This window comes from Heptranchias perlo, unplaced genomic scaffold (genome assembly GCF_035084215.1).
Source record: "Heptranchias perlo isolate sHepPer1 unplaced genomic scaffold, sHepPer1.hap1 HAP1_SCAFFOLD_62, whole genome shotgun sequence".
Classification (NCBI taxonomy): Eukaryota; Metazoa; Chordata; class Chondrichthyes; order Hexanchiformes; family Hexanchidae; genus Heptranchias; species Heptranchias perlo.
Genome location: NW_027139644.1, coordinates 2,288,180 through 2,359,137, shown reverse-complemented (window position 1 = coordinate 2,359,137; position 70,958 = coordinate 2,288,180). Strand labels below are relative to the sequence as shown.

General features: G+C 51.0%; 1 protein-coding gene and 3 non-coding genes across 8 annotated transcripts; 2 read left to right on the top strand and 2 right to left on the bottom strand.

The window, feature by feature from the left end:
• Positions 1-29,140: 29,140 nt before the first annotated feature.
• LOC137317453 (NACHT, LRR and PYD domains-containing protein 3-like) lies at positions 29,141-51,967 on the bottom strand. 5 transcript variants are annotated; one of them, XM_067980797.1, is made up of 11 exons: positions 51,872-51,967; positions 48,788-48,954; positions 44,871-44,964; positions 42,791-42,957; positions 41,013-41,181; positions 40,842-40,907; positions 33,565-35,302; positions 31,927-32,013; positions 31,591-31,761; positions 31,264-31,434; positions 29,141-30,503 (listed from the first exon to the last, which is right to left on the bottom strand). In XM_067980797.1, the coding sequence occupies exons 3-11, from the start codon at positions 44,932-44,934 to the stop codon at positions 30,416-30,418; spliced, it is 2,721 nt and encodes a 906-aa protein (XP_067836898.1). In that variant the 5' UTR covers positions 44,935-44,964; positions 48,788-48,954; positions 51,872-51,967; the 3' UTR covers positions 29,141-30,415. The 5 variants fall into 5 exon arrangements, with proteins under 5 accessions (XP_067836898.1, XP_067836900.1, XP_067836899.1 ...); XM_067980799.1 differs by lacking the exon at positions 31,264-31,434 and adding an exon at positions 30,676-30,843; XM_067980798.1 differs by lacking the exon at positions 51,872-51,967 and adding an exon at positions 51,759-51,828.
• Positions 51,968-53,402: 1,435 nt separating this feature from the next.
• LOC137317462 (U1 spliceosomal RNA) lies at positions 53,403-53,565 on the top strand. The gene has a single exon (XR_010961713.1). It is a non-coding gene; the product is annotated as a U1 spliceosomal RNA (small nuclear RNA).
• Positions 53,566-59,718: 6,153 nt separating this feature from the next.
• On the top strand, positions 59,719-59,881 carry LOC137317456 (U1 spliceosomal RNA). Its single transcript, XR_010961709.1, has one exon. It is a non-coding gene; the product is annotated as a U1 spliceosomal RNA (small nuclear RNA).
• A 10,554-nt stretch (positions 59,882-70,435) lies between these two features.
• On the bottom strand, positions 70,436-70,508 carry trnam-cau (transfer RNA methionine (anticodon CAU)). The gene has a single exon. It is a non-coding gene; the product is annotated as a tRNA-Met (tRNA).
• Between the last annotated feature and the right edge of the window lie 450 nt (positions 70,509-70,958).

The following is a 70,958-nucleotide window of genomic DNA, read 5'->3' as shown; positions in this document are numbered from 1 at the left end:
TTTCAAGCTTCGAAATACAACTGATTTTAAATAAGAAAAATTTGACTTCATTAAATTAGGCAAAAAGGCAACTATCTCTGAACTGTCACCAGTATATGAAAACCACCGACATTTTACTGATCGGGGAATAATGATCTTGTTCAAACTGTACAAAATAAAAATCAATGTAATCTTTTTAAAATAACGATCTGATATAAAGCATTCTCCAACCAAACAAAAGCACGAAGCATTCCCAGGACATTGAGAGATTATGTGAGTGGGTAAAACTGTGGCAAATGGAGTTCAATGTGGGGAAATGCGAGGTCATCCACTTCGGATCTAAGAAAGATAGATCAGAGAGTTTTCTAAATGGTGAGGAGCTCTGAACTGTGGAGGAGCAGAGAGATTTAGGGGTCCAAGTACAGAAATCATTAAAAGCTAGTGGACAGTTACAAAAATAATTAAAAAGGCTAATAGAATGTCGGCCTTTATTTCAAGAGGGCTGGAATATAAAGGGGTGGAAGTTATGTTCCAGCTGTACAGAACTCTGGTTAGAGCCCATCTGGAGGACTGCATTCAGTTCTGTGCACTGCCCCTCAGGAAGGATATATTGGCCTTGGAAGGGCTGCAGCTCAGATTCACCAGAATTATATCAGGGCTAAAAGGGTTCAATTATGAGGACAGGTTGCAAAGACTCGGCTTGTATTTCCCTGAATATAGAAGAATAAGGGGGTGATCTAATTGAGGTGATTCAGATGATTTAAAGGAGTTGAAAGGATGGATCGAGAGAAACTCCATGCTCTGGTGGGGAATCCCGAACAAGGCGGCATAACGTTAAAATTAGAGGTCGGCCGTTCAGGGTGATGTCTGGAAGCACTTATTCACACAAAGGGGAGTGGGAATCTGGAACTCTCTCCCACAAAACTCTGTTGAGGCTGGGGGTCAATGCGAAATTTCAAAACGGTGATTATAGATTTTTGTTGGGCAAGGATATGAAGGATTAAGGAACCAAGGCGGATAGATGGAGTTAAGATACAGATCAGCCATGATCCAACTGAATAGCGGAACAGGCTCAAGGAGCTGAATTGTCAAATTCTGTTCCGATGTAACATGCTCGTGGGGCTGAATGGCCTCCACCTGTTGCTATGTAACAGTCTCGAGGGGCTGAATGTCCTCAGTTCCTGTATAACAGGCTCGAAGGGCTGAATGGCCTCCTCCTCTTCCGACTTAACAGGCTCGAAGGGCTGAATGTCTCTTCCTGTTCCGATGTAACAGACTTGAGGGGCTGATTGGCCTCCAGTTCCGGAGTAATGGGCTCGAGGGGCTTAATCGCCTCCTCCTGTTTCTGTATCACAGGCTCGAGGGGCTCAGTGGCCTCCTCCTGTTCCTGTGTAACAGTCTCGAGGGGCTGAATGTCCTCAGTTCCTGTATAACAGGTTCGAGGGGCTGAATGGCCTCATCCTTGTCCAGTGTAATAGGCTCGAGGGGCTGAATGGCCTTCAGTTGCTGTGTAATAGGCATGAGGGGCTGAATGGCCTCCTCCTGATACGACCCAACAGGCTTGTGGGGCTGATTATCCTCCTCTTCCTGTGTAACAGGCTTGAGGGGCTGCATGACCTCCAGTTCCTGCATAACAGGCTACAAGGGCTGAAAAGCCTCATTCCATTCCTATCGAACAGGCTTGAGGGGCTGATTGGCCTCCTGTTACTGTGTCACAGGCTCGAGAGTTTGAATGGCCTCCTCCTGTTACTGTGTAAGATGCTCGAAGGGAAAAATGGCCTCCTGCTGTCCCTGCGTGCACTGTAGATTTCCTGGGTTACAGTGCTGGTTGTTGTGGTGGTGGTCTAAATATAAATTCTGCAACTCTGGGACTACTCTGTTGTAACTGGTTGCACTCTGTGGTCGATGGGTGCAATCTACATTCACTGTAGGGTCTCTGTGGGTCACTGGGGAGGCTCTGCGCACTACTAGCTGTCATTTTGTCCCAGATGGCCAAAATACTGGCTGCTATTTTTCCAACGGTGGCTGCGGTACGTGCTGCCATGCAGGCCTAGTTTATATATATATGTATATATATATATGTGTGTATATATGATGCATATCTTATAACTACAAGTTGTTGTTGTTGTGGTCCTGGTCAATATATAAAGACTCCCATGCTGAGATCACTCTGGGGTGACTGGATGCAATCTGGGAACCCTGGGTGCACTCTGGGCTCACTCCGTGGGACGAGGTGCACTTTGGAATCACTGAGGGTTCACTGGGACATTCTGGGGTCACTTCAGTATCACTGTCGACACTGTGCGTGATAATTTCCGTCGTTTTGTCCAAGATGGTCGCAGTACTTGCAGCCATCGACAAGGCACAAGTCAGGCGTGTGATGGAATACTCTCCACTTGCCTGGATGAGTGCAGCTCCAACAACACTCAAGAAGCTCGACACCATCCAGGACAAAGCAGCCCACTTGATTGGCACCCCATCCACCACCCTAAACATTCACTCCCTTCACCACCGGCGCACTGTGTCTGCAGTGTGTACCATCCACAGGATGCACTGCAGCAACTCGCCAAGGCTTCTTTGACAGCACCTCCCAAACCCACGACCTCTACCACCTAGAAGGACAAGGGCAGCAGGCACATGGGAACAACACCACCTGCACGTTCCCCTCCAAGTCACACACCATCCCGACTTGGAAATATATCGCCGTTCCTTCATCGTCGCTGGGTCAAAATCCTGGAACTCCCTTCCTAACAGCACTGTGGGAGAACCGTCACCACACGGACTGCAGCGCTTCAAGAAGGCGGCTCACCACCACCTTCTCAAGGGCAATTAGAGATGGGCAATAAATGCCGGCCTCGCCAGCGGCGCCCACATCCCGGGAACGAATAAAAATAAAATTGTTGAACATGGCCGCAATACATCCTGCCATAATGTCCAAGATGACTGCCGCTGGACAAACCCGCGTTTTGATTAAGATGGCTGGCGTCCTTGCAGTGATGCGGGCCATGTATAAATACACATATATATATGTTATATATAAAAGTTGTTGTTGCAGTCGTAGTTGTTGTGGTGATTGTCTAAATATAAAGCCTGCGACTCTGGGATCCCTGAGTGCACTCTGGGATCACTCTGGGGTGACTGGTTAAATTCTGGCATCACTCTGAGGTGACTGGGTTCACTCTGGGATCCCTGGGCACTCTGGGATCACTCTGGGGTGACTGGTTAAATTCTGGCATCACTCTGAGGTGACTGGGTTCACTCTGGGATCCCTGGGCACTCTGGGATCAGTCTCGGGTGACTGGTTAAATTCTGGCATCACTCTGAGGTGACTGGGTTCACTCTGGGATCCCTGGGCACTCTGGGATCACTCTGGGGTGACTGGTTAAATTCTGGCATCACTCTGAGGTGACTGGGTTCACTCTGGGATCCCTGGGCACTCTGGGATCACTCTGGGGTGACTGGTTAAATTCTGGCATCACTCTGAGGTGACTGGGTTCACTCTGGGATCCCTGGGTGCACTCTGGGATCACTCTGTGGGACAAGGTGCACTGTGGGTCACTGTGGGTGCACTCTGGGATCAAACTGTGGGACTAGGTGCACTGTGGGTCACTGTGGGTTCACTCTGGGATCACTCTGTGGGACTAGGTGCACTGTGGGCCACTGTGGGTTCACTCTGGGATCACTCTGTGGGACTAGGTGCACTGTGGGTCACTGTGGGTGCACTCTGGGATCACTCTGTGGGACTAGGTGCACTGTGGGTTCACTCTGGGATCACTCTGTGCGACTAGGTGCACTGTGGGTCACTGTGGATTCACTCTGGGATCACTCTGTGGGACTAGGTGCACTGTGGGTCACTGTGGGTTCACTCTGGGATCACTCTGTGGGACTAGGTGCACTCTGGGTCACTGTGGATTCACTCTGGGATCACTCTGTGGGACTAGGTGCACTGTGGGTCACTGTGGGTTCACTGGGACATTCTGTGATCAGTGTTGGATCACTGTCGACAATCTGCGGGGGAATTTCCTCTATTTAACCAAGATGGCGACCAGAGTTGTGGCAATTTTGATCAAGCGTGCTGCCGGACCTGCCGCGATTATTTCCAGAATGCTGCCATCCTGGCCGTGTCTAAATAAACATATACATATATATTTTATAAATACAAATTCATGTTGCAGTAGCAGCTGGTGTTCTGGTGGTGTAAATAGAAAACTGCCACTCTGCGATCCCTCGAGGGTGACTGGGTGCACTCTGGGATCCCTGGGTGCAGTCTGGGATCAGTCTGGGGTGACTGGGTGCACTGTAGGATCCGTGGCTGCAGTCTGGGATCAGTCTGGGGTGACTGCGTGCACTGCAGGATTCCTGGGTGCAGTCTGGGATCAGTCTGGGGTGACTGCGTGCACTGCAGGATTCCTGGGTGCAGTCTGGGATCAGTCTGGGGTGACTGCGTGCACTGTAGGCTCCCTGGGTGCAGTCTGCAATCAGTCTGAGGTGACTGTGTGCACTGTAGATTTCCTGGGTGCAGTCTGGATTCAGTCTGCGGTGACTGGCTGCATTGTAGTATCCGTGGCTGCAGTCTGGGATCAGTCTGGGGTGACTGCGTGCACTGCAGGATACCTGGGTGCAGTCTGGGATCTGCCTGGGGTTACTGTGTGCACTGTAGGAACCCTGTGTGCAGTCTGGGCTCAGTCTGGGGTGACTGGGTGCACTGTAGGAACCCAGGGTGCAGTCTAGGATCAGTCTGGGGTGACTGTGCGCGCTGTGGGATCCCTGGGTGCAGTCTGGGATCAGTCTGGGGTGACTGCGCGCAATGTCGGCTTCCTGGGTGCAGTCAGGGATCAGTCAGTGATGACTACGTGCACAGTAGGATCCCAGGGTGCAGTCTGGGATCAGTCTGGGGTGACTGTGTGCACTGTAGGATACATGGGTGCAGTCTGGGATCAGTCTGGGGTGACTGCGTGCACTGTAGGATCCCTGGGTGCAGTCTCGGATCAGTCTGGGTTGACTGCGTGCACTGTAGATTTCCTGGGTGCAGTCTGGGATCATTCGGGGTGACTGGGTGCACTCTGGGATCCCTGGGTGCAGTCTAGGATCAGTCTGGGGTGACTGCGTGCACTGTGGGATCCCTGGGTGCAGTCTAGGATCAGTCTGGGGTGACTGAGTTCAATGTAGGATCAGTGGGTGCAGTCTGGGATCAGTCTGCGGTGACTGCGTGCACTGTCGGCTCCCTGGGTGCAGTCTGGGACCAGACTGGGGTGACTGCATGCATTGTAGGATCCCTGGGTGCAGTCTGGGTTCTGTCTTTGGTGACTGCGTGCACTGTATGATCCCTGGGTGCAGTCTGGGATCAGTTTGGGGTGACTGCGTGCACTGTAGGATCCATGGGTTCAGTCTGGGATCAGTCTGGGGTGACTGCGTGCACTGTAGGATCCCTGGGTGCAGTCTGGGATCAGTCTGGTATGACTGCGTGCACTGCAGGATTCCTGTGTGCAGTCTCGGGTGACTGCGTTCAATGTCGGATCACTGGGTGCAGTCTGGGATCAGTCTGGGGTGACTGCGTGCACTGTTGGCTCCCTGTGTATAGTCTAGGATCAGTCTGGGGTGACTGGGTGCACTGCAGAATCCCTGGGTGCAGTCTGGGATCAGTCTGGGGTGACTGGGTGCTTTCTGGGATCCCTGGGTGCAGTCTGGGATCAGTCTGGGGTGACTGCGTGCACTGTCGAATACATGCGTGCAGTCTAGGATCAGTCTGTGGTGACTGTGTGCACTGTAGGATCGCTGGGTGCAGTCTGGGATCAGTCTGGGTTGACTCTGTGCACTCTGGGATCCCTGGGTGCAGTCTGTGATCAGTCTGGGGTGACTGCGTGCACTGTATATTCCATGGGTGCAGTCTGGGATCAGACTGGGTGACTGCGTGCACTCTGGGATCCCTGGGTGCAGTCTGGGATTAGTCTGGAGTGACTGCGTGCACAGTAGGATCCCTGGATGCAGTCTGGGATCAGTCTGGGGTGACTGCCTGCACTGCAGGATTCATGGGTGCAGTATGGGATCAGTCTGGTGTTACTGAGTGCACTGTACGATCCCTGGGTGCAGTCTGGGATCAGTCTGGGTGTACTGCGTGCACTGCAGAATACCTGTGTGCAGCCTGGGATCAGTCTGGCGTGACTGGGTGCACTCTTGGATCCCAGGGTGCAGTCTGGGATCAGTCTGGGTAGACTGCGTGCAATCTGGGATCCCTGGGTGCAGTCTGGGATCAGTCTTGGTTGACTGCGTGCACTGTAGGATCACTGGGTGCAGTCTGGGGTGACTGCGAGCACTGCAGGATCCCTGGGTGCAGTCTGGGATCAGTCTGGGGTGACTGCGTGCACTGTAGGATCACTGGGTGCAGTCTGGGATCACAATGTGGTGACTAGGTGCATTCTGGAATACCTGGGTGCAGTCTGGGATCAGTCTGGGGTGACTGCGTGCACTGTAGATTTCCTTGCTGCAGTCTGGGATCAGTCTGGAATGACTTGGTGCACTCTGGGATCCGTGGCTGCAGTCTGGGATCAGGGTGGCGTGACTGCGTGCAATGCAGGATGTCTGGGTGCAGTCTGGGATCAGTCTGGGGTGACTGCGTGCACTGCAGGATCCCTGGGTGCAGTCTGGGATCAGTCTGGCATGACTGCGTGCACTGTAGGATGTCTGGGTGCAGTCTGGGATCAGTCTGGGGTGACTGCGTGCACTGCAGATTTCCTGGCTTCAGTCTGGGATCAGTCTGTGCTGACTTGGTGCACTCTGGGATCCCTGGGTGCAGTCTGTGATCAGTCTAGTGTGACTGCGTGCACAGTAGGATCCCTGGATGCAGCCTGGGATCAGTCTGGGGTGACTGCCTGCATTGTTGGATTCATGGGTGCAGTCTGGGATCAGTCTGGGTTAACCGAGTGCACTGTCGGATCCATGGGTGCAGTCTGGGATCAGTCTGGGTGACTGCGTGCACTCTGGGATCCCTGGGTGCAGTCTGGGATCAGTCTGGGGTGACTGCGTGCACAGTAGGATCCCTGGATGCAGCCTGGGATCAGTCTGGGGTGACTGCCTGCATTGTTGGATTCATGGGTGCAGTCTGGGATCAGTCTGGGTTAATTGAGTGCACTGTTGGATCCCTGGGTGCAGTCTGGGATTAGTCTGGGGGTACTGCGTGCACTGTAGAATTCCTGGGTGCAGTCTGGGATCAGTCTGGCGTGACTGGGTGCACTCTGGTATCCCTGGGTGCAGTCTGGGATCAGTCTGGGGTGACTGGGTGCATTTTAGGATCCCTGGGTGAAGTCTGGGATCTGTCTGGGTAGACTGCGTGCACTCTGGGCTCCCTGGGTGCAGTCTGGGATCAGTCTGGGTTGACTGCGTGCACTGCAGGATCCCTGGGTGCAGTCTGGGATCTGTCTGGGGTGAGTGCGTGCTCTGTAGGATTCCTGGGTGCAGTCTGGGATCAGTCTGGGGTGACTGCGTGCACTGTAGGAGTCCTGGGTGCTGTCTGGGATCAGTCTGGTGTGACTACATGCACTGTAGGATCCCTGGGTGCAGTCTGGGATCAGTCTGGGGTGACTGCGTGCAATGTAGGATCAATGGGTGCTGTCTGGGATCAATCTGGGGTGACAGCATGCACTGTTAGATTCCTTGGTGCAGTCTGGAATCAGTCTGGGGTGACTGGGTGCACTGTATGATTCCTGGGTGCAGTCTGGGATCAGTCTGGGGTGACAGCATGAAATGTAGGATCCCTGGGTGCAGTCTGAGATCTGTCTGGGGTGACTGCGTGCCCCGTTGGATTCCTGGGTTCAGTCTGGGATCAGTCTGGGGTGACTGCGTGCACTGTCGTATTCCTGGTTGCAGTCTGGGATCAGTCTGGGGTGACTGCGTGCACTGTCGTATCCCTGGGTGCAGTCTGGGATCAGTCTAGGATGACTGCGTGCACTGCAGGATTCCTGTCTGCAGTCTGGGGTGACTGCGTTCAATGTAGGATCACTGGGTGCTGTCTGGGTTCAGTCTGGGGTGACTGCGTGCACTGTCGGCTCCCTGGGTGTAGTCTGGGATCAGTCTGGGGTTAATGTGTGCACTGTTGGATTCCTGGTTGCAGTCTGTGAACAGTCTGGGGTGACTGGGTGCATTCTGGGATCCCTGGGTGCAGTCTGTGATCAGTCTGGGGTGACTGGGTGCATTGTAGGATCCGTGGGTGAAGTCTGGGATCAGTCTGGGGTGACTGCGTCCACTGTAGGATCCCTGGGTGCAGTCTGGGATCAGTCTGTGTTGACTGTGTGCATTGTCGGATCCGTGGGTGCAGTCTGGGATCAGTCTGGGGTGGCTGGGTGCACTCTGGGATCCGTGGGTGCAGTCTGGGATCAGTCTGGGGTGTCTGGGTGCACTGTAGGATCACTGGATGCAGTCTGGGATCAGTCTGGGTTGACTGGGTGAACTCTGGGATCCCTGGGTGCCGTCTGGGATCAGTCAGAGATGACTGCGTGCACTGTTGGATCCCTGGGTGCAGTCTGTGATCAGTCTGGGGTGACTGCGTGCACTGCAGGATTCCTGGGTGCAGTCTGGGATCAGTCTTGGGTGACTGCGTGCACTGTAGGATCACTGGGTGCAGTCTGGGATCAGTCTGGGGTGACTGTATGCACTTACGTTTGCTGTGTGCAGTCTGGGATCAGTCTGGGGTGACTGCGTGCATTGCAGGATTCCTGGGTGCAGTCTGGGGTGAATGCGTGCACTGTAGGATCACTGGGTGCAGTCTGGGATCAGTCTGGGGTGACTGCGTGCACTGTAGGATTGCTGGGTACAGTCTGGGATCAGTCTGGGTTGACTGCGTGCACTGTAGGATCCCTGGGTTCAGTCTGGGATCAGTCTGGGGTGACTGCGTGCACTGTAGAATCCCTGGGTGCAGTCTGGGATCAGTCTGATGTGACTGCCTGCAAAGTAGGATTCCTGGGAGCAGTCTGGGATCAGTCTGGGGTGACTGCGTGCATTGTAGGTTCCCTGGGTGCAGTCTGGGATCAGTCTGGGATGACTGCGTGCACTGTAGGATCCCTGGGTGCAGTCTGGGATCAGTCTGGTGTGACTGCGTGCACTGCAGGATTCCTGGGTGCAGTCTGGGATCAGTCTGGGGTGACTGCGTGCACTGTAGGATCACTGGGTGCAGTCTGGGATCAGTCTGTGGTGTCTGCGTGCACTGTAGCATCCATGGGTGCAGTCTGGGGAAAGACTGGGGTTACTGCGTGCACTGTAGGTTCCCTGGGTGCAGTCTGGGAGCAGTCTGAGGTGACTGCGTGCAAAGTAGGATTCCTGGGAGCAGTCTGGGATCAGTCTGGGGTGACTGCGTGCACTGTAGGATCCCTGGGTGCAGTCTGGGATCAGTCTGGGATGACTGCGTGCACTGTAGGATCCCTGGGTGCAGTCTGGGATCAGTCTGGTGTGACTGCGTGCACTGCAGGATTCCTGGGTGCAGTCTGGGATCAGTCTGGGGTGACTGCGTGCACTGTAGGATCACTGGGTGCAGTCTGGGATCAGTCTGTGGTGTCTGCGTGCACTGTAGCATCCATGGGTGCAGTCTGGGGAAAGACTGGGGTTACTGCGTGCACTGTAGGATCCCTGGGTGCAGTCTGGGAGCAGTCTGGTGTGACTACTTGCAGTATAGGATCACTGGGTGCAGTCTGGGATAAGTCTGGGGTGAATGCGTGCACTTCCGTTCCCTGGGTGCAGTCTGGGATCAGTCTGGGGTGACTGTGTGCATTGCAGGATTCCTGGGTGCAGTCTGGGGTGACTGCGTGCACTGTAGGATCACTGGGTGCAGTCTGGGATCAGTCTGGGGTGACTGCGTGCACTGTAGGCTCCCTGAGTGCAGTCTGGGATCAGTCTGGGGTTACTGCGTGCACTGTAGGATTCATGGTTGCAGTCTGCGATCAGTCTGGGTGACTTGGTGCCGTCTGGGATCAGTCTGGGTTGACTGGGTGCAAAGTATGAACCGTGGCTGCAGTCTGGGATCATTATGGGGTGACTCCGTGCTCTGTATGTTCCCTGGGTGCAGTCTGGGATCAGTCTGGCTAGACTGCATGCACTCTGGGATCCCTGGGTGCAGTCTGGGATCAGTCTGGGGTGACTGCGTGCACTGTAGAATTCCTGGGTGCAGTCTGGGATCAGTCTGGCGAGACTGGGTGCACTCTGGGATCCCTGGGTGCAGTCTGGGATCAGTTTGGGGTGACTGCGTGCACTCCAGGATCCCTGGGTGCAGTCTGTGATCAGTCTGCAGTGACTGCGTGCACTGTCCGATCCCAGGGTGCTGTCTGGGATCAGTGTGGGGTGACTGCGTGCACTCTGGGATCCCTGGGTTCAGTCTGTGATCAGTCTGGGGTGACTGCGTGCACAGTAGGATCCCTGGGTGCAGTCTGGGATCAGTCTGGGGTGACTGCCTGCAATGTAGGATTCATTGGTGCAGTCTGGGATCAGTCTGGGGTTACTGAGTGCACTGTAGGATCCCTGGGTGCAGTCTGGGATCAGTCTGGGGAGACTGCGTGCACTGTACGATCCCTGGGTGCAGACTGGGATCAGTCTGGGGAGACTGCGTGGATTGTGCGATCCCTGGGTGCAGTCTGGGATCAGTCTGGGGTGACTGCGTGCACTGTAGAATTCCTGGGTGTAGTCTGGGTTCAGTCTGGCGAGACTGGGTGCACTCTGGGATCCCTGGGTGCAGTCCGGGATCAGTCTGGGGTGACTGCGTGCAGTGCAGGATCCCTGGGTGCAGACTGGGATCAGTCAGGGGTAACTGCTTGCACTGCAGGTTTCCTGGGCGCAGTCTGGGATCAGTGTGGGATGACTGGTTGCATGTAGGATTACTGGGTGCAGTCTGGGATCAGTCTGGGGTGACTGCGTGCACTGTAGGATCCATGGGTGCAGTCTGGGATTAGTCTGGGATTATTGCCTGCACTGTAGGTTCCTGGGTTTTGTCTGGGATCAGTCTGGGGTGACTGGCTGCACTGTAGGATCCGTGGCTGCAGTCTGGGTTCAGTCTGGGGTGACTGCGTGCACTGTAGGATCCCTGGGTGCAGTCTGGGATAAGTCTGGGGTGACTGCGTGCACAGTCGGATCCCTGGGTGCAGTCTGGGATCAGTCTGGGGTTACTGAGTGCACTGTAGGATCCCTGGGTGCAGTCTGGGATCAGTCCGGTGAGACTGCGTGGACTGTGCGATCCCTGGGTGCAGTCTGGGATCAGTCTGGGGTGACTGCGTGCAATGTAGAATTCCTGGGTGCAGTCTGGGATCAGTCTAGCGAGACTGGGTGCACTCTGGGATCCCTGGGTGCAGTCTGGGATCAGTCTGGGGTGACTGCGTGCAGTGCAGGTTCCCTGGGTGTAGTCTGGGATCAGTCTGGGGTGACTGCGTGCACTGCAGGTTTCCTGGGTGCAGTCTGGGATCAGTGTGGGGTGATTGCGTGCACTGTCGGGTTCCTGGGTGCCGTCTGTGATCAGTGTGGGGTGACTGGGTGCATGTAGGATTACTGGCTGCAGTCTGGGTTCAGTCTGGGGTTTCTGCGTGCACTGTAGGATCCATGGGTGCAGTCTGGGATTAGTCTGGGATTATTGCCTGCACTGTAGGATTCCTGGGTGTTGTCTGGGATCAGTCTGGGGTGACTGGGTGCACTGTAGGATCCGTGGCTGCAGTCTTGTATCAGTCTGGGATGACTGCATGCACTGTAGGATCCCTGGGTGCAGTCTGGGATCTGTCTGGGGTGATGCGTGCACTGCAGGATTCCTGGGTGCAGTCTGGGATCAGTCTGGGGTGACTGCGTGCAATGTAGGATCACTGGGTGCAGTCTGTGATCAGTCTGGGGTGACTGCGTGCACTGTAGCATCCATGGGTGCAGTCTGGGCAAAGACTGGGGTCACTGCGTGCACTGTAGAATCCCTGGGTGCAGTCTGGGATCAGTCTGGGGTGACTGCGTGCACTGTAGGATCCCTGGGTGCAGTCTGGGATCAGTCTGGGGTGACTGCGTGCAAAGTAGGATTCCTGGGAGCAGTCTGGGATCAGTCTGGGGTGACTGCGTGCACTGTAGGATCCCTGGGTGCAGTCTGGGATCAGTCTGGAATGACTGCATGCACTGCAGGATTCCTGGGTGCAGTCTGGGATCAGTCTGGGGTGACTGCGTGCACTGTAGGATCACTGGGTGCAGTCTGTGATCAGTCTGGGGTGACTGCGTGCACTGTAGCATCCATGGGTGCAGTCTGGGCAAAGACTGGGGTTACTGCGTGCACTGTAGTATTCCTGGGTGCAGTCTGGGAGCAGTCTGGTGTGACTGCGTGCAGTGTAGCATCCCTGGGTGCAGTCTGGGTTCAGTCTGCGGTGACTGCGTGCACTTACGTTCCCTGGGTGCAGTCTGGGATCAGTTTGGGGTGACTGCGTGCATTGTAGGATTCCTGGGTGCAGACTGGGGTGACTGCGTGCACTGTAGGATCACTGAGTGCAGTCTGGGATCATTCTGGGGTGACTGCTTGCACTGTAGGCTCCCTGAGTGCAGTCTGGGATCAGTCTCGGGTTACTGCGTGCACTGTAGGATTCATGGTTTCAGTCTGCGATCAGTCTGGGTGACTTGGTGAAGTCTGGGATCCCTGGGTGCAGTCTGGGATCAGTCTGGGGTGACTGGGTGCACTGTTGGATCCGTGGCTGCAGTCTGGGATCAGTCTGGCGTGACTGCGTGCACTGCAGGATCCCTGGGTGCAGTCTGCGATCAGTCTGGGGTGACTGCGTGCACTGTCCGATCCCTGGGTGCAGTCTGGGATCAGTCTGTGGTGACTGCGTGCACTCCAGGATCCCTGGGTGCAGTCTGAGATCAGTCTGGGGTGACTGCGTGCACTGTCCGATCCCTGGGTGCAGTCTGGGATCAGTCTGGGGTGACTGCGTGCAGTGCAGGATCCCTGGGTGTAGTCTGGGATCAGTCTGGGGTGACTGCGTGCACTGCAGGTTTCCTGGGTGCAGTCTGGGATCAGTGTGGGGTGATTGCGTGCACTGTCGGGTTCCTGGGTGCCGTCTGTGATCAGTCTGGGGTGACTGGGTGCATGTAGGATTATTGGGTGCAGTCTGGGTTCAGTCTGGGGTGACTGCGTGCACTGTAGGATCCATGGGTGCAGTCTGGGATTATTGCCTGCACTGTAGGATTCCTGGGTGTTGTCTGGGATCAGTCTGGGGTGACTGGGTGCACTGTAGGATCCGTGGCTGCAGTCTTGTATCAGTCTGGGATGACTGCGTGCACTGTAGGGTCCCTGGGTGCAGTCTGGGATCAATCTGGGTTGACTGCGTGCACTGTAGGATCCCTGGGTGCAGTCTGGGATCAGTCTGGGGTGACTGCGTGCACTGTAGGATCCCTGGGTGCAGTCTGGGATCAGTCTGGGGTGACTGCGTGCAAAGTAGGATTCCTGGGAGCAGTCTGGGATCAGTCTGGGGTGACTGCGTGCACTGTAGGATCCCTGGGTGCAGTCTGGGATCAGTCTGGGATGACTGCATGCACTGTAGGATCCCTGGGTGCAGTCTGGGATCTGTCTGGGGTGATGCGTGCACTGCAGGATTCCTGGGTGCAGTCTGGGATCAGTCTGGGGTGACTGCGTGCACTGTAGGATCACTGGGTGCAGTCTGTGATCAGTCTGGGGTGACTGCGTGCACTGTAGCATCCATGGGTGCAGTCTGGGCAAAGACTGGGGTCACTGCGTGCACTGTAGAATCCCTGGGTGCAGTCTGGGAGCAGTCTGGTGTGACTGCGTGCAGTGTAGCATCCCTGGGTGCAGTCTGGGTTCAGTCTGGGTTCACTGCGTGCACTGTAGGATCCCTGGGTGCAGTCTGGGATCAGTCTGGGGTGACTGCGTGCACTGTAGGATCCCTGGGTGCAGTCTGGGATCAGTCTGGGGTGATTGCGTGCAAAATAGGATTCCTGGGAGCAGTCTGGGATCAGTCTGGGGTGACTGCGTGCACTGTAGGATCCCTGGGTGCAGTCTGGGATCAGTCTGGGATGACTGCATGCACTGTAGGATCCCTGGGTGCAGTCTGGGATCAGTCTGGGGTGATGCGTGCACTGCAGGATTCCTGGGTGCAGTCTGGGATCAGTCTGGGGTGACTGCGTGCACTGTCGGATCACTGGGTGCAGTCTGTGATCAGTCTGGGGTGACTGCGTGCACTGTAGCATCCATGGGTGCAGTCTGGGCAAAGACTGGGGTTACTGCGTGCACTGTAGCATCCCTGGGTGCAGTCTGGGTTCAGTCTGCGGTGACTGCGTGCACTTACGTTCCCTGGGTGCAGTCTGGGATCAGTCTGGGGTGACTGCGTGCATTGCAGGATTCCTGGGTGCAGTCTGGGGTGACTGCGTGCACTGTCGGATCACTGGGTGCAGTCTGGGATCATTCTGGGGTGACTGCGTGCACTGTAGGATCCCTGGGTGCAGTCTGAGATCAGTCTGGGGTGACTGCGTGCACTGTCCGATCCCTGGGTGCAGACTGGGATCAGTCTGGGGAGACTGCGTGCACTGTAGAATTCCTGGGCGCAGTCTGGGATCAGTCCAGAGAAACTGGGTGCAATCTGGTATCCCTGGGTGCAGTCTGGGATAAGTCTGGGGTGACTGGGTGCATTTCCAGATCCCTGGGTGCAGTCTGGGATCAGTCCATGTGGACTGCGTGCACACTGTGAACCCTGGGTGCAGTCTGGGGTCAGTCTGGGTTGACTGCGTGCAGTGCAGTATCCCTGGGTGCAGTCTTGGATCAGTCTGGGGTGATTGCGTGCTCTGTAGGATTCCTGAGTGCAGTCTGGGATCAGTCTGGTGTGACTGCGTGCACTGCCGCTTTCCTGGGTGCAGTCTGGGTTCAGTCAGGAGTGACTGCGTGAACTGTAGAATTCCAGGGTGCAGTCTGTGATCAGTCTGGCGTGACTGGGTGCACTCTGGGATCCCTGGGTGCAGTCTTGGATCAGTCTGGGTTGACTGGGTGCATTTTAGGATCCCTGGGTGCAGTCTGTGGTCAGTCCAGATGGACTGCGTGCACACTGAGAACCCTGGGTGCAGTCTGGGATCAGTCTGGGTTGACTGCGTGCAGTGCAGTATCCCTGGGTGCAGTCTTGGATCAGTCTGGGGTGACTGCGTGCTCTGTAGGATTCCTGGGTGAAGTCTGGGATCAGTCTGGGGTGACTGCGTGCACTGCCGGTTTCCTGGGTGCAGTCTGGGATCAGTCTGGGGTTACTGAGTGCACTGTAGGATCCCTGGGTGCAGTCTGGGATCAGTCTGGGGAGACTGCGTGCACTGTACGATCCCTGGGTGCAGACTGGGATCAGTCTGGGGAGACTGTGTGCACTGTGCGATCCCTGGGTGCAGTCTGGGATCAGTCTGGGGTTACTGCCTGCACTGTAGGATTCATGGGTGCAGTCTGGGATCAGTCTAGGGTTACTGAGTGCACTTTCGGATCCCTGGGTGCAGTCTGGGATCAGTCTGGGGAGACTGCATGCACTGTTCGATCCCTGGGTGCAGTCTGGGTTCAGTCAGGAGTGACTGCGTGAACTGTAGAAGTCCAGGGTGCAGTCTGGGATCAGTCTGGCGTGACTGGGTGCAGTCTGGGATCCCTGGGTGCAGTCTTGGATCAGTCTGGGGTTAGTGGGTGCATTTTAGGATCCCTGGGTGCAGTCTGGGATCAGTCTGGGTAGACTGCGTGCACTCTGGGATCCCTGGGTGCAGTCTGGGATCATTCTGGGGTGACTGCGTGCAGTCTGGGATCCCTGGGCTCAGTCTGTGATCAGTCTGGGGTGACTGCGTGCACAGTAGGATCCCTGGGTGCAGTCTGGGATCAGTCTGGGGTGACTGCCTGCAATGTAGGATTCATGGGTGCAGTCTGGGATCAGTCTGGGGTTACTGAGTGCACTGTAGGATCCCTGGGTGCAGTCTGGGATCAGTCTGGGGAGACTGCGTGCACTGTACGATCCCTGGGTGCAGACTGGGATCAGTCTGGGGAGACGGCGTGGACTGTAGAATTCCTGGGTGCAGTCTGGGATCAGTCTGGCGAGACTGGGTGCTCTCTGGGATCCCTGGGTGCAGTCTGGGATCAGTCTGGGGTGACTGCGTGCAGTGCAGGATCCCTGGGTGCAGTCTGGGATCAGTCTGGGGTGACTGCGTGCTCTGTAGGATTCCTGGGTGCAGTCTGGGATCAGTCTGGGGTGACTGCGTGCATTGCAGGTTTCCTGGGTGCAGTCTGGGATCAGTGTGGGGTGATTGCGTGCACTGTCGGGTTCCTGGGTGCCGTCTGGGATCAGTCTGGGGTGACTGGGTGCATATAGGATTACTGGGTGCAGTCTGGGATCAGTCTGGGGTGACTGCGTGCACTGTAGGATCCATGGGTGCATTCTTGGATTAGTCTGGGATTATTGCCTGCACTGGAGGATTCCTGGGTGTTGTCTGGGATCAGTCTGGGACGACTGCGTGCACTGTAGGATCCGTGGCTGCATTCTGGGATCAGTCTGGGATTACTGCGTGCACTGTAGGATCCCTGGGTGCAGTCTGGGATCAGTCTGGGTTGACTGCGTGCACTGTAGGATCCCTGGGTGCAGTCTGGGATCAGTCTGGGGTGACTGCGTGCAATGTAGGATCCCTGGGTGCAGTCTGGGATCAGTCTGGGGTGACTGCGTGCAAAGTAGGATTCCTGGCAGCAGTCTGGGATCAGTCTGGGGTGACTGCGTGTAGAGTAGGATCCCTGGGTGCAGTCTGGGATCAGTCTTGGGTGACTGCCTGCAATGTAGGATTACATGGGTGCAGTCTGGGATCAGTCTGGGGTTACTGAGTGCATTGTAGGATCCCTGGTTGCAGTCTGGGATCAGTCTGAGGAGACTAAGTGCACTGTACGATCCCTGGGTGCAGACTGGGATCAGTCTGGGTTGACTGCGTGCACTGTAGAATTCCTGGGTGCAGTCTGGGATCAGTCTGGCGAGACTGGGTGCACTCTGGGATCCCTGGGTGCAGTCTGGGATCAGTCTGGGGTGACTGCGTGCAGTGCAGGATCCCTGGGTGCAGTTTGGGATCAGTCTGGGGTGACTGCGTGCTCTGTAGGATTCTGGGTTCAGTCTGGGATCAGTCTGGGGTGACTGCGTGCACTTCAAGTTTCCTGTGTGCAGTCTGGGATCAGTGTGGGGTGATTGCGTGCACTGTCGGGTTCCTGGGTGCCGTCTGGGATCAGTCTGGGGTGACTGCGTGCACTGTAGGATCCATGGGTGCAGTCTGGGATTAGTCTGGGATTATTGCCTGCACTGTTGAATTCCTGGGTGTTGTCTGGGATCAGTCTGGGGTGACTGGGTGCACTGTCGGATCCGTGGCTGCTGAATGGGATCAGTCTGGGATGACTGCGTGCAATGTAGGGTCCATGGGTGCAGTCTGGGATCACTCTGGGTTGACTGCGTGCACTGTAGGATCCCTGGGTGCAGTCTGGGATCAGTCTGGGGTGACTGCGTGCACTGCAGGATTCCTGGGTGCAGCCTGCGTTCAGTCTGGGGTGACTGTGTGCACTGTAGAATCACTGGGTGCAGTCTGGGATCAGTCTGGTGTGACTGCGTGCAATGTAGCATCCATGGGTGCAGTCTGGGGAAAGACTGGGGTGACTGCGTGCACTGTAGGATCCCTGGGTGCAGTCTGGGTGCAGTCTGGTGTGACTGCGTGCAGTGTAGGATCCCTGGGTGCAGTCTGGGATCAGTCTGGGTTGACTGCGTGCACTTACGTTCCCTGGGTGCAGTCTGGGATCAGTTTGGGGTGACTGCGTGCATTGCAGGATTCCTGGGTGCAGTCTGGGGTGACTGCGTGCACTGTAGGATCACTGGGTGCAGTCTGGGATCAGTCTGGGGTGACTGCGTGCACTGTAGGCTCCCTGAGTGCAGTCTGGGATCAGTCTGGGTTTACTGCGTGCACTGTAGGATTCATGGTTGCAGTCTGGGATCAGTCTGGGTTGACTGTGTGCACTGTCGGATGCATGGGTGCAGACTGGGATTAGTCTGGGGTAACTGCGTGCAGTGTCGAATCCCTGGGTGCAGTCTGGGATCAGTCTGGGGTGACTGCGTGCAATGTAGGATCCCTGGGTGCAGTCTGGGATCAGTCTGGGGTGACTGCGTGCATTGCAGGATTCCTGGGTGCAGTCTGGGGTGACTGCGTGCACTGTAGGATCACTGGGTGCAGTCTGGGATCAGTGTGGGGTGATTGCGTGCACTGTCGTGTTCCTGGGTGCCGTCTGGGATCAGTCTGGGGTGACTGCGTGCACTGTAGGATCCATGGGTGCAGTCTGGGATTAGTCTGGGATTATTGCCTGCACTGTTGAATTCCTGGGTGTTGTCTGGGATCAGTCTGGGGTGACTGGGTGCACTGTCGGATCCGTGGCTGCTGAATGGGATCAGTCTGGGATGACTGCGTGCAATGTAGGGTCCATGGGTGCAGTCTGGGATCAGTCTGGGTTGACTGCGTGCACTGTAGGATCCCTGGGTGCAGTCTGGGATCAGTCTGGGGTGACTGCGTGCACTGTAGGATCCCTGGTTGCAATCTGGGATCAGTCTGGGGTGACTGCGTGCAAAGTAGGATTCCTGGGAGCAGTCTGGGATCAGTCTGGGGTGACTGCGTGCACTGTAGGATCCCTGGGTGCATTCTGGGATCAGTCTGGGATGACTGCGTGCACTGTAGGATCCCTGGGTGCAGTCTGGGATCAGTCTGGGGTGACTGCGTGCACTGCAGGATTCCTGGGTGCAGCCTGGGTTCAGTCTGGGGTGACTGTGTGCACTGTAGAATCACTGGGTGCAGTCTGGGATCAGTCTGGGGTGACTGCGTGCAATGTAGCATCCATGGGTGCAGTCTGGGGAAAGACTGGGGTGACTGCGTGCACTGTAGGATCCCTGGGTGCAGTCTGGGTGCAGTCTGGTGTGACTGCGTGCAGTGTAGGATCCCTGGGTGCAGTCTGGGATCAGTCTGGGTTGACTGCGTGCACTTACGTTCCCTGGGTGCAGTCTGGGATCAGTTTGGGGTGACTGCGTGCATTGCAGGATTCCTGGGTGCAGTCTGGGGTGACTGCGTGCACTGTAGGATCACTGGGTGCAGTCTGGGATCAGTCTGGGGTGACTGCGTGCACTGTAGGCTCCCTGAGTGCAGTCTGGGATCAGTCTGCGTTTACTGCGTGCACTGTAGGATTCATGGTTGCAGTCTGGGATCAGTCTGGGGTGACTGTGTGCACTGTCGGATGCATGGGTGCAGACTGGGATTAGTCTGGGGTAACTGCGTGCAGTGTCGAATCCCTGGGTGCAGTCTGGGATCAGTCTGGGGTGACTGCGTGCAATGTAGGATCCCTGGGTGCAGTCTGGGATCAGTCTGGGGTGACTGCGTGCATTGCAGGATTCCTGGGTGCAGTCTGGGGTGACTGCGTGCACTGTAGGATCACTGGGTGCAGTCTGGGATCAGTCTGGGGTGACTGCGTGCACTGTAGGCTCCCTGAGTGCAGTCTGGGATCAGTCTGGGTTTACTGCGTGCACTGTAGGATTCATGGTTGCAGTCTGGGATCAGTCTGGGGTGACTGTGTGCACTGTCGGATGCATGGGTGCAGACAGGGATTAGTCTGGGGTAACTGCGTGCAGTGTCGAATCCCTGGGTGCAGTCTGGGATCAGTCTGGGGTGACTGCGTGCAATGCAGGATCCCTGGGTGCAGTCTGGGATCAGTCTTGGGTGACTGCGTGCACTGTAGGATCCCTGGGTGCAGTCTGGGATCAATCTGGGGTGACTGCCTGCACTGTAGATTTCCTGGGTGCAGTCCGGGATCAGTCTCGGTGACTTGTTGCACTCTGGAATCGCTAGGTGCAGTCTGGGACAGGTCAGGGGTGACTGCGTGCACTGTGGGATCCCTGGGTGCAGTCTGGGATCAGTATGGGGTGACTGGGTGCACTCTAGGATCCCTGGGTGCAGTCTGGGATCTGTCTGGGGCGACTTGGTGGACTCTAGGATCCCTGGGTGCAGTCTGGGATCTGTCTGGGGTGACTGCGTGCATAGTAGGATCCCTGGGTGCAGTCTGGGATCAGTCTGGTGTGACTGCTTGCAATGTCGATTTCCTGGGTGCAGTCTGGGAATAGTCTGGGGTGACTGGGTGCAGTGTAGGATCCCTGGGTGCAGTCTGGGATCAGTCTGGGGTGACTGCGTGCACTTCCCGATCCCTGGGTGCAGTCTGGGATCAGTCTGGGATGACTGGGTGCACTCTGGGATCACTGGGTGCAGTCTGGGATCAGTCTGGGGTGACTGTGGGCACTGCAGGATCCCTGGGTGCAGTCTGGGATCAGTCTGGGGTGACTGCGTGCAATGTAGTATTCCTGGGTGCCGTCTGGGATCAGTCTGGGGTTACTGCGTGCACTGTAGTATCCCTGTGTCCAGTCTGTGCTCAGTCTGGGGTGACTGTGTGCACTGTAGAATCCCTGGGTGCAGTCTGGTGTGACTGCGTGCACTGCAGTATCCCTGTGTGCAGTCTGGGATCAGTCTGGGGAAACTGCGTGCAATGAACGATTCCTGAGAGCAGTCTGGTATAAGTCTGGGGTGACTGCGTGCACTGCAAGTTTCCTGTGTGCAGTCTGGGATCAGTGTGGGGTGATTGCGTGCACTGTCGGGTTCCTGGGTGCCGTCTGGGATCAGTCTGGGGTGACTGCGTGCACTGTTGCATCCATGGGTGCAGTCTGGGATTAGTCTGGGATTATAGCCTGCACTGTAGGATTCCTGGGTGTTGTCTGGGATCAGACTGGGGTGACTGGGTGCAGTGTAGGATCCGTGGCTGCTGTCTGGGGGATGACTGCGTGCACTGTAGGATCCCTGGGTGCAGTCTGGGATTTGTCTGGGGTGACTGCGTGCACTGCAGGATTCCTGGGTGCAGTCTGGGATCAGTCTGGGGTGACTGCGTGCACTGGAGCATCCATGGGTGCAGTCTGAGGCAAGACTGGGGTTACTGCGTGCACTGTAGGATCCCTGGGTGCAGTCTTGGATCAGTCTGGGTTGACTGCGTGCACTGTAGGCTCCCTGAGTGCAGTCTGGGATCAGTCTGGGGTGACTGCGTGCACTGTAGGCTCCCTGAGTGCAGTCCGGGATCAGTCTGGTTTTACTGCGTGCACTGTAGGATTCATGGTTGCAGTCTGGGATCAGTCTGGGGTGACTGTGTGCACTGTAGGATCCCTGGGTGCAGTCTGGGATCAGTCTGGGGTGACTGCGTGCACTGTAGGATCCCTGGTTGCAGTCTGGGATCAGTCTGGGGTGACTGCGTGCAAAGTAGGATTACTGGGAGCAGTCTGGGATCAGTCTGGGGTGACTGCGTGCACTGTCGGATCCCTTGGTGCAGTCTGGGATGACTGCGTGCACTGTAGGATCCCTGGGTGCAGTCTGGGATTTGTCTGGGGTGACTGCGTGCACTGCAGGATTCCTGGGTGCAGTCTGGGATCAGTCTGGGGTGACTGCGTGCACTGGAGCATCCATGGGTGCAGTCTGGGGCAAGACTGGGGTTACTGCGTGCACTGTAGGATCCCTGGGTGCAGTCTGGGATCAGTGTGGGGTGATTGCGTGCACTGTCGGGTTCCTGGGTGCCGTCTGGGATCAGTCTGGGGTGACTGCGTGCACTGTTGCATCCATGGGTGCAGTCTGGGATTAGTCTGGGATTATTGCCTGCATTGTAGGATTCCTGGGTGTTGTCTGGGATCAGTCTGGGGTGACTGCGTGCACTGTAGGATCCCTGGGTGCAGTCTGGGATCAGTCTGGGGTGACTGCGTGCACTGTAGGATTCCTGGTTGCAGTCTGGGATCAGTCTGGGGTGACTGCGTGCAAAGTAGGATTACTGGGAGCAGTCTGGGATCAGTCTGGGGTGACTGCGTGCACTGTAGGGTCCCTGGGTGCAGTCTGGGATCAGTCTGGGGTGACTGCGTGCACTGTCGGATCCCTGGGTGCAGTCTGGGATCAGTCTGGGGTGACTGCGTGCACTGTAGGATCCCTGGGTGCAGTCTGGGATTTGTCTGGGGTGACTCCGTGCACTGCAGGATTCCTGGGTGCAGTCTGGGATCAGTCTGGGGTGACTGCGTGCACTGGAGCATCCATGGGTGCAGTCTAGGGCAAGACTGGGGTTACTGCGTGCACTGTAGGATCCCTGGGAGCAGTCTGGGATCAGTCTGGGTTGACTGCGTGCACTTACGTTCCCTGGGTGCAGTCTGGGATCAGTCTGGGGTGACTGCGTGCATTGCAGGATTCCTGGGTGCAGTCTGGGGTGACTGCGTGCACTGTAGGATCACAGGGTGCAGTCTGGGATCAGTCTGGGGTGACTGCGTGCACTGTAGGCTCCCTGAGTGCAGTCCGGGATCAGTCTGGGTTTACTGCGTGCACTGTAGGATTCATGGTTGCAGTCTGGGATCAGTCTGGGGTGACTGTGTGCACTGCCGGATCCATGGGTGCAGACTGGGATTCGTCTGGGGTAACTGCGTGCAGTGTCGAATCCCTGGGTGCAGTCTGGGATCAGTCTGGGGTGACTGCGTGCAATGTCGGATCCCTGGGTGCAGTCTGGGATCAGTCTGGGGTGACTGCGTGCACTGTAGGATCCCTGGGTGCAGTCTGGGATCAATCTGGGGTGACTGCCTGCACTGTAGATTTCCTGGGTGCCGTCCGGGATCAGTCGGGGTGACTTGGTGCACTCTGGAATCGCTAGGTGCAGTCTGTGACAGGTCTGGGTTGACTGCGTGCACTGTAGGATCCCTGGGTGCAGTCTGGGATCTGTCTGGGGTGAATGCTTGCAATGTAGGTTTCCTGGGTGCAGTCTGGGAATAGTCTGGGGTGACTGGGTGCAGTGTAGGATCCCTGGGTGCAGTCTGGGATCAGTCTGGGGTGACTGCGTGCACTTTCCGATCCCTGGGTGCAGTCTGGGATCAGTCTGGGATGACTGGGTGCACTCTGGGATCACTGGGTGCAGTCTGGGATCAGTCTGGGGTGACTGTGTGCACTGCAGGATCCCTGGGTGCAGTCTGGGATCAGTCTGGGGTGACTGCGTGCAATGTAGTATTCCTGGGTGCAGTCTGGGATCAGTCTGGGATTACTACGTGCACTGTAGGATCCCTGTGTCCAGTCTGTGCTCAGTCTGGGGTGACTGTGTGCACTGTAGAATCCCTGGGTGCAGTCTGGTGTGACTGCGTGCACTGCAGGATCCCTGTCTGCAGTCTGGGATCAGTCTGGGGAGACTGCCTGCAATGACCGATTCCTGAGAGCAGTCTGGTATCAGTCTGGGGTGACTGCGTGCAGTGCAGGATCGCTGGGTGCAGTCTGTAATCAGTCTGGGGTGACTGCGTGCACTGCAAGTTCCATGGGTGCAGTCTGGGATCAGTCTGGGGTGACAGCGTGCACTGTAGGATTGCTGTTGCAGTCTGGGATCAGTCTGGTGTGACTGCGTGCACTGTAGGATCCATGGGTGCAGTCTGGGATCAGTCTGGGGTGAATGCGCACATAGTAGGATCCCTTGGTGCAGCCTGGGATCAGTCTGGTGTGACTGCGTGCACTGTATGTTTCCTGGGTGCAGTCTGGGATCAGTCTGGGTTTACTGCGTGCACTGTACGATCGCTGGGTGCAGTCAGGGATCAGTCTGGGGTGACTGCGTGCACTGTTGGATCCCTGGGTGCAGTCTGCGATCAGTCTGGCGTGACTGGATGCATTCTGGGATCCCTGCGTGCAGTCTGGGATCATTCGGGAGTGACTGGGTGCATATAGGATCCCTGGGTGCAGTCTGGGATCAGTCTGGGTTGAATGCGTACACAGTCGGATCCCTGGGTGCAGCCTGGGATTAGTCTGGTGTGCCTGCGTGCACTGTAGGTTTCCTGGGTGCAGTCTGGGATCAGTCTGGGGTGACTGCGTGCACTGTACGATCCCTGTGTGCAGTCAGGGTTCAGTCTGGGGGGACTGCGTGCACAGTTGGATCCCTGGGTGCAGTCTGCGATCAGTCTGGGGTGACTGGGTGCAGTCTGTGATCCCTGGGTGCAGTCTGGGATCAGTCTGGGGTGACTGGGTGCACTGTAGGATCCGTGGGTGCAGTCTGAGATCAGTCTGGGTTGACTGCGTGCATTGCAGGATCCCCGGGTGCAGTATGGGATCTGTCTGGGGTTACTGCGTGCACTGTTGGATCCCTGTGTGCAGTCAGGGCTCAGTCTGGAGTGACTGTGTGCACTGTAGGATCACTGGGTGCAGTCTGGGATCAGTCTGGGGTGACTGCGTGCAATGTAGGTTCCCTGGGTGCAGTCTGGGATCAGTCTGGGGTGACTGCGTGCAATGTTGGATTCCTGGGTGCAGTCTGGGATCAGTCTTCGGTGAATGCGTGCACTGCAGGATCCCTGGGTGCAGTCTGGGATCAGTCTGGGGTGACTGCGTGCACTGTTAGATTGCTGGGTGCAGTCTGGGGTGACTGCGTGCACTGTAGGATTCCTGGGTGCAGTCTGGGACCAGTCTGGGATGAAAGCGTGCACTGCAGGATTCCTTGGTGCAGTCTGGGATCAGTCTGGGTCGACTGGGTGCATTGTATGTTTGCTGGGTGCTGTCTGGGATCATTCTGGGGTGAATGGGTACACTATAGGTTCCATGGGTGCAGTCTGGGATGAGTCTGGGGTGACTGCGTGCACTGTAGGATTCATTGGTGCAGTCTGGGATCAGTCTGAGGTGACTGCGTGCACTGTACGATTCCTGGCTGCAGTCTGGGATCAGTCTGGGGTGACTGCATGCACTGCAGGATCCCTGGGTGCAGTCTTGGATCAGTCTGGGGTGACTGCGTGCACTTTAGTATTCCTGGGTGAAGTCTGGGATCAGTCTGCTGTGACTGCGTGCACTGTAGGATTCCTGGGTGCAGTCTGGGATCAGTCTGGGGTGACTGCATGCACTGCAGGATCCCTGGGTGCAGTCTTGGATCAGTCTGGGGTGACTGCGTGCACTGTAGTATTCCTGGGTGCAGTCTGGGATCAGTCTGGGGCGACTGCGTGCACTGTAGGATCCCTGGGGTCAGTCTGGGATCAGTCTGGGTTGATTGCGTGCACTGTTGGATCCATGGGTGCAGTCTAGCTTCAGTCTGTCGTGACTGGGTGCACTTCAGGATCCCTGGGTGCAGTCTGGGATCAGACTGTGATGACTGGGTACACTGTAGGTTTCCTGCGTGCAGTCTGGGATCAGTCTGGGGTGACTGCCTGCTCTGTAGTATCCCTGGGTGCAGTCAGAGATCAGTCAGGGGTGACTGCGTGCAGTTTACGATCCCTGGGTGCAGTCTGGGATCAGTCTGGGGTAACTGCGTGCACTGTTGTATCCCTGGGTGCAGTCTGGGATCAGTCTGGGGTGACTTCGAGAACTGTAGGATTGCAGGGTGCAGTCTGGGATCAGTTTCGGGTGAATGGGTGCACTGTCGGATCCGTGGGTGCAGTCTGGGATCAGTCTGTGGTGACTGCGTGCACTGTTGTTTACCTTGATGCAGTCTGGGTCAGTCTGGGGTGACTGCATGCACTGTCGGATTCCTGGGTGCAGTCTGGTGTGACTGGGTGCACTGTTGGATCCACGGGTGCAGTCTGGGATTAGTCTGGGGTGACTGCATGCACTGTCGGATTCCTGGTTGCAGTCTGGGACCAGACTGCACCCAGGACCAGACTGCGGTGACTGCATGCACTGTCGAGTCACTGGGTGCAGTCTGGGATCAGTCTGGGGTGACTGCATGCACTGTAGGATTCCTGGGTGCAGTCTGGGATCAGTCTCGGGTGACTGCGTGCACTGTTGGATTGCTGGGTGAAGTCTAGGATCAGTCTGCGGTGAATGGGTGCACTGCAGGATCCCTGGTTGCAGTCTGGGATCAGTCTGGCGTCACTTCGTGCACTTTAGAATCCCTGGGTGCAGTCTGGGATCAGTCTGGGTTGACTGCGTGCACTGCAGGATTCCTGGATGCAGTCTGGGGTGTCTGCGTGCAATGTAGGATCACTGGGTGCAGTCTGGGATCCGTCTGGGGTGACTGCGTGCACTTTCGGATTCCTGGGTACAGTCTGGGATCAGTCTGGAGTGACTGGGTGCATGTAGGTTTACTGGTTGCACTCTGGGATCAGTCTGGGGTGACTGCGTTCACTGTAGGATCCATGGGTGCAGTCTGGGATTAGTCTGGGGTGACTGCGTGCACTGTAGGATCCCTGGGTGCAGTCTGGGATCAGTCTGGGGTGACTGCTTGCAATGTTGGATTCCTGGGTGCAGTCTGGGATCAATCTGGGGAAACTGCGTGCACTGTAGATTTCCTGGTTGCAGTCTGGGATCAGTCGGGGTAACTGGGTGCACTCTGGGATCCCTGGGTGCAGTCTGTGACAGGTCAGGGGTGACTGCGTGCACTGTGGGATCCGTGGGTGCAGTCTGGGATCAGTCTGGAGTGACTGGATGCAGTGTAGGATCACTGGGTGCAGTCTGGGATCAGTCTGGGGTGACTGCGTGCACTGTAGGATTCCTGGGTGCAGTCTGGGGTGTCTGGGTGCATCCTGGGATCCTTGGGTGCAGACTGGTATCAATCTGGGGTGACTGGGTGCAGTGTATGATCCTTGTGTGCAGTCTGGGATCAGTCTGTGGTGACTGTGTGCACTGTCGGATCCATGCCTGCAGTCTGGGATCAGTCTGGGGTGAATGCGTGCACTGTAGGATCCCTGGGTGCAGTCAGGGATCAGTCTGGGTTGACTGGGTGCCCTGTCGGATCCCTGGGTGCTGTCTTGCATCAGTCTGGCGTGACTGCGTGCAGTGTAGCATCCCAGGGTGCATTCTGGGATCAGTCTGGGATGACTGGGTGCACTGTGGTATCCATGGGTGCAGTCTGGGATCAGTCTGGGTGACTGCATGCACTTTACGATCCCTGGGTGCAGTCTGGGATCAGTCTGGTGTGACTGCATGCACTGTAGGATTCCTGGGTGCAGTCTGGGATCTGTCTGGGTTGACTGCGTGCACTGTAGGAACCCTGGGTGCAGTCTGGGGTCATTCTTGGGTGACTGCGTGCACTGTCGGATTCCTGGGTGCAGTCTGGGATCAGTCTGGTGTGACTGCGTGCACTGCGTCATCCCTGGGTGCAGTCTGGGATCAGTCTGGGGTGACTGCATGCACTGTAGGATCCCTGGGTGCAGTCTGGGATCAGTCTGGGGTGACTGGGTGCACTGTATGATTCCTGGGTGCGGTCTGGGATCAGTCTGGGGTGACTGCGTGCACTATTGGATTCCTGGGTGCAGTCTGGGGTGACTGCATGCACTGTAGAATTCCTGGGTGCAGTCTGGGATCAGTCTGGTGTGAATGCATGCACTGTGGGATTCCTGGGTGCAGTCTCGGCTCAGTCTGGGGTGACTGCATGCACTGTGGGATTCCTGGGTGCAGTCTGGGATCAGTCTGGGGTGACTGCATGCACTGTATAATTCCTGGGTGCAGTCTGGGATCAGTCTGGGGTGACTGCATGCACTGTAGGATTCCTGGGTGCAGTCTCGGATCAGTCTGGGGTGACTGCATGCACTGTAGGATTCCTGGGTGCAGTCTCTGATCAGTCTGGGGTGACTGCGTGCACTGTAGGATTCCTGGGTGCAGTCTGGGATCACTCTGGGATGACTGCGTTCACTGTGGGATTCCTGGGTGCAGTCTCGGATCAGTCTGGGGTGACTGCGTGCACTGTGTGATTCCTGGGTGCAGTCTGGGATCAGTCTGGGGTGACTGCGTGCACTGTGTGATTCCTGGGTGCAGTCTGGGATCAGTCTGGGGTGACTGCATGCACTGTGGGATTACTGGGTGCAGTCTCGGATCAGTCTGGGGTGACTGCATGCACTGTATAATTCCTGGGTGCAGTCTGGGATCAGTCTGGTGTGACTGCGTGCACTGTGGGATTCCTGGGTGCAGTCTCGGATCAGTCTGGGGTGACTGCGTGCACTCTAGGATTCCTGGGTGCTGTCTCGGAGCAGTCTGGCGTGACTGCGTGCACTGTGGGATTCCTGGGTGCAGTCTGGGATCAGTCTGGGGTGACTGCGTGCACTGTGGGATTCCTGGGTGCAGTCTCGGAGCAGTCTGGGGTGACTGCGTGCACTGTGTGATTCCTGGGTGCAGTCTGGGATCAGTCTGGGGTGACTGCGTGCACTGTGGGATTCCTGGGTGCAGTCTGGGATCAGTCTGGGGTGACTGCGTGCACTGTAGGATTCCTGGGTGCAGTCTGGGATCAGTCTGGGGTGACTGCGTGCACTGTAGGATTCCTTGGTGCAGTCTCGGAGCAGTCTGGGGTGACTGCGTGCACTGTGGGATTCCTAGGTGCAGTCTGGGATCAGTCTGGGGTGACTGCGTGCACTGTAGGATCCCTGGGTGCAGTCTGGGATCAGTCTGGGGTGACTGCGTGCACTGTAGGATCCCTGGGTGCAGTCTGGGATCAGTCTGGGGTGACTGCGTGCACTGTGGGATTGCTTGGTGCAGTCTCGGAGCAGTCTGGGGTGACTGCGTGCACTGTGGGATTCCTTGGTGCAGTCTCGGAGCAGTCTGGGGTGACTGCGTGCACTGTGGGATCACTGGGGACACTCTGCGCATTTTTTTTGCCATTTTTCCAAGATGGTAGCCGTACTTGCTGCCATTTTGTCTAAGATGCCGATGTGCTGGTCGTGTGTAAATACACACATATCTATATGTATATATTCATATTATGAGTACAAGTTGTTGTTGCTATCGTTATTGTTGTTGTGGTGCCCATTGTCTGCCTGAGAAGGGACCGGCCGCGGCCCCCACTACAGGGGATGGACCAATGCCTCACCTGGAGGCGACCAATTGAGGCATTCCCCAGAGGGGACCAACCGAGGTCTCCTGCTCAGGCTGCAACCAAACAGGGCCCACGTCAGTTCGGTCTGTTCACTGCCCCGGGGTTTAATTGCCTCTCTGGGCCCTGGTTTTGGGGCCTCGGTTTAACATGTTCCTGTTCGATTGTGACCCATGTCGAGAAGTGAATGATGCCTCATGTTGCTCGCTGAACTGTCTTCGATCTCCCAGCTCAGATTGGATGAGTTCACCTCACCGACCATTAATTCGGATCCCCACAAACTGCTGAGTGAATGGATTAAAACTTTCTGACCAAATCTTCAAAGAAGGCAGAGGGAAAATCATGCACAACAGCGATTTATTGACTTTGAATTCATAATTATCATGATTTAAACTTTGAGTATACCAATAATAATACATATAAACAGTTGTAGACAGGGCCATCTGAGAATTAAAAAACATAATTAATAGGCAGATACTTAAAACAATGAATAACCGATTGTAAAAGTAGCTGAGAGTATCACCGTAATTCAGCATTAGCTGGATCACTGATTATCACATTATAGTTCAGATCAGTGTCTGACACGACTGCAGATTGGTGAGACTTATTTAGGATTCAGTATTAAGATATCTGACAATTTACCCCACAAGATGATCGCCAGCCTAAGGAATCGAGGAGAGAATAAATTCACCCCGCGCGTGAGAGCAAAACGGGCGATAGTGAATTGGCAGCTCGTTTTCTACTCTGACTGATTTTATTTTCAATTGACTGTTGCTTTTAACGATGAGATGGACCCCTCTGCCCATTTTAGTGGACGGAACAGATCCAGCAACACGAACACAAGAAGACATGGGAAGTCCCTGGTGTTCCGATGAACATTGATCCAACATTGACCGAGTGTCCCACTGCAGCCCAGACTGAGACCCACCCTGGGCCCTTCATGTCTGTACATTGACCCAGTGTCCCACTGCAGCCCAGACTGAGCCCCACCCTGGGCCCTTCCTGTCTGTGCATTGACCCAGTGTCCCACTGCAGCCCAGACTGAGCCCCACCCTGGGCCCTTCCTGTCTGTACATTGACCCACTGTCCCACTGCAGCCCAGACTGAGCCCCACCCTGGGCCCTTCCTGTCTGTACATTGACCCAGTGTCCCACTGCAGCCCAGACTGAGCCCCACCCTGGGCCCTTCCTGTCTGTCCATTGACCCAGTGTCCCACTGCAGCCCAGACTGAGCCCCACCCTGGGCCCTTCCTGTCTGTACATTGACCCAGTGCCCCACTGCAGCCCAGACTGAGCCCCACCCTGGGCCCTTCCTGTCTGTACATTGACCCAGTGCCCCATTGGGGACCATCCAGCCCCGGATATCCGGCAGAATCAGCGCTGTGGGACCGGGTGACTGAGTCTCGTGACCCTGTCGCTGGGCCTCTGACGTCACAATGGGAGACGACGCTCGCTCAGCTCGAGCTGGAAACCGTTAAAGGGGCCGTTCGGATTTAAACCTGGAGCGCGGCCGGTTAAAGGGGAGGGACAGAGAATCGGCCAAAAATGTTCATATAATGAGACCAGGAATGGTTATAAATTGAAATGTTCATATAATGAGACCAGGAATGGTTATAAATTGAAATGTTCATATTTCCACTCTCAGTCCGGGTCTGGATTCCCGCAGTGACTCCAGGTTTCTCTTTCCGTTTGGACAGAACTGATTCAATGACAGCCTGAAACAGATTAAAGATTAAACAGGAAAAAAACAGATTGAACAACAGTGTAAATAACAGGGAGACTGGGGTTAATATTTCAATAATAATTACAGATAAATATTACCCATAAAAGGGACTGAATCCCACTGATATTTTATTTATTACATTAAACATTAACACAAACACTCACCCGATCCGCTCCAGACTCTTGCGGGTCAGTATGAGGGAGCGGAGAGCGGGGACAGATCGGTCTGTGAAGGAGTTTGATCCCAGGGACAGATCCGTCAGTGACCGGTTTGTGCTGAGAGCGGAGGAGAGATCCTCGGTACAAGAATCTGTGAGACCGACATCAGTCAGACTGGGGATCAGAGAAAGAGAAATAACAGGAATCAGGGTGAATCCTGAGTGTTTATTAATAACACTGATACTGATATTAATAAACACTGTACATTATTAGTAACACTACTACTGATACTAATCATAATGTACAGTGTTTATTAATAACACTATTACTGACAATAATAATGTACAGAATTTAATAACGCTATTACTGATACTAATAATGTACAGTGTTTAACACGATTACTAATACTAATAAAGTAGTGCTCATTAATAACACTATTACTGACATTAATAATAATGTACAGTGTTTATTAATAACACTATTACTGGCACCGATAATAAAGTACAGTGTTTATTAAAAACACTATTATTGATACTACTAATAATATACAGCGTCAGACATCCAGTTATTATAAACACAATCTCACAGTGATACTCCAGTTCCTGTATTTTACAGTCCGGGTTCCTCAGAGCCGCAGACAGTAGTTTCACTCCTGAATCTCCCAGTTTATTATAACTCAGTTTGAGAACCGTCAGTGACAGGTTTGCACTGAGAGCGGAGGAGAGATCCTCGCTACAAGAATCTGTGAGATCATTACCCCATAACCTGGAGATCAGAGAAAGAAATTGGAGATAGACAGAGACGAACAGAGATAACAGGAATCAGAGTAAATTCCCAGTATTTATTTATATTATTATGACTGATACTGACATTCATGTACCATGTTCAGCATCCAATTAATATACACAATCTGGTACTTACCCCAGTTTCTGTATTTTACAGTCCGGGTTCCTCAGAGCCTCAGACGGTAGTTTCACTGCTGAATTTCCCAGTTTATTATTGCTCAGGTCGAGACACGTAAGTGACCGGTTTGTCGTGAGAGCGGAGGAAAGATCCTTGATACAGGAATTTGTGAGATCGTTATCACATAACCTGCAGATCAGAGTGAGAAAGGAAGAGACAGAGACGATCAGAGATAACAGGAATCAGAGTAAATTCCCAGTATTTATTTGTATTATTATTACTTATACTGACATTAATATACAGTGCCCAGCATCCAATTATTATAAACACAATCTCACACAGTCTGATACTTACTCCAGTTCCTGTATTTTACAGTGCGGGTTCCTCAGAGCCTCAGACAATAGTTTCACTCCTGAATCTCCCAGTTTATTGCTCCCCAGTCTAAACACAAACAGACCGAGAGTGAGAAACAAACTGAATCCAATCCACGATCTGATACAATTTTTCTCTGATATTACAGGAAACACTGAAAAATCTTTTGGAAATTAATAACCAGATTTCCCTGTCACTGACAATGAATCGCACTCTGTCCGATGCTCCATATATTCAGGGACTGTCAGTAAATGTATTTATTAAATAAACTGCTGTCTGTGTGAAGCCTTTAAATGTCCCTTATTCCGGTCTCATCCCCTGATGATCAGAATTACCCTCCTGGATGTCAGTGACCGGTCCCGTCATGTTTGGGGAAACTTGTCTCATTTCTGCTGCTTCTTAAATTCCAGATTTTATGGGAATGGGGCGATTTTCCCCGAATTAAATGATAAAGCGGTGATTATCTGTACTTTATGCAGTATTATATTAATCTGTATAATATCTCGGGGTGAGTTATATTGTGAAACGACGCTAACTGCTGCTGTAAAATCCGTCCCACAGGATTTTATGTCACAAGGAACGTTTATTGTGTTCTGTTACAAGTTTTCAATGTCCCTGCACTCCGAGATTATAGGGGAGGGGAGTCTCTCTGTTTTATCACATTAAACTGGCTCTACATTTAGTTCAGGTGTAACGGGCCTGACAGTTCTTGGGAATTTTCTGAAGTTCCGTCGCCGAACAGAGCCTCTCACAAATGAGGGCAGATTATGGGTAATTCCCGACACTGCCCCTGGTTCACCCAGGAGCCTCCCGCTGTGTGTGGGGCCTCACCGCTGGCCGGTGTGTGTCTGTACTCCTGGGCTCATATCCCACAACCCGTTCGATTGGAACCTTTTTACCGGCAGATTTTAGTTCACAAATCCCACTGAAGTGTCGGCCTGGATTAATGAGCGAGGGGCCTGAATCCACGACCTTCTGACTCAGAGGCACGAGTGCTGCCAGCTGGGTGAAGAGATGGTGGATGTATTGGAGAGTGTGAAGGGCAGTGTCATTGATGAGTTAAGATAACATACCGACGTCCAACAGGGAAAGCTCAGCCCGCCCATTGACGGGTGTGTGCCCGAAAGCTGTGTTTTGCTCTTTGTTACTGAATGATTGGAGTTTCTGCTTCCCTCTCCTGCACACGTTGACAGTCCGGTGTCACCTGCACCCACACCTCGGTAAGAGGGAGGGATGCTCCGACACACAGACTGCTCAGTTAGTGTTGGCCAACGTGGAAGTAATAGTGAGAAGAAATCTCTTCAATGGGCGTATCTCCGACAGTAAGAAAAACAGCAATAAATATTATTTATTGCAATTAAATTATCAGACTCTTTCAGTGACCTGTATTTACTGATCCGATAAAGACTGTAAAATCCCGACTCGTTCACAAGGATCAATTTTAGATTCTTCAGTCCTTAGGGAATTACTAACCGATCCTCTTATCATTTGTCATGTTTGGGTTGAATCTGCTTCTCTCTGGTTTAACAGAACTGTTTGTTTCCCTTTATTATGGAGCAACAATACAATTTGTGCCTGTTTTACAATTGGCCTAACAGTTAGAGACAAATAAACAGTTACCTCAACACCTGGCATTTGTGCACTACGGTTCCCAGCCGCTGGAGTCCTTCACACTGGATGGAGCATTTCTGTAGATCGAGGTGTTTTATTGTATCACAGAGTCCAATGACATGAGACAGCACCGCACAGTCAATCGGGGTCAGTCGCAATCCACTAAATGTTAGTGTTTCCATCGATCCCACTGTGACCCGAGCCAGTGTTTGATTCTGAGACTCAAACAGGTAGTGGAATGTGTTCAGGAGGTCCCTTTTCCCAGTTTCACTCTCTGTTTTTCCAATCTCTCTTTCAACCTTCTCCTTCACCCAGTCAATCACTCCGCAGATTTTTTGATGAAGAAATGGACCCAGAAACTGCTCCAGGGGCCGAGCTGAATGTGAGGAGGAGAGACCAACAACAAAACGGAGAAATATCTCAAATCGCCCATCTTCCTTGCTGTGGGCTTCACTGAGGAGTTTCCGGATGTCCCCTGGATCTGGAGTCAGGAATTGTGCGAGTGCAGCTACAAACTCTTGGATGGTGAGGTGCGGGAATGTGTAAACCACACTCTGGGCAGAATCATCTCTCTCCAAAAGTTCCATCATGAACCCAGACAGGAACTGGGAAGGTTGCAGATTGTACTTGATCAAATCTCCATTTCTAAACACAATCTTCTTCTCGGAGACTCCAGTGAAGGCCATCTCACCGGCCTTCAGTAACACATCACGGGGGGATTCAATCTCTCGGCCATGGTTTTTCAGAATGTTGTAAATATAGTAGGAATATAGTTGGGTGATGGTCTTGGGAACTCGCTGCTGTTTCCTGTCTCTTTGTGTGAAGAAGGGACCCAGTGACAGACCGAGGATCCAGCAGTAGGAAGGGTTGTAACACATGGTGTACAGGAGCTCGTTCTCCTCCACATGTTTGAAAACAGCTGCTGCCACCGCCTGATCTTCAAAATACTTGTTGAAATATTCCTTCCGTTCTTCACCAACAAATCCCAGGATTTCAGCCCAGACACTGATCTCAGCCTTTTCCAATAAATGTAATGCAGTGGGGCGGCTGGTCACGAGCACTGAACATCCTGGGAGCAGCTTGTGCTGTATTAAACTGTACACAATTTCAGACACTTCACACCGGTCTTCAGGATCTGTGCACATGTAATCAGCCTCTGTATTTCTCCGATTGTTATCAAAATCGATACTGTCCTTGAATTCATCTAAACCATCGAATATAAACAGTAATCCCTCTGGGTTCTTCCAGAGCTCTCCCAGAATATTCCTAAAGTAAGGATACAGATCTAGTATCAGATTCCTCAGGTTTATTCTACAGTTAATTGCGTTCAAATCCCGGAATTTAAAACTGAAAACAAATTGAAAGTGTGGGTATATTTTCCCAGTGGCCCAGTCATAAACAATCTTTTGTACCATTGTTGTTTTTCCAATCCCCGCGACTCCACTCACTGCTGCTGAACTCCCAGATTTGGATTTTCTCCGGGAAAAACTGCTCTCGAACAATTGGTCAGTTCGGATTTTTTCCAGTTCTCTCCGGAGATGTTTCTCTCTCCACTCTTCATGGTCTCGGCCTCTTGCCAGCAGTTCATGTTCTACAAGTGTCCGATCTCGAACAGTAGAAATGACCGTTAGCTCAGTGTATAGAGTGACCAGCTGGAAAATCTTAACCTTCTCCTTTATTAGGATCGTGTTCACTCTCAGTGTTTCAGTTTGGACCCGGAGTCTTTCCTTGTGTTTCTGTTGAACATCTTCAATTTGAACAGACAGAAAGTGATTCTCAATGGTAGTTGTATTAACATAAAAACAAATTCTCAATATCACTTTACTATTCAGTAAAATGTTCCGAGATTGAACTCCCAGCTTCAATAGAGGTGCGAGCAGGAAATTAAACTCTGTTACTGGAAACCTCGCTTGAAAGTGAATAATGGCGGAGAAAAGTTTCAAATCCTCACTTGATTCTAATATTTACTGAACATGGAGATTTCTATGAAGGTGATATTTTCCCTCTGATGATTAATACTATCAGCCCTGCCCTGTACCATGGACATCTCGTTACAAATCCAAACGTGATTCTTTTATACGAAACTAGAGGTTCTCGTGGAATAATTTATGAAACCGTCAGTGGTGCTGACCTTTTGCAGAAATGGGAATTGGGGTATTGGGTATCAGTCGGAAAGGGATAGCTTGTGAATGGGCAGATGTTTCACTCTTATTGTATCGGACCTCGGGCAGGTTATATGGGATATTGTGTGCATTGGGAGAGGGATTGACTGTGAGTTGACAGAAGTTCCACTGTTATTGTATCAGACCTTAGGCAGGTTATCTGTGATATTGTGGCCATTGGGAGAGGGACAGACTGTGAATGGACAGAAGTCCCACTGTTATTCTATCAGGCCTTGTGCAGGTTATCTGGGATATTGTGGGCATTGGGAGAGGGACAGACTGTGAATGGACAGAAGTCCCACTGTTCATGTATCAGATCTCGGGCAGGTTATCTGGGATATTGTGGGCATTGGGAGAGGGATAGACTGTGAATGGACAGAAGTTCCATTCTTATTGTATCAGTCCTCGGGCAGGTTATCTGGGATATTGTGGCCACTGGGAGAGGGACAGACTGTGAATGGGCAGAAGTTCCACTGTTGTTGTATCAGACCATGGGCAGGTTATCTGGGATATTGTGGGCACTGGGAGAGGGACAGACTGTGAATGGACAGAAGTTCCACTGTTATTGTATCAGACCTCGTGCAGGTTATCTGGGATATTGTGGGCATTGGGAGAGGGACAGACTGTGAATGGACAGAAGTCCCAATGTTATTGTATCAGACCTTGTGCAGGTTATCTGGGATATTGTGGGCATTGGGAGAGGGACAGACTGTGAATGGACAGAAGTCCCACTGTTAATGTATCAAGCCTTGTGCAGGTTATCTGGGATATTGTGTGAATTCGAGAGGGACAGACTGTGAATGGACAGAAGTCCCAATGTTATTGTATCAGACCTTGTGCAGGTTATCTGGGATATTGTGGGCACTGGGAGAGGAACAGGCTGTGAATGGACAGAAGTCCCACTGTTAATGTATCAGACCTTGCGCATGTTATCTGGGATATTGTGGGAACTGGGAGAGGCCCAGACTGTGAATGGACGGAAGTCCCACTGTTCATGTATCAGATCTCGGGCAGGTTATCTGGGATATTGTGGGCATTGGGAGAGGGATAGACTGTGAATGGACAGAAGTTCCACTGTTATTGTATCAGACCTTGTGCAGGTTATCTGGGATATTGTGGGCACTGGGAGAGGGACAGACTGCGAATGGACAGAAGTTCCACTGTTGTTGTATCAGACCATGGGCAGGTTATCTGGGATATTGTGGGCACTGGGAGAGGGACAGACTGTGAATGGACAGAAGTTCCATTGTTGTTGTATCAGACCATGGGCAGGTTATCTGGGATATTGTGGGCACTGGGAGAGGGACAGACTGTGAATGGACAGAAGTCCCACTGATATTATATCAGGCCTCGGGCAGGTTATCTGGGATATTGTGGGCACTGGGAGACGGACAGACTGTGAATGGACAGAAATTCCACTTTGACCCTGAGAAAAGGTTCCGTCCCCTCACCCTCTCCATCACATAGACCGCCTTCTTTCACCTCCATATCACCCGCCTCCTCTACCCACTCAGCCCATTTGCTGCTGAAACCCCCATCAATGTCTCTATTACCTCAAGACTCAACTGTTCAAAGGCTCCCCTGACCAGCCTCCCACCTTCTGTAAACTTGAGCTCGTATCCAACGCGCACCAAGACCCGGTCACCCATCACCCCTGTGCACACTGATCTACATTGACTCCCGGTTCGGAAAAGACTCTATTTTAAAATTCTCATTCGTATTTTAAAATCCCTTCATGGCCCTCGCCCCTCCCTGTCTCTGTGATCTCCTCCAGTCCTGTGATCCTCCAATTCTTGCATCTTGCGCCTCCCCGATTTCCATCACTCCGCCACTGGTGGATTTGCCTTCAGCTGCCTAGGCCCTAAACTCTGGAATTCCCTCCCTAAACCTCTCCGTTTCTTAACAGAAGTCCCAATATCATTGTATCAGACCTCTGGCAGGTTATCTGGGATATTGTGGGCACTGGGAGAGGGACAGACTGTGAATAGACAGAAGTCCCTCTGTTTAACCTCGGTGGTGGGGAAACTTTTAGAAACGGGACTCGGGTTGGTTATCTGTGGTATTACCTGTACTTCTATAGTCATTTGATCACAGGTATGGATTACTGCCATTCTGAAGGTACAGAGGGGAATCAGAAAGATGATTTAAGATATTAGAGTTCAGGTTGAGGGAATGGCGAGAGGGTTTGATGTATTTTGTTTGGGCAAGAAACTTTGGTATTGAAATGTTTTAATGGAATTCAGAACATTAGTGCAGGAAACAGGCTCACAAAATAATTAATAATGGAGAAGGGAAGTCAGGGTAATTTTCTCACCCAAAGGGCCCGAGGGCATGGGAAGGACACTAAAGGGACAGTGTAAGTGGGGTGAAGAGATAATTGAACGTGTTTCTGTGGATACACTGAGAGGAGGGGGAGGTGGGGTCATCTCTCTAACAGGGACAGGCTTAATTGGGCCAAATGGCCTTTTCCTATCCCTCATCATTCTCCTGTTATATTGTGTTTCCGAAATTGTCAACAATTTTTCAGCAGTTTCACACCGACATTGAATGTTTTTTTCGAACAGTCCTTTCATGTCACCGATTAGAATGAGAATTACTGCCCACATCATTCAGTGTAATGTTAGTGCAGAAAACATTCACAGTTCATTTCAACTGTTCTCCCAATAATTATACTCCATTGTTTCATTTTGGTCTCAATTTCCTATAATGCAGGTTTGGGAAATTACAAATATGTTTCCATTTGTCATTATATTGGGTCTAAAAAGATCCTGAGTTAAAGGACTATTATTTGAGTAGAATTAGGTTCTCTCTTTCATTGCCATTCTAAATCAAGCCCATAACTTCCTAATTACCCTGAACATTGTCTTTCCCTCACAATCCTCCAAGGATTAATGATCAATTGTGTGAACATCTGTACATCTTCTCAGAGCAGATTGAAAACTTTGATGTCTCATTCTGTTCTGTGAAATGAAAACATTTTAATGTTTCGCATTTCTCCACCTCTTTCCCTACAGTTGATGGTGGGCAGATTTCCCGGGGAGCAGGTAACCCATAACGTCTGGCTCATGGCACTGCTCATTAATTGTGAGCCCAGAACATCTGTGCGGCACATCGGAGCTGTGTATGGGGATTGACAGTGTATCAGGATCCTGCCTGGTGTGTATGGGGATTGACAGTGTATCAGGATCCTGCCTGGTGTGTGGGGATTTACAGTGTATCAGGATCCTGCCAGGTGTGTATGAGGATTCACAGTATATCAGGATCCTGCCAGGTGTGTATGGGGATTCATAGTGTATCAGGATCCTGCCAGGTGTGTATGGGGATTCAGTGTATCAGGATCCTGCCTGGTGTGTATGGGGATTCACAGTGTATCAGGATCCTGCCTGGTGTGTGGGGATTTACAGTGTATCAGGATCCTGCCAGGTGTGTATGGGGATTCAGTGTATCAGGATCCTGCCTGGTGTGTATGGGGATTGACAGTGTATCAGGATCCTGCCAGGTGTGTATGGGGATTCAGTGTATCAGGATCCTGCCAGGTGTGTATGGGGATTCACAGTGTATCGGGATTCACAGTGTATCAGGATCCTGCCAGGTGTGTATGAGGATTCACAGTATATCAGGATCCTGCCAGGTGTGTGTGGGGGTTCACAGTTTATCGGGATCCTGCCAGGTGTGTACGGAGATTCACAGTGTATCAGGATCCTGCCAGGTGTGTATGAGGATTCACAGTATATCAGGATCCTGCCAGGTGTGTATGGGGATTCATAGTGTATCAGGATCCTGCCAGGTGTGTATGGGGATTCACAGTGTATCAGGATCCTGCCAGGTGTGTATGGGGATTCACAGTGTATCAGGATCCTGCCAGGTGTGTATGGGGATTCACAGTGTATCAGGATCCTGCCAGGTGTGTATGGGGATTCACAGTGTATCAGGATCCTGCCTGGTGTGTGTGGGGATTGACAGTTTATCAGGATCCTGCCAGGTGTGTCTGGGGATTCATAGTGTATCAGGATCCTGCCAGGTGTGTATGGGGATTCACAGTGTATCAGGATCCTGCCTGGTGTGTGGGGATTCACAGTGTTTCAGGATCCTGCCAGGTGTGTATGGGGATTCAGAGTATCAGGATCCTGCCAGGTGTGTATGGGGATTCAGAGTATCAGGATCCTGCCAGGTGTGTATGGGGATTCACAGTATATCAGGATCCTGCCAGGTGTGTATGGGGAATCATAGTGTATCAGGATCCTGCCAGGTGTGTATGGGGATTCACAGTGTATCAGGATCCTGCCAGGTGTGTATGGGGATTCACAGTGTATCAGGATCCTGCCAGGTGTGTATGGGGATTCACAGTGTATCAGGATCCTGCCTGGTGTGTGTGGGGATTGACAGTTTATCAGGATCCTGCCAGGTGTGTCTGGGGATTCAGTGTATCAGGATCCTGCCAGGTGTGTATGGGGATTCACAGTGTATCAGGATCCTGCCAGGTGTGTATGGGGATTCACAGTGTTTCAGGATCCTGCCAGGTGTGTATGGGGATTCAGAGTATCAGGATCCTGCCAGGTGTGTATGGGGATTCACAGTGTATCAGGATCCTGCCTGGTGTGTGGGGATTCACAGTGTTTCAGGATCCTGCCTTTTGTGTGTGGGGATTCACAGTGTTTCAGGATCCTGCCTGGTGTGTGGGGATTCACAGTGTTTCAGGATCCTGCCTGGTGTGTGTGGGGATTTACAGTGTATCAGGATCCTGCCAGGTGTGTATGGGGATTCACAGTGTATCAGGATCCTGCCAGGTGTGTATGTAGTTGGATTAATTGGAGTAATACAAACTCACTAATAATTCAAAACTCGGAGTGACTTTTAACTTCAAGCTACGCAAAACATTCTTTTCCTGCGATGCCAGGGCACCTCACAGATGTGTATGAAGTGCTGCAGTGTATTAGGATCCTGCCAGATGCATGCGGTTTCACAGGATTAACAACAAATTAAAATTAACTTTTTTTCTGTTTCCTCCACCCTTTGAACTTCTGATTCCAAGATTCTGACAATCTCTAAACAAAAAACTACAGTCAAACATTCTGATTCTCATAAGTGGAATAAACGGTTTGAAACCCCCATTTCATCACTTACCTTTCAGGTGACTGGGTATTTCAGATAAACCTCGTCCGATGTTCATATAATCAAATGGATCAGGACCTGTTTAAATCAATGAGCTTTCATGAAATCAGATCTGTGTAATATTATAGTAAATTCTGCAGTGTTTCAATCTGAAATTGAATTCAGTGTGTGATTTTACCGTACCAAGTTCCTGCATCTCTTTCAGTATTTTATCCAACTTTGGTAATCTGTGCATTTTCACAAAGGATTCCCACATCACCCTTCGGGCCCGGGAGCCTTTCTCCATCACCAGATTTAGGAGAAGTTTGGAACTTGCCGCCCTGTTTCCCTTCTCCGCGAGCTCAGTGACTTTCTGTAAAGAATAATAATGAATATATTGAGGAGTGGAGTGAAAGACAAAGACTGAGAATCAGAAGGAAAGGAGCTGCTCCGTGATGGGATCTCCCAGTTTATATTGAGGAGTGGAGTGAAAGACAAAGACTGAGAATCAGAAGGAAAGGAGCTGCTCCGTGATGGGATCACCCAGTTTATATTGAACACAAAGTAATCACTGGGCCGGGTTCTGATCCATTCTGAACATGGGCAAAATATTCTGTAAACATCTTGATTCATTAACAACAACAACACAGCACCTTTAATATAGAAAAATGTCCCACGGCGATTCACAGGAGTGGTATCATACAATGGGCCCGAGACAAAGGAAGGCATATTATTAGGGATGACCAAAAGCTGGATAAAGAATCAAATTTTAAAGAGAAGAGGGAGATACAGAGGCGGAGGATTTTAGGAAGTGAATTCCAGAGCCTGGGTCCAAAAACTGCGGAATGCTCGGCCACCGCTGGTAGGGCGATGGGGAGAGGCACAAGATGCCAGAGTCAGAGCAAGAGAGAATTCTAGTGAGGGGCAGGACCTTGAAGTGATTTAAACAGGAGGATGGGAATTTAAAATTGAAGTCATTCGAGAACTGCGATAGGTGAACGAGCACAGGAGTGAGGGGTGAGCGGGACGGGGGAGGGACAGGTTACAGGCAGCAGCGTTTTGGATGTGTTGAAGTTTACAGAAAGCGGAGGATGGGAAGCCGGCCAGGAGAGCATCGGAATAGTTGCATCCGGAGGAAATTTCCTCCAATTAAATATTGGGAAGACCGAAACCATCCCTTTGTCACTTCCACACTTCACCATTCCAATGGTGTCCTGGCCGGCCTCCCACCTTCCAGCCTCCGTAAATTTGAGCTCATCCAAAACTCTGCTTCCCACAGCCTAACTCACACCAAGTCCCGTTCATCCAACACCCCTGTGCTAGCTGACCTACATTGGCTCACGATCCGGAAACTGATCGATTTTAAAATTCTCATCCTTGTGCACAAATCCTACCATGGCCTTGCCTCTCCTTATCTCTGTAACCTCCTCCAGCCCTACAAACCCCTCAGATCTCTGCACTCCTCCAATTCTGACCTCTTGTGCATCCCCGATTGTCGTTGCTCCATCATTGGTGGCCGTGCCTTCAACTGCCGAGTCCACAAGCTCTGAAAGTTCCCTCCCGAAACGTCTCCGCCTCTCTACCTCGCTCTCATTTCCTTTAAGACGCTCCTCAAAACCTGCCTCTTTGACCAAGCTTTTGATCACCTCTCTGAATATCTCATGTGGCTCGGTGTCAAATTTTGTTTTGATAATCGCTCCTATGAAGCACCTTGGGACGAATTATTATGTTAAACGCGTGATATAAATGCATGTTGCTGTTGTCGTTTTCCTTGTCTTTCTCTGTACAGATATTAACTGATCCATTGGGTATTATCATCTCTTCCTATCATTGGTTCAGATTCAAATATTTTCGGTTTTATCCATTTCTTCCCTATTTGGCCTGTTTCTGTTCTGTAACATTCTATGATTCTAAGATGTGATATTCTGTCACTTCTGTTACATTTAAATAATCCAAACTCATTCTGTGTCCATTCCACTTACGTGATATTCCTGCCCACTGAAATGGTCCTCGCCTGTTAACATGAGACTGAGTCCCTCCACCCCCTCTTCAATCGCCTGTTCTAGTCTGTCCCGGTAGAATTTCGTCAACTGGAACAGCTGGTAATCGTCGCACTTTGTCAGGAACTCAGTGATTGCAGTGTTCAGACCTGTGAACAAAAATGGAGAAAACTAAACACATTATCCGGGCGGCTACATTTCCTCTTATACCAAACGGCTGAAGCCTCCTGTCACATCATCAAACACCTTCTGAAAACCCATATACACCGCATGTGCTGCCTTCCATCGTTCCGTACAGTCAATTCTTAAAAACCGGTGTTTAAATATGTGAAACACGACTTGTCTACAGCGAATCAGTTCCAGCCTCCCCTGATCATCCCCTGTATCTCTAAATGTTCACTAATTCAACCTGGAATTACAGATTCGAGGAGTTTGCCCACTGCTGACGTACACTAATTGATCTCCAGTTACCGGGTTTACCTTCTCTCCCTCTTGAACAGATACATTTCTTTGTCTCTTTCTAATCCGTTTATATATCCAAAGTCTCCTCCCTGACTTCATTTAACCGCATTGGTTGTCGGTCCATTGGCTTCTTCACTTTGACTATTTTTCTCAGATCCAAATCCTTCTCTAGTTATCTCTGACATCCTCCTCCAGTACACCGACATTCCCACCAACAGTGTTAGAATCTTCATTAATCTCCCCGCAAAATGATATAACCAGGAAGATTTCGCTGAATCCGTGTAAACCTAAACCATGTGGTCTGATAGCTCCTGGACCATATCTCTTATGATTCTGACTTTCCAAATGTGTTTGGAATGATTTGTACATTCACAGACATAAAACTGAATCCAAACTCCGATTTTGGGGGTAATTTACCTATAATTCGTTTTTCTTTCCCCCCTCGACATCCATAACTTTATCTCTCAATACTTAAAAACCTCCTACCCTTTTTCCTGCCAATATCATTTCATTACTTCATAAATCATCTGTTCCTGCCCCAACAGTTTTATTAATTCCACGCTTAAATCTCAGATCCAGATAGTTCCCCCCCTCCAGTCATATCAACTGAAACCTTCCCGCTGCTCCTTTCACCAAGTCTGTAAAACCATTGTTGGTCGGTTCAGACTGTGACCGTACCTTCCCTTCTCCCTGAACTCACTCTATCCCCAAGACCGTGAACCCTTCCCTCCTGCTCCATTCACCCAGTCTGTAAAATCATTGTTGCTCGGTTCAGACCGTGACCGTCCCTTCCCTTCTCCCTGAACTCACTCTATCCCCAAGACCGTGAACACTTCCCTCCTGCTCCATTCACCCAGTCTGTAAAATCATTGTTGCTCGGTTCAGACCGTGACCGTCCCTTCCCTTCTCCCTGAACTCACTCTATCCCCAAGACCGTGAACCCTTCCCTCCTGCTCCAGCCACACATTGACCTGCCGCATATTTCCCTCTTTAAGTGGCCCACCGTAAAACAATCCAGAGATCAACACCTGAAGGCCTTGTTTAATGTGTCGAGCCTCAGTTTCAATATTACCTGTATAATCGTATTTCTATCCATGTTATTGGGTCCGACCATGACTATTCTCTGCTCCCCTTTCCTTTCCAGAGATCGTCCCACCTGTTCCTGGAAATTTTTCCCTCTGACACCAGGGAGGCAACTTACCATTTGGAACCTGCTCAGGGCTGCAGAAGAGTCTGTATATTCCCCAGACTATAGAATCTCCCACCACTATCGCTTTCCTATTGCTGTGCCCCACCTGCCTCTCACCCCTGCCCCACTCGGGGTGTCCACCTGCTCCCCGGTCTCACACTGTTAATCCTCTGAGACACTGTCTCTATCCACCTTACAGTACCCAACACCAGTTATCTATTGGACAGTTCCAGTACTCAGGAGATCCCTCCACCTGTGACTGCACTGTCCCTCTGGATGGTCACTCACTTCCCTCTATCTGCACAGTATCTGTGCTGTTACCTCTTCCTGTGGTGAGCTGCAGGTTCCTGCTCGTGATCTGGACCCTTTGTGAGGTCAGAAATTATATTTTGATGAATTTTCTGAACCTACCTGTGTCCATTCTCATTCTTGTTGAAGATGTTGGATCTCCTCCCCTATTTGAACCTTCAGCCATGGTGGTGACAGATTCCCAGATTCTGATGCTCTGTAATAAATATATTAATATGAAGTTAGACAGAAATATTAAAATGAGGAGAGCGTTGCCTTGTTAAACATGATACCAAGTCCCTCCTCCCCCATCAGTACAACATTTGTTAGCTCTGGGATCGAGCATTTCACGAGTGTTATGATCAACGTTCCACATCAGGTGTGAAACAGACAGCTGCCCAGTGAAACCCACTGAGTCCTTGTTCTCCACCATAAATTCTCCCGCTTCTGACCGTGATGGACTCACATTTGTCTTCACTAATCTTTTTCTTTTTAAATACTTGTAGAAGATTTTACAGTCCACTTTTATGTTCCTTCCACGTTTACTCTCATACTCTGTTTTTCCTCTTAATCATCTTGGTCCTTTTTCGCTGAATTCTAAACTGCTCCCAATCCTCAGGTTTGCTGCTTTTTCTGGTAACTTTATATGACTCTTCTTTGAATCTATCCTTAATCTCTTTTGTTAGCCTCGGCGGAGCCACGTTTCCTTTTGTGTTTTTGCACCAGAAAGGAATGAATGACCAGAAATACGGCCCACTCTTCGTCTTAGGATAAACCCAATCACTGAAACTATCGATAGTTGGTGGGGAATTGAGGGGAAACATCTCTCGGGGCCTCTCCAGACACAAAGGGGAATGTGTCTTTTTCTGATCCAAAGTGGATGACCTCACACTTGCCCACATAAAACACCATCTCCCACAGTTTTCCTCACTCACTGAGTCTGTCTGTGTCCCTGGTTTCCAGTTCCCCAATAGGGTCAGATTCTGTTTTCAGCACAAAGTAACAGGTAATGAAATCTACCCTTTTATTAGGTATATTAAGGTGACATGCAGCTAAGGCGGGAAATGGAGTTGAGGTACAGATCGGTTACGATCTAATAGAGTGACGGGACAGGTTCGAGGGGCTGAACGGCATCCTCCTGTTCCTGTCTAATGTCATTGGGTGGAGTGTGAAACAAACGGGTGATGATACAGTGTCACACACTTTGGGGAAGGCATTGTGTCACCACACGATGGCAGTGTACCCTGTGAGAGAGACAGTGAGAGAGGATGCCTCTGAACATCAGTGAGTGTGAGAGAGAGAGGATGCCTCTGAACATCAATGAGTGTGAGAGAGAGAGGATGCCTCTGAACATCAATGAGTGTGAGAGAGAGAGGATGCCTCTGAACATCAATGAGTGTGAGAGAGAGAGGATGCCTCTGAACATCAGTGAGTGTGAGAGAGAGAGGATGCCTCTGAACATCAGTGAGTGTGAGAGAGAGAGGATGCCTCTGAACATCAATGAGTGTGAGAGAGAGAGGATGCCTCTGAACATCAATGAGTGTGAGAGAGAGAGGATGCCTCTGAACATCAATGAGTGTGAGAGAGAGAGGATGCCTCTGAACATCAATGAGTGTGAGAGAGAGAGGATGCCTCTGAACATCAATGCGTGTGAGAGAGAGAAGATGCCTCTGAACATCAATGCTTGTGAGAGAGAGAAGATGCCTCTGAACATCAGTGAGTGACTGAGTGTTTTGTGTGGAGAGAAGTGCCAGGATGATGAAACCCGACCTTTAACCATCAACGATTTGTAAAATCCGGCACAGACTGGGATTGAACAAGTTAAATTGCCAGAAGACACGTGTCCATATCACAGGTTGGATCAGACACAGCAAGTGGCGTCTCGGGGCAAAGGATCAGAAACCTCTTCCTCATATCGATCCAAAGTTGGAGGAAGTGAGGTTCCCACAAACGGAAAATTTTCGCTTCTGTCTCTGCGAGTTTCAGCATTTTGCTTTTACTTTGTGTCACTCGGGCATAAATGTTGAGACCCACTCAGTTCCCCCTTCAGTGTGATTTTTTTACCAGAAGGCTTCTTCAATCCCAGTGCTTTTTGATTAAAGTAGATCTGGGTTACAATTCGACCCTAACATCCACCTGAGAATAATGGGGTCACCCGCATTTGGTGTTGATTGATTCTCTGCATTAGGTTTTATCTTTAATTCTGATCACCATCTGGTTTCCACCCAGAACCGTGTGTGTGATGAGAGAAAGAGGGGAGATTGACTTTACCCTCCAGTCTCCAGGTTACAAACCGTCGCCAGCAGAAGGGGGCGATGCAACAGATCTACTTTACCCCCTAGTCTCCAGATGACAAACCGCCGTCAGCAGAGGCGTGCGATGCAACAGATCTACTTTACCCCCCAAGTCTCCAGGTTACAAACCTCAGTCAGCAGAGGGGGGCGATGCAACAGATCTCGTTTCCGTTCCTTGAGCTCGCTGACAACTTACAGCCGGCAAATGGAAAGAAGTGTTTTGAACTTTGTGTCGCTGCAATTATATTTGTTTTTCATAGAACACATATTATAACCCCGCCATTTCTTAACAATGGTATTACTGAAAATGATCTCTTTATAATATGAAAGTAACTTTACACGCCAGACTTGTACTTTAATCTAAAGGACCTGTCTCAGTGATGTTTTAAAATCACATATTAAAACACGGTCCTCTATTTATACCTGTTAAGTTAGATTAAAGATATTTATTAATCGATAAACGGATGGTTAGAAAAAGGCTTTTAAGATTAATATGTGTCGATAACCAGGGGACACAGATTTAAGATAATTGACAAAAGAACCAGGGCAGGGGGGTGGGGGAAATGAAGAGATTTTCATTTTGATGTGGCCAGATATTATGATCTGGAATGCACTACCTGAACGGGTGGTGGAAGCAGATTCAATAGTAACTTTCAAAAGGGAATTGGATAGAATAATGGAATGATTACAGCATCGAAGGTGGCCATTCAGGCCATCGAGCCTGTGCCAGCTCTTTGTAAGAGCATTCAAGTTCGTCCCATTCCCCCGCTCATTCCACGCAGGTCTGCAAATATTTTCCCTTACACAATTTATCCAATTCGCTTTTGAAATTTATTATTGAATCTGCTTCCACCACCCTGTCAGGCAGTGCATTCCAGATCATTAAACTCACTGAATGTGGTTCTTTCGCCAATCACCTTTAATGTGTGTCCTCTGGTTTTTGATCCTTCCACCAATGGGAACAGTTTCTCTTTATTTACTTTATCTAAATCGCCATGATTTTGAACACTTCTATCAAATCAAAGAGCAGGGAAATGAATCTGGATTGTATCGGGACAAACATCGCTCTCAGTTTAATAAAAAGAACCCTCGGCCGAGGCCGGGAGCTGGATCATGTGATCACCCAGAACATTATTTTGTGCTTTGTATCAGAATAATCAATTGGAAGAAATTTTACAAATCATTAAATAAGATTTACGCATCATTTTATCACCAGTTTATATTTAAATGATAATCATTTAATTCAACTACAATTGTTAAATCCAGAAATAGATTTACTGATGGGAAATAACATTAAGTTAAACCCAATATCCAGTTCCGAATTTTAAGTTGATTTATTTTGACTGTTGGATAGGAAATATATTTGAATTCGGTAACACTGTCTGGCACTACCTTAACTCACAGTGTAATATCGATATTATCGGGGCTATAAAGGTGGGTTCTTTCCGAGTTGGTGCTGGGGGCGGGGAGACACTGTATATCTGCTAGGCACTGCCTCAGACTGGAGTCACCTCTTAGATCAAACCCCTTTTCTCTAAAACACACACAAGATTCATTTGTGACTGTGTGTTTTGAGACAGAAACTGATCTCACTTCACGTTTCATTGCACGGCCTCATGCTGGATAATTGTACTCGGTGATCAGACTCTCCCAGTCTCATTCTCACCATTTCCCCCATTACCTTGTAACCTTTGTGGACTGTCTACAGGACCAGTGTTTATCTGAGTAAATGGGACTTTCTCTTACCTTTCTCCTCAGTCGATCTATGGAAGCTTTTTGAATCGGAAGGATTCTCTCTGGTTGCTGCTCTCACAATCCTGTGCTGATTCACCTGCTGTTGTTCCTCAGTCTACAATCCCTGTTTACTTCCAGCTGTGGACTTTTCTCAATCACTCCGTCATTCACCAGGATATCTAATTATGGCGGGGCAGAAAATGAGATCAATATTGACGGTGTGAAGGAGAATCTAATCTACACTTTTCCTTAAATATTGAATTTAATACACTGTTTGAGGAACTCTGTTCCCACATTCCATGTCTCTTCACCATCCCGACCACAATATGTGATCGTTTCATTCTCCTGCCCCAGTTTGAGGCAATTCCCTCTCCATGTGCCACCCCTGTTTTTAGGATCATATTTTCCTCTGGATTCTGATCCACCCCCTTCCCTCCGAGTGGCCCCCAGTCCCGCACAGTCTGATCCTGATCCTTCCCTCCGAGTGGCCCCCAGTCCCGCACAGTCTGATCCTGATCCATCCCTTCCCTCCGAGTGGCCCCCAGTCCCGCACAGTCTGATCCTGATCCCCCCTTCCCTCCGAGTGGCCCCCAGTCCTGCACAGTCTGATCCTGATCCCCCCTTCCCTCCGAGTGGCCCCCAGTCCCGCAGTCTGATCCTGATCCTTCCCTCCGAGTGGCCCCCAGTCCCGCACAGTCTGATCCTGATCCCCCCCTTCCCTCCGAGTGGCCCCCAGTCCCGCACAGTCTGATCCTGATCCTTCCCTCCGAGTGGCCCCCAGTCCCGCAGTCTGATCCTGATCCTTCCCTCCGAGTGGCCCCCAGTCCCACACAGTCTGATCCTGATCCTTCCCTCCGAGTGGCCCCCAGTCCCACAGTCTGATCCTGATCCTTCCCTCCGAGTGGCCCCCAGTCCCGCACAGTCTGATCCTGATCCTTCCCTCCGAGTGACCCCAGCCCCGCACAGTCTGATCCTGATCCTTCCCTCCGAGTGACCCCCAGAACCGCACAGTCTGATCCTGATCCACCCCCTTCCCTCCGAGTGGCCCCCAGAACCACACAGTCTGATCCTGATCCTTCCCTCTGAGTGGCCCCCAGTCCCGCACAGTCTGATCCTGATCCCCCCTTCCCTCCGAGTGGCCCCCAGTCCCGCACAGTCTGATCCTGATCCCCCCCCTTCCCTCCGAGTGGCCCCCAGAACTGCACAGTCTGATCCTGATCCTTCGCTCCGAGTGACCCCAGTCCCGCACAGTCTGATCCTGATCCTTCCCTCCGAGTGGCCCCCTGTCCCGCACAGTCTGATCCTGATCCTTCCCTCCGAGTGGCCCCCAAACCCGCACTCGATTGACTGAACAATACCGAGACCCCCTCCCATCAGTTCATCAAATACCGAGACCCCCTCCCATCAGTTCATCAAATACCGAGACCCCCTCCCATCAGTTCATCAAATACCGAGACCCCCTCCCATCAGTTCATCAAATACCGAGACCCCCCCCTCAGTTCATCAAATACTGAGACCCCCCCCCCTCAGTTCATCAAATACTGAGACCCCGCCCCCCCCTCAGTTCATCAAATACTGAGACCCCCCCCCTCAGTTCATCAAATACTGAGACCCCCCCCCCTCAGTTCATCAAATACTGAGACCCCCCCCTCAGTTCATCAAATACTGAGACCCCCCCCCTCAGTTCATCAAATACTGAGACCCCCCCCTCAGTTCATCAAATACTGAGACCCCCCCCCTCAGTTCATCAAATACTGAGACCACCCCCCTCAGTTCATCAAATACTGAGACCCCCCCCCCTCAGTTCATCAAATACTGAGACCCCCCCTCAGTTCATCAAATACTGAGACCCCCCCCCTCAGTTCATCAAATACTGAGACCCCCCCCTCAGTTCATCAAATACTGAGACCCCCCCCCTCAGTTCATCAAATACTGAGACCCCCCCCCTCAGTTCATCAAATACTGAGACCCCCCCCCTCAGTTCATCAAATACTGAGACCCCCCCATCAGTTCATCAAATACTGAGACCCCCCCATCAGTTCATCAAATACTGAGAACCCCCCTCAGTTCATCAAATACTGAGACCCCCCCCCCTCAGTTCATCAAATACTGAGACCCCCCCCTCAGTTCATCAAATACTGAGACCCCCCCTCAGTTCATCAAATACTGAGACCCCCCCCCTCAGTTCATCAAATACTGAGACCCCCCCATCAGTTCATCAAATACTGAGACCCCCCCCCCTCAGTTCATCAAATACTGAGACCCCCCCCTCAGTTCATCAAATACTGAGAACCCCCCTCAGTTCATCAAATACTGAGACCCCCCCCTCAGTTCATCAAATACTGAGACCCCCCCCTCAGTTCATCAAATACTGAGACCCCCCCTCAGTTCATCAAATACTGAGACCACCCCCCCTCAGTTCATCAAATACTGAGACCCCCCCTCAGTTCATCAAATACTGAGACCACCCCCCTCAGTTCATCAAATACTGAGACCACCCCCCTCAGTTCATCAAATACTGAGACCCCCCCCCTCAGTTCATCAAATACTGAGACCCCCCCCCCCTCAGTTCATCAAATACCGAGACCCCCCCCCCTCAGTTCATCAAATACTGAGACCCCCCCCCTCAGTTCATCAAATACTGAGACCCCCCCCTCAGTTCATCAAATACTGAGACCACCCCCCTCAGTTCATCAAATACTGAGACCCCCCCCCTCAGTTCATCAAATACTGACCCCCCCCTCAGTTCATCAAATACTGAGACCCCCCCCTCAGTTCCTCCTTCTCTCTGATTGTTTTTCCCGGGAGTTTATTCAATCCCCGGGGGCGGGGGTTTTGATTAAAGGAGCTCCGGCTCTCAGTCCCGGGACCCGGGCTGATCTAATCTCCGATCCACAGATCTCCCCGCGCCCCTCCATCTCCGGAGGGAGGGGGGAGATCACCGAGACCGACCGACCGCTCATCTCAAGCTCCCCTCACTCACCCGCCCGCCCGCTCCCTCCATCCACAGGGCGGCGGCTCCGTCCGTCCGCGGGGGGTGAGGGGGATACAGCCTCCCTCCCTCACTAGCAGCGGCCCCCAGTCCCGCACACTCACCCTATCTCTCACTCTTTCTCCGCCTCCGCCGCCATTTTCCCATCAAACCGCCTTCTTCTCCGCCGACTCCGCTCCATTCGGGGATTGGAGGGTCGGGGCATGCGCACTTCGGATATTCGGCCTCAATTAACGCCCCCTCCTCGAGTCCGCCCCTGCGATTGGGTCGGAACCCGCTGATTGACATCCCCGCTCACCAATCGGGGCTCGGCCCCGCCCCAAGCTCCATTCACTGACCGCGAGGGGCGGGGGACGGCGGCCCGGGGTCACGTGGTGGCTGATTTGAAAGCTGCTCGGCCGTTAAACCGAAACAGCGCGGGCCGGGAGCGTGTGTGACGTCAGAAATTTGTCAATCTGCGGTGCGACAGCTGATCCGAGCTAAAGACGGTGATGTCATGAGACCGTGATCAGTAATGAGACTCCCCAGAGTGTCATGATCTGTGTTCATCAGATCTGATCTGTCATTGTATTATTTGCATTGTACTGTTTGTATCTTCACAAATTTTATGAATAAAGTACATTTTTGAAATAAAAAAACCCCATATGCACATCAGTTCAGCTTCAGGAATAAAAACAGAAAATACCAGCATCTGTGGACACTCAGGGAATCAAGGGATATGGGGATCGAGCGGGAAAGTGGAGCTGATGTAGAAGATCAGCCACGATCTTATTGAATGGAGGAGCAGGATCGAGGGGCCGTGTGGCCGACTCCTGCTCCTATTTCTTATGCCCTTAAAAACTCCCTCAGGCAGAATGTAAAATTCAAATTGATGTAATGTACCTGTAATCAATCTGTAATGTACCTGGAATTAATCTGTAATGAATCACCTGTATTGAGTTTAATGCAATGAGGTACCCTCGACTGTCATGAACTGTCATTATGTCCAATGTGTTCATTGAACTGTACTTGATGTAACCTGAATATTGTATAATCTGTATTGTGTACGTTTGGAATGTGATATGACAACTGTCTTGTATGTATTGCTGCAAATTTTATGAATAAAGTATATTTTTTGAAAAAAAAACAGGTTTAACGTTTGAGGTCGATGACATTTCGTCAGAACTGGAAGAAGTTAAAAGATTTAACAGTTTTTAAGCAACTTCATGGCCAGGCAAAATGGGGGAGGAAAGAACAAAAGGCAAGGTCTGAGATTGAGTGGGAGGGCAGGAGTGATTAAATGACAAGAGGGATGATGATGATGATTCAAGGCGAGGAGGGCGGTAGTGGGAAAAGTAAAGAAACAAGAGATGAGCTGCAAATGGGCAGAACCATTCAGGAATTATCCATTCAATCCGGCGAATGGGGGGGGGCGTTCTTTCCTTTTATGGGTGATATGCAAATGAGGCAGCGAATGCAGTTGAATCTTCAAAAGCTATCATACTTAACCAAGGAAATGATGGAAAAACAATGATTCTTACATCTCCAGTAAACATTACTTATCAAAATGGAAAATGAACGTTTAAAATTCTTACTTGCCCTAATGTGAAAGAGTATTGACTGCCGTTGGATGGGAATTTGCAACACTGTTCGAGCATACTTACCTGGCAGGGGAGAGACCTTGATCAGGAAGGAGTTTCTCCCAGGATGAGGCTAACCCATTGCACTCCGGGTGTGCTGACGCCTGCGATGTCCCCAAATGCGGGATACTCGACTGCAAAATTTGTGGTAGTGGGGACTGCGTTCGCGCTCTCCCCTCGTTCATGACTAAAGATAGAAATGAAGTTTGCTCCCAGAGTGATGAGTTATTAATGGAGTAATCTCGAATCAGTGACTATTTGAGCGATCAGCGCAAACGACTTGCTGGCCGATTAATAGTGTTGTTTGTCGTTTTTCTGTAAAATATCTAGTAACCCTTAGATATTAAAGCATTTCCAGGACTGGGCGCTGAGATTCAGCCGCCGCAAAAGCTCGATGGGGAAAGGCCACAGTTTAGGACACTCTCGCCATCGTAGGCCGAGGGACTGGAAACCAAAAAAAACTCCTTGTAATGATTGTAATTGCTGTAATGTAACTGTAATCTATGCTGATTGCAAGTGCAATGAGGCACCCTGGAGTGCCTTTTGGCTAAGATCAAGTGTGTTCCTTTTCGGGCTTATTTGGATCTGAGCGGACTGGAACGCTGGCCGCGACCTCGTGCGCTCGCAAAGTGCGGACTTTGCTGTGATTGGTCGTTTGTGTGCTGGCTCCGCCCCTAAATTTGCATAAGGACCACATCAACACTGCAATGGCAGGGAAGGGCACCCGGGCAGTCGGCCATGGTGTGCCAAACACCGTCAGGGTGACGGTAACGACAGTCGAATGTGTTTCGCCGGTGGATCGGGAGCTTTTCGTCAAACGCGTTCTGCTCGACTGCTGTGGATTCAAAGCGACGGACATCTTGTGCCTCCAGGATTTCCCTCGAAGCGGACATTTTGACGTCACCTTCAAGACCGTCGCTGGACGCCAGAAGCTTCTTCAAGTCTTCAAGGAGAAGGGGAGCGTCGGACTGCTGGCCATGCTCGCTGCGGAGCCGCTTTTCACCCTCCCAACGCAGAGGAATCGCAAGCTGATTGTACACATGTACAACCCACACGTCCCGCTCGCCGATGTGCTGACGTTCCTTGCCAGATACGTCGACGGGGCGCAGAACAGCGTCGACGTCACCGACCAGTTTGGGATCTGGACCAGCAAGAGGGAGGTCACGGCAATGTTGAGACTGGACGCCCACGGCAACATCGTCCACCCACCCTCCAGCTTCGCCATCGGAGGAAGTCGAGGATACATCACGTACGTGGGGCAGCCCAGAGTCTGTCGCACCTGTGGCAAATCCGGCCATTTGGCGAACACCTGCACTGCAACCGTCTGCAAGAACTGCAAGCAGGAAGGACACCAGACTAAGGACTGCAAGGAGAGCAAGCGCTGCAACCTGTGCGGGCTGGAAGGCCATCTCTACAGGGTCTGCCCCGAACGCAACCTCAGCTACGCCCAGGCGGCCAAGAACAACACAGCGGAGGAGGAGGGGGCAACAAGCAAGGATGCCCCAAAGAAGGCCAAGAGTCAGCGGCCGGCCGCGACCTCCTCCAAGAAGCCCCTAGCCCAGGAAAACAATGAACGAGGAAAGGGTCAAGCCGAAAACTGCCAGACCCCGACACCCAGCTCCGAGCCTCCCCAACAGACGACAGAGTCCATGGACGAGGAGGCAGCAGAGGGAGGATGGCAGCTGGTGGTCAATAAAACCAAAAAGAAGAAGCCAGAGAAAAGGAAACAAGCCCCTGCCGACACTACACCAGGGGTCAAAAGAGCACTCGAGTCGCAGTCGGACTGCAACGACTACCCCGAGTCTGACGAGGAGGGACGACAGGAGCGAAGTGGTCAGCCGTCCCACCGAAAGCGGCAAAATACCCAAGGTGACCCCGATGCGATCGGCACCCCCCATCTCCAGAACACTGGGAGCGACAACGCCTCCAGTGCCCTCCAGCTCCGGGAAGCCGGCAGCATCGTAGTGCCCAGCGCACACCAGCTCCAGGACACCGGGAGCAGCACCACAGAGAGCGAAGACCAGCTCCGGGAAACCGGGAGAAGCGACAACGAGGAGCCCCAACCGATCGAGGATCGCACGGACTCTTCACCCGACACCAGGCCGCCGATGTCACCCCGGCGGAACGACGACCCCCTCTCTGAGGCAGAACAGAACTCGTACCTCAGCTCAGGGATCGTGGAACACTTTACACAGATCACCTATATGCAGAAACACGGCCAAGAGCTGGAAACAGCAAACGGACTGACGGGTGAGACTTTAAACAGTTGTTAAAATGGGTCTGAAAGTCGCATCCATTAACGTGCGTAGCGTTAAAAGCACTACGCGATGTGTGTCGACCTTGGACTACCTGGCCAAGGTCAAGAGCGACCTGCTGTTCTTACAGGAGTGCGGCCTGCCGCATCTCAGCAATTACAGGCAATGGTCGCAGCGCTGGGCCCACGGGCCGTCTATCTGGTCGGGAGGCAACGATAACCGTGCCTCCGGCCTGGGGATTCTGCTGCGGGGGGGCAACTTCACCATCACCGAAGTAAAGGAGGTGGTGGGGGGCCGTCTCCTCGTAGCAGACGTAATGTACAAAAACGCTCCGCTCCGGCTGATCAACGTGTACGCCCCGGCTCTGAAGGACGAGCGGCTGGCCGTCTTCCAGCAGCTCCCACTGCTGCTGGCGACGTCCAAGCCGGTCATTCTCGGCGGTGACTTCAACTGCATCATCGATGCGGCTGGACGATCCGGCAGAGCCGACAGCAAACTGGACACCACGTCCAAACTCCTGATGGAAGCGGTGAAAGACGCCAAGCTGTGCGACGTCTTCAGCAACCCTGCAGACGGAGCGGCGCGTCAATACACCTGGTCCAGACCAGACGGGTCCGTCCGTTCCAGGATAGACTTCCTGTTTGTATCCCCGAAGCTCAAGGTCAGATCCACCAAGGTCACACCGGTGTTCTTCTCTGACCACTGCCTCCTCCTGGCCGACTGTCACCTACAGGACGATCAGAGAGTGGGCAGGGGGACATGGAAGCTGAACGTGAAACTGTTGACCCCGGGAAACATTGAGGAACTGACGAGGGATTACAAAGGTTGGAGAACCGTAAAGCCCCTCTTTGATTCCCCAGTGCACTGGTGGGAAGCCATCAAGGCGAACATCAAGAGGTTCTTCATCCTCAAAGGTGTTCAGAAGGCGAGAGAGAGGCAGAGGGAAACGTCCCGACTCCAGAAAAGCATGCAGAATCTTCTCCTGCTGCAGTCGATGGGGATCGATGTCGGGGAGGAACTCAGAGAGGTGAAGGACCAGCAAGCCTCGCTCTTTGCCTCCGAGGCCTCCAAGATCATCTTCCGGTCCAGAGTCCGCTCCGTGGAGCAGGACGAGACTTGCTCGCGCTTCTTCTTCCAAAAGGTGCACAGAGAGAGCTCTGTGATCAGCAGCCTGAAGGAAGAGAACGGCTCGGTCACGTCCTCGCAGCCCGACATACTGAGGATCTGCAAATCCTTTTATGCCGGACTGTACGACGCGAAGCCCACAGACAGCGCGGCCTCCCACTCCTTCTTGTCGTCTATCACGGAGGTTCTAGACGACAGCAAGCGGGAGAGTCTGGATCACCCGCTAACTCTGGACGAACTGACAAAGGCCGTCCGATCCTTCGAGAAGAGTAAGACTCCCGGAAGCGACGGCTTACCGGTGGAGTTGTACTCGGCTCTGTGGGACTGGATAGGCCCAGACCTGCTGGAAGTGTACGGGGGTATGCTTCTGGCAGGCAGCATGTCAGAGTCCATGAGGAAAGGCATCATCACCCTCATCTACAAACGGAAGGGGGAGAGGGAAGAAATCAAAAATTGGCGACCCATCTCACTACTTAACGTGGACTACAAAATTCTGTCCAAGGTCATCGCCAATCGGGTCAAGTCAGCCCTGGAGGTGGTGATCCACCCCGATCAGACCTGCGCCGTACCCGGCAGGAAGATCTCTGATAGCCTGGCGCTACTCAGGGATACGATTGCCTACGTACAGGACAGGGGGGTGAACACCTGCCTGATCAGCCTGGACCAGGAGAAGGCCTTTGACAGAATATCCCACACGTACATGATGGACGTGCTCTCCAAAATGGGGTTTGCGGAGGGAATCCGCAATTGGATCCAACTGCTCTACACAAACATAAGTAGCGCAGTTTCAATCAATGGGTGGGAATCAGAAAGCTTTCCGATCAAATCTGGAGTCAGGCAGGGCTGTCCTCTCTCCTCCGTCTTGTTCGTGTGTTGCATCGAACCCTTTGCCGAGTCCATCAGGAGGGATGCGGGCATAAGAGGGGTGACGATCCCAGGCAGCGGAGGCACTCAGGTCAAGGCCTCCCTGTACATGGATGACGTCGCCGTCTTTTGCTCGGATCAGCTGTCGGTCCGCAGATTGATGAGCATCTGCGACCAGTTCGAACTGGCCTCGGGGGCCAGGGTAAATCGTAGCAAGAGCGAGGCCATGTTCTTTGGGAACTGGACCGACCGATCCTTTGTCCCCTTCACCGTCAGGTCGGATTACCTGAAGGTGCTGGGGATCTGGTTCGGGGGGGCCGGGGCGTGCACCAAAAACTGGGAGGAGCGTATCTCCAAGGTTAAGCAGAAACTGGGACTGTGGCATCAACGATCCCTCTCGATCGTGGGCAAGAACCTGGTCATCAGGTGCGAGGTGCTCTCGGTGTTGCTGTACGTGGCGCAGGTCTGGCCCATACCTCGCTCCTGCGCCGCGACAGTCACCCGAGCCATCTTCCACTTCGTCTGGAGATCAAAAATGGACCGTGTCCGCAGGGTCACGATGTACAAATCTCCAGAGAAAGGGGGGAAAGGCGTGCCCAACGTGGCCCTCATCCTGATGGTCACCTTTGTGTGCGGCTGCATCAAGCTGTGCATAGACCCTCAGTACGCAAACACAAAGTGTCACTCCGTGCTGAGGTTCTACCTGTCCCCGGTGTTGAGAAGGATGGGCCTGGCCACGCTGCCACGGAACGCTCCGTCCAGTTGGACCGTTCCGCCCCACCTGTCCTTCGTGGAAAGGTTTGTGCAGGAAAACACCTTTGACCACAAGGCGATCAGCAAGTGGTCCGCACGTAACGTCCTCGAGACCCTGCGGGAAAAGGAGATGGTGGATCCTGTCGGTTGGTTCCCCGAGCAGACTGTCAATGTCATTTGGCAGAACGCCTCATCGCCAGAACTTTCAAACAAGCACCAAGACCGAGCTTGGCTGGTGGTGAGAAGGGCCCTTCCCGTCAGATCCTTCATGCAATCCCGGACTCTCAGCGCCACCGCGCGCTGTCCCAGAGGAGGCTGCGGTGGAGACGAGACCGTCACCCATCTCCTTATGGAATGTGCCTTTGCAAAGAAGGTCTGGAGAGAGATGCAGTGGTATCTGTCCAGGTTCGTCCCGAGCAGTTCCGTAACACAGGTTTCTGTGCTCTACGGGCTGTTCCCGGGGACGCACACTGAGACGGACATCAGCTGCTGCTGGAAGACCATCAACTCGGTGAAAGACGCCCTTTGGTCTGCCCGAAACTTGCTGGTCTTCCAGCACAAGGAGCTGTCCTCGACCGAGTGTTGCAGACTGGCACATTTCAAGGTCCAGGACTACGTGCTGAGGGATGCACTGAGGATGGGTGCGGCCGCCGCAAAGGCCCTGTGGGGAAAGGCAACCGTTTAGAGCCTTCCCGCCATTGTAAACCGAGGGGCTGCAATCAGGGAAAAACCCCCTCGGGCAGAATGTAAAATTCAAATTCCTGTAATGTACCTGTAATGAATCTGAAATGAATCTGTAAGCAATAATCTGTGTTGAGTATGATGCAATGAGACACCCTAGAGTGTCATGAACTGTAATTATGTCCAATGTGTTCATTGAACTGTACTTGACGTAACCTGCAAATTGTATAATCTGTATTGTGTACGTTTGGAAAGTGATATGACAACTGTATTGTATGTACTGCTGCAAATTTTATGAATAAAGTATATTTTTTGGAAAAAAAAGATTCAAGGCGAGGAGGGCGGTAGTGGGACAAGTGAAGAAACAAGAGATGAGCTGTAAATGGGCAGAGCCATTCAGGAATGCTCCGTTCCATCCGGCGAATGGGGGGCGCTCTTTCCTTTTATGGGTGATATGCAAATGAGGCAGCGAATACTGTTGAATCTGCAAAAACGATCATATTTAACCAAAGAAATGATGGAAAAACAATGATTCTTACATTTCCAGTAAACATTCCTTATAAAAATGGAAAATGAACGTTTAAAATTCTTATTTGCCCTAATGTGAAAGAGTGTTGACTGCCGTTGGATGGAAATTTGCAACACCATTCGAGCATACTTACCTGGCAGGGGAGAGACCTTGATCAGGAAGGAGGTTCTCCCAGGATGAGGCTAACCCATTGCACTCCGGATGTGCTGACGCCTGCGATGTCCCCAAATGCGGGATACTCGACTGCAAAATTTGTGGTAGTGGGGACTGCGTTCGCGCTCTCCCCTCGTTCATGACTAAAAACAGAAATAATGTGTGCTCCCAGAGCGGTGACTTTAATGGCAACTTCGAATCACTGCCTATCTGAGCTGTGATGTGGAGACGCCGGTGATGGACTGGGGTTGACAATTGTAAACAATTTTACAACACCAAGTTATAGTCCAGCAATTTTATTTTAAATCCCACAAGCTTTCGGAGGCTTCCTCCTTCGTCAGGTGAAGCCTCCGAAAGCTTGTGGAATTTAAAATAAATTTGTTGGACTATAACTTGGTGGTGTAAAATTGTTTACAATCTGAGCTATCACCTGGAAGGACTTGCTGGCCGATTAACAATGGTGTTCGTCGTTCTTTTCTGCAAAATACCTAGTAACCCTTAGATATTAAAGCATTTCTAGGACAGGGCGCTGAGATGCAGCCACCGCAAAAGCTCGATGGGGAAAGGCAACATTTTAGGACACTCTTGCCATCGTAGGCTGAGGGACTGGAAACCAAAAAAAACTCCTTGTAATGACTGTAATTGCTGTAATGTAACTGTAATCTATACTGATTGCAAGTGCAATGAGGCACCCTGGAGTGTCATGAACTGTATTTATCATGTATGACATGTAGTTGTATTGTGATAGTTGCATTGTTCTGTTTACCTTTACAATTTTTATGAATAAAGTATATTTTTGAAATATATAAATAAAAACATCGCCAGAAGTTTCAAACAAGCACCAAGACATAGCTTGGCTGGTGGTGAGAAGGGCCCTTCCTTTCAGATCCTTCTTGCACTCCCGGTCTCTCAGCGCCACCGCACATTGTCCCCGAGGAGGCTGCGGTGCAGACCAAACCGTCACCCATCTCATTCTGGAATGCGCCTTTGCAAAGAAGGCCTGGAGAGAGATGCAGTGGTATCTGTCCAAGTTCGTCCCGAGCAGCTCCGTAACACAGGACTGTGTGCTCTACGGGCTGTTCCCGGGGACGCACACCGAGACAGACATCAACTGCTGCTGGAAGTCCATTAACTTGGTGAAAGACGCCCTTTGGTCTGCCCGAAACCTGCTGGTCATCCAGTGCATGGAGCTGTCCTCGACCGAGTGTTGCAGACTGGCACGTTCCAAGGTCCAGGACGACGTGCTCAGGGACGCACTGAGGATGGGTGCGGCCACCGCAAAGGCTCTGTGGGGAAAGGCAACCGTTTATAGCCTTCCCGCCATTGTATACCGAGGGGCTGAAATCAGGGGAAAAAAAACCCTGTGCAGAATGTAAAATTCAAATTGCTGTAATGTACCTGTAATGAATCTGTAATGTACCTGTAATGAATCTGTAATCAACAATCTGTGTTGCGTATAATGCAATGAGACACCCCATAGTGTGATGAACTGTAATAATGTACAATGTGTTCATTGAACCGTACTTGATGTAACCTGCAAATTGTATAATCTGTATTGTGTACGTTTGGAATGTGATATGACAACTGTACTGTATGCATTGCTGCAAATTTTATTAATAAAGTACATTTTTTTGAAAAAGAAAAGCTGGAGTAAACCATTGGGACGGGAGAAATCTATTGGTGTTCCAGATATCTATTGGGGCTTCCGGTAATCTATTGATGGTCCAGAAACCACTGGGACAGGAGAAAGGAGCCACACAAGAGATTGTTACACAAGATTAGGGCTCATAGGATTGGAGGTAATATATTAGCATGGATTGACGATTGGTTAACGGACTGGAAAAAAGGAGTAAGGAATAAATGGGTCATTTTCGGGTTGGCAGGTAGTAACGAGACGGGTGCCGCAATGATCAGTGCTGGAGCCTCAGCTGTTTACAATCCATATCAATGACTTATAGGAGGGGACCGAGAATAATGTATCCAAACTTGTTGACGATACAAAGGTGGGAAAGTAAGTGGTGAGGAGGACGCAAAGAGGCTTCAAAGGGATATAGACAGGTTAAGTGAATGGGCGAGAAGGTGGCAAATAGAGTATAATGTGGGGAAATGTGAGGTTATTCACTTTGGTAGCAAGAATAGAAAAGCAGAATATTTTTTTAAATGGTGAGAGACTCAGAAATGTTGTAATCAGGGGGATTTGGGTTTCCTTGTACACGAATCAAAGAAAGTTAACATGCAGGTACAGCAAGCAATTAGGAAGGGAAATGCTATGTTATCCAATATTTCAAGGGGGTTGGAGTACAAGAATAAGGAGGTCTTGCTGCAAATATATAGGACTTTGGTGAGACCACATCTGGAGTACTGTGCACAGTTTTGGTCTCCTTACCTAAGGAAGGATATACTTGCCTTAGAGGGCGTGCAACGAAGGTTCACTGGATTGATTCCTGGGATGAGAGGGCTGTCCTATGAGGAGATATTGAGTAGAATGGGCTCAAGTTCTCTGGATTTTAGAAGAATGAGTGGTGATCTAATTGAAACGTATAAAATTCTTAGAAGGCTTGACAAGGTAGATGCAGAGAGGCTGCTCTCCCTGGCTGGAGACTCTAGAACTAGGGGTCATAGTCTCAAGATGAGGGGTCGGCCATTTAGGACCGAGAAGAGGAAAAAAAATACTCAGCGGGTTGTGAATCTTTGGAATTTTCTGCCCCCCCCCCCCCCAGAGGGCTGTTGATGCTCAGTTGTTGAATATCTTCAAGACTGACATCGATCGATTTTTGGACACTGAGGGAATCAAGTGATATGTGGATACGGTGGGAAAGTGGAATTGAGGTCGAAGTTCAGCCATGATCTTATTTAATGGAGGAGCAGGGTCCAGGGGCCGTATGGCCTACTTCTGCTGTACTGTACAGGAAAATCTATGCACCAACCAACTCGACATCTTTGCTTCACAATTTGGCAAAGGTTTTGCTATTTAACAATAAAAGAGGAAGAACTTTAATTTATAAAGCGCCCTTCACGATCAAAGCAGGTCCGAAAGCGATTTGTAGCCAATGAAGTGTTTTTTGTAATGTAATCACTGTTGTAATGTAGGAACATAGCAGCCGATTTTCACAGAGCAAGGTCCCATAAACAGCAATGTAATAATAAGCAGATCATCTGTACTGGTGATGTTGGTTGAGGGATAAACATTGACCAGGACACTCGGTTGAACTCGCCTGCTTTTTTTCCAATAGTGCATTAGACTATTTCACGTCCACCTGTGAGAGAATATAGAGCCTCTGTTTAATGTCTTATCTGAAAGACAGATCCTCTCAGAGTACCAAACTCCATTAGTTCTGCACTGGACTAATCCAGTAAGCCTAGATTTTGTGCTGAAGTCTCTGGAGTGGGAGTCGAAACTACAATGTCCAATATCAGAGTTAAGGAGGCTATCAACTGGGCCACTACTGACACCTTACAACAAAGCCCAGCGAGTTCAATTACTAATACATTATAAATCATATGCCTGCACCTAATATTGTTTTTAAAAAGTACTTACACTTCTGCGTCACCTCTTTCCATTAGAAATTCCTATATTGTATTAATTTTTACAATAAAAAACTGCCTCTGTAAATTTGAAATGCTGTAATTACACCTGTCCACCAGAGGTGACGCTGTAGAACCTCGATTCTATAACTCCCACCTTCTCAGCATGTTTGCAAAAACCTCTGATATTTCAACAAACTCTACTTGCTTCAGAAATTGCCAGATATTTTACTACTTTACTGTAAATCTACAACAATTTTAAACAAAGTATGCATACACTTCCTAATATAGACAAACAAATACATAACGTCGGACTTTAAAAGGAGATTTACAGAATACAAACTCATTATTTCGCCAGATGAATGCAGTATGTGAGTGGATGATAGTTGCACAATACAAATTGATTATTGATCCAGTAAAATGCAGTGAGTGGGGGATAGTTACATAATATATATTGATTATTGATCCAGTAAAATGCAATGAGTGGAGGATAGTTACATAATATAAATTGATTATTTCTCCAGCAATATTTCAATCGAGAGCTGGACCTCTTTCAGGCTGGGGAAGATCATCGCATGCAAAAGGTAGGTAATGCATAGAATTATCCAGAGCCAGAATAACCTCCTACTCCAGTTTCGATCTCCTAAGGGTCGAGAGGAAACTCCAAGATTCCCCCTCCCCCCAGATTGGCCTGAGTTTTCATTTGTTTTTTCGCCTCTCGCAGGAGATGGCGTAGTTTTGGGTGGAGTGGGGATTCTATTTAGTGTGAAACACAAGGTATGAGAATTGCATGAGACAGGCTGGATGCACCAGAGTATCTTTTGCTGTTAGTTCTTGTTCGTATGTTTGTATGTTTGTAAAATGCAATGCGGGGAGGATAGTTACATAATCCAAATTATGTGTGTAAAATTAATCCCAGTCAGTTACAGCAGTGAAAGATGGGGGAATTACCCAATCATCTCCATTCTGGCCGAAAACAGTGGCCACACTACTTGCAGCCCTAAATAAATGGTGAATTTCAGCTATAAGCGGGGTTGAGTGGTGCGGGCGAATTAAAGATCTAAAATGAAATTGAGAGTGCATTGGCCGCGAATCGAACACAGGTCACTCATGGGGAAAGCGAAATTTCGACCACTGATCTTCAGCAAAGTGATGGAAGGTTTCATCGATGGTGCTATCTAGCGGCACTTACTCACAAATAACCTGCTCACTGATGCTCAGTTTCGGTTCCGCCAGGATCACTCGGCTCCAGACCTCATTACAGCCTTGGTACAAACATGGACATAAGAGCTGAATTCCAGAGGTGAGGTAAGAGTGACTGCCCTTGACATCAAGGCAGCATTTGACCGAGTGTGCCACCAAGGAGCCCGAGTAAAATTGAAGTCAACGGGAATCAGGGGGAAAACTCGCCATCGGCTGGAGTCACACCTAGCAAGAAGGAAGATGGTAGTGGTTGTTGGAGACCAATCATCTCAGCCCCAGGACATTGCTGCAGGAGTTCCTCAGGGCAGTGTCCTAGGCCCAACGATCTTCAGCTGCTTCATCAATGACCTTCCCTCCATCATAAGTTCTGAAATGGGGATGTTCGCTCATGATTGCACAGTTTTCAGTTTCATTCGCAACCCCTCAGATAATGAAGTCCGTGCCCGCATGCAGCAAGACCTGGACAACATCCAGGCTTGGGCTCATAAGTGGCAAGTAAAATTCGCGCCAGACAAGTGCCAGGCAATGACCATCTCCAACAAGAGAGAGTCTAACTATCTTACCATTGGCATTCAACGGCATTACCATCGCCGAATCCCCCACCATTAACATCCTGGGGGTCGCCATTGACCAGAAACTTAACTGGACCAGCCACATAAATACTGTGGCTACAAGAGCAGGTCAGAGGCTGGGTATTCTGCGGCGAGTGACTCAACTCCTGACTCCCCAAAGCCTTTCCACCATCTCCAAGGCACAAGTCAAGAGTTTGATGGAATACTCTCCACTTGCCTGGATGAGTGCAGCTCCAACAACACTCAAGAAGCTCGACACCATCCAGGACAAAGCAGCCCGCTTGATTGGCACCCCATCCACCACCAGGAAGTAATGCTCAGGGTGGATAAGGGGGAACCAATGGATGCAGTATATTTGGATTTCCAAAAGACGTTCGATAAGGTACCATATAAAAGATGACTGCACACGATAAGAGCTCATGGTGTTGGGGTAATATACTGGCATGGATAGAGGATTTGCTAACTAACAGAAAACAAAGAGTCAGGATAAAAGGGTCATTTTCCAAATAACAATCTGTAACTAGTGGGGTGCCACAGGGCTCCGTGCTGGGGCCTCAACTATTTACAATATATATCAATGACTTAGATGAAGGAACAGAGTATCTTGTGGCCAAGTTTGCTGATGATACAAAGATAGGTGGAAAAGCAAGTTGCGATGAGGGCACAAAGTGTCTGCAAAAGGATATTGTCAGGTTAAGTGAATGGGCAAACATTTGGCAGATGGAATATAACGTGGCAAAATGTGAAGACATCCACTTTGAGAGGAAAAATAAAAAAGCAAATATTAATTGAATGGAGAAATACTACAAAATGCTGCAGTACAGAGGGATCTGGGTGTCCTCGTACATGAAACACAAAAAGACAACATGTAGGTGCAGCAGGTAATCCGGAAGACAAACGGAATATTGGCCTTTATTTATGTGGGAGCGGAGTGTAAAAGCAGGGAAGTCATGCTAAAACTGTACAGGGTGCTGGTGAGACCGCACCTGGAGGACAGCATACAGTACTGGTGCCCTTATTTAAGGAAGGACATACTTGCATTGGAGGCAGTTCAGAGAATCATAGAAGTTTACAACATGGAAACAGGCCCTTCGGCCCAACATGTCCATGTCGCCCAGTTTATACCACTAAGCTAGTCCCAATTGCCTGCACTTGGCCCATATCCCTCTATACCTATCTAACCCATGTAACTGTCCAAATGCTTTTTAAAACACAAAATTGTACCCGCCTCTACTACTGCCTCTGGAAGCTCATTCCAGACACTCACCACCCTTTGAGTGAAAAAATTGCCCCTCTGGATCCTTTTATATCTCTCCCCTCTCAGCTTAAATCTATGTCCCCTCGTTATAGCCTCCCCTACCTTTGGGAAAAGATTTTGACTATCTACCTTATCTATGCCCCTCATTATTTTATAGACTTCTATAAGATCACCCCTTAACCTCCTACTCTCCAGGGGAAAAAGTCCCAGTCTATCTAACCTCTCCCTATAAGTCAAACCATCAAGTTCCGGTAGCATCCTAGTAAATCTGTTCTGCACTCTTTCTAGTTTAATAATATCCTTTCTATAATAGGGTGACCAGAACTGTACACAGTATTCCAAGTGTGGCCTTACTAATGTCTTGTACAACTTCAACCAGACATCCCAACTCCTGTATTCAATGTTCTGACCAATGAAACCAAGCATGCCGAATGCCTTCTTCACCATCCTATACACCTGTGACTCCACTTTCAAGGAGCTATGAACCTGTACTCCTAGATCTCTTTGTTCTATAACTCTCCCCGACGCCCCACCATTAACGGAGTAGGTCCTGGCCTGATTCGATCTCCCAAAATGCATCACCTCACATTTATCTAAATTAAACTCCATCTGCCATTCATCGGCCCACTGGCCCAATTTATCAAGATCCCGTTGCAATCCCAGATAACCTTCTTCACTGTCCACAATGCCACCAATCTTGGTGTCATCTGCAAACTTACTAACCATGCCTCCTAAATTCTCATCCAAATCATTAATATAAATAACAAATAACAGCGGACCCAGCACCGATCCCTGAGGCACACCGCTGGTCACAGTCCTCCAGTTTGAAAAACAACCCTCTACAACCACCCTCTGTCTTCTGTCGTCAAGCCAATTTTGTATCCAATTGGCTACCTCACCTTGGATCCCGTGAGATTTAACCTTATGTAACAACCTACCATGCGGTACCTTGTCAAAGGCTTTGCTAAAGTCCATGTAGACCACATCTACTGCACAGCCCTCATCTATCTTCTTGGTTACTCCTTCAAAAAACTCAATCAAATTCGTGAGATATGATTTTCCTCTCACAAAACCATGCCGACTGTTCCTAATCACTCCCTGCCTCTCCAAATGCCTGTAGAAGGTTCACCTGGTTGATTCCAGGTATGGATGGGTTGTCTCATGAGGAAAGATTGTACAGGTTGGGTCTATACTCGTTGGAGTTTAGAAGAATGAGAGGAGACCTAACCGAAAAATACAAGATTCTGAGGGGACTCGATAGGGTAGATGCTGAGAGGATGGAACCCCTCATGGAGGAATCTAAAACTAGGGGCCATAGTCTCAGAATAAGGGTTCGCACGTTTAAGACGGAAATGAGGAGGAATTTCTTCTCCCAGAGGGTCATGAATCTTTGGAATTCTTTACCCCAAAAAGCTGTGGAGGCTGAGCCATTGAATACATTCAAGGCTGAGTCAGACAAATTTTTGGTCAGCAAGGGAGTCAAAGGATATGGGGAAAAGGCGGGAAAGTGGAGTTGAGGTAAAAATCAGATCAGCCATGATCTCATTAAATGGCGGAACGGGGTCGAGGGGCCGAATGGCCAACTCCTACTCCCATCTATTTTGTTCTTATGATCACAGGGTGAGGCCCTTTAACTGGACAGGTCACACCGTGAGATCTCATGGTGTGGCCCCTTTAACTGGACGGGCCATACCGTGAGACACGGTCTTTATTGTATTGTATTGCTTCGAAATTGTGAAATTTAATTTTAACTCTGTGTATTCTTAAATTTTATGTAGTAATGTATGTTCTGTAATAAAAAAAGTTTACAGAAACCTTCGAGTGAAATGGGAACCGAATCTACAATGGGCTTATCAGTAAACAGGCATGTTGTCCATTGCTCCACTGGCCCAACTGATACAAGGTAAGTAGGAGCTCACACTCCCAAAGCGCTGCGGTATGAGCAGGTACCGAGTCGATCTCGGTCATGCCCACACGATTCCACGAGCCCAGGAGTGTCAAAAGGCGCACAGTGAACAATCACCAAAGGGAAAAACCTTAACTGCTTCCCATGGATAGCTCAGCTGGTCGAATCGAAGTGTTTAATACAAAAGTAGATCAAAATCATCCTTAGTGTCGCTGGTTCGAAGTAGTGAACGTGCTTTTGGAATAAGCAGCAATTAGCTCATGGCCGTTCTCATAACTTTACAGACAGCCGATTGCTTAACATGTTGGCGCTGAGGCACAGGGCACCTCTTTTCCGTTCTCAAACATTCAAGCTTTCTGTGTCTGCCCGAAAACGGCTGTTTTGCTCGAGCATTTGCCTCTGCTCACCGGCAGGGAGTGCCTTTGCGTAACAATACTTCAAACCGCTTTCAGACAAAAGACTTCTGTCAGTCAGTCAGACAGACAGGGCCTTCGCTGATCCCTCAAACTCGGGGCCGCTGTTCCTTTCCGGTGACCTCGTCTGCCTTCCGCAGGCTCGGGCTCTTCTCAGCATCATTCACGATTGCTGTGGCTTCCAGTTCTACTGTTGCTCACTTGCTGATGCTCGATACTACCGATTGGAGTAAAGTATTGATTGTATTCAGGGAGGGGGCCAACCCAAGGCAAGATTTCTCTGCTGGTCGTGGAGCCGCTTGGAGGCGAGTGCGAAGCAGCTACTGTGAAGGGCAATTTACAATAAACAACCACAAATATGGAATAAAGGGGGCAGTAGAAACATGGATACAGAATTAGCTGCGGGACAGGAAACAGAGAGTCGTGGTGAACGGTTGTTTTTTCGGACTGGAGGGAAGTATATAGTGGTGTTCCTCAGCGGTCAGTGCTGGGACCACTGCTTTTCTTGATATATATTAATGACTTGGACTTGGGTGTACAGGGCACAATTTCCAAATTTGCAGAGGACACGAAATTGTTTTTTATTCGTTCATGGGATGTGGGCATCGCTGGCCATCCCTCATCGCCCTTGAGAAGGTGGTGGTGAGCCGCCTTCTTGAACCGCTGCAGTCCGTGTGGTGAAGGTTCTCCCACAGTGGAAGGGTAGTAAACAGTAAGAAGAATAGTGATAGACTTCAAGAGGATATAGACACGCTGTTGTCATGGGCGGACACGTGGCAGATGAACATTAACGTAGAAAAATGCGAATTGATGCATTTCGGTGGGAATAACGAGGAGAGACAATATAAACTAGAGGGCACAATTCTAAAATGGGTACAGGAACAGAGAGATCTGGGGGTGTATGTGCACAAATCATTGAAGGTGACAGTGCAGGTTGAAAAAGCAGTTCAAACCATACGCGATCCATGGCTTTATAAATAGAGGCATAGAGTACAAAAGTATGGAAGTCATGATGAACCTTTATGAAACACTGGTTCGGCCATAACTGGAGTATTGTATCCACTCCTGGGCACCGCACTATAGGAAAGATGTGAAGGCCTTGCAGAGGGTGCAGAAGAGATTTACTCGAATGATTCCAGGGATGAGGGATTTTAGTTTCATGGATAGACTGGAGAAGCTGGGATTGTTCTCCTTGGAACAGAGACTGTTGCGAGCAGATTTGATAGAGGTATTCAAAATCATGAAGGATTTAGACAGAGTAGATAGAGAAAAACTGTTCCCATTGGCGGAAGGGTCAAGGACCAGATGACATATATTAAAGTTGATTGACAAAAGAACCAAATGTGGCAGGAGGAAAAACTTTTTTACGCAGCGAGTGGTTAGGATCTGGAATGCACTGCCCGAGGGGGTGATTCAATCATGGAAAGGAAAACAATTGCAGGGCTCCGGGGATGGGGCGGGGGAGTGGGACAAGCTGGATTGCTCTTGCATAGAGCTGGTGTGGACTCGATGGGCCGAATAGCCTCCTTCCGTGCTGTAACCTTTCTATGATTCTGATAGAGTGCTCGCTGAGCATGTGAGAGATAGTAGGATCGTTTCTTGCATTCTCCACTCACCTTTTGACTTGGGTCAATTGTCCAGAAACAAAAGTGGTGTCAGTTTTCAGCGAGCCCATGGTCCATGTACTTCTTAAGCTTCACTGCGTGCTACGGTACAGAGGGGTCAAGGGGCAGCAAATCTTTTGGTGTGCTGCAGGCAGCAAAAATTCTTGATTTTGGTCTTGAGCAAAGATGGAAAAAAAAAGCTTAAAGATGCCTTCTCTGAGGATTGAACTCAGGACCTTCAGATTATGAGACTGACGCGCTGCCTGCTGCGCTAAGAAGGCACTTGATCCATATATATCCAGGCAGCACTAACAAGTAGGACAGTTTGCAAGTTGTAAAATCATAAACTAATCGGCAGTTTGCAAAAAACTCTCCATCCAGGTGGAAATCGAACCAACAATCTTCTGAATTCTGGCCAGACACGTTCTCCATTGCTCCACTAACCCAGGTTGTGGAGAGTAAGGAGCAGCTCACACTCTCAAAGCGCTGCGGTATGAGCAGGTACCGAGTCAGTCTCGGTCATGCCCACGCAACTCCACGAGTCCGGGAGTGTCAAAAGGCGCACGGTGAACAATCACCTTTGCTGCTTCCCTTCGATAGCTCAGCTGGTAATGCGGAAAACTTGTAGAGATTAAATCTTGAAAGCAAAATTACTCTTCAATCGCTGGTTTAATTCCGGCGCAAAGTAGCAAACTTGCTTTTGGAGCGAATGGTGTTGAGCTCAAGGCCGC

Excerpts from the sequence above, each read along its gene's own strand:
- LOC137317453 (XM_067980797.1), bottom strand. The coding sequence starts at position 44,934 with ATGGCTGAAGGTTCAAATAGGGGAGGAGATCCAACATCTTCAACAAGA. Across the intron at positions 42,958-44,870 it reads AAGAATGAGAATGGACACAG|GTCTGAACACTGCAATCACT; the intron begins GTAGGTTCAGAA and ends TTTTGTTCACAG. Across the intron at positions 31,435-31,590 it reads TGTAAAATACAGAAACTGGG|GTTATGGGGTAATGATCTCA; the intron begins GTAAGTACCAGA and ends TCTGATCTCCAG.